A 72089-nucleotide genomic window follows, 5' to 3' on the forward strand; every position below is an offset into this window, starting at 1 on the left:
TGCGAGTACAATTCAAAATGTACTCACGGCTTTGTCCCTGGCTATTTACTTGGCCAGACTTGGAGGAACCCGACGGATGAAGAAGGAGTTGGCGACGTCTATGCGAGCTAGGAACGTCTTCCCAGTCAGTTGCCTGTAGGGTTATGGCAGATGACTTGGGTACTGCGCTGCTGAAGTGTTGTTGCTACTCTGATGTTTAGTTAAGCCCTTCGAGGCCATTATGTCAGTATTGGTCATGTGACCATGTTGTAATTTTCTTATTCCGCTTTGTAATGGATGGTGTAATTTGATATCAGTTCGGTTATGTGTTCACGACGCACTGATCATGGGATCGTGAACTGTATACATAACAGGGAATTTTGGACAGCTAGTTCGGGGTCCCCACAGCGCGCGCGGAGTGGGAGGTGGGGAGAGGTCGCGGGTAGGGTAGGAGGAAGAACGATAGGAGGAGAGTCATCGTTGGGGAAGGCGTAGGTGGCAATAGAGTGTTGTTGCGGTAATGCAAAGGGAAAATTAGACTCGTCAAAAATAACATGGTGAGAGATGATGATGCGATGAGTGGCGAGGTCCGTGCAGCGATAACCTTTGTGGTGAGGAGAATGACCCAAGGAAAACACAATCTCAAGACCGTGGGGCAAGTGTATGAGGCATAGTGGAGGCAGTGTTGGGATAACAAAGGCAACCAAAAACACATAGAGACGAGTAATCGGGGTGACTATTATGAAGAGTGAAATATGGAGAGGGAGCGGTGATGGTTTTGGTGGGGAGGCGATTAAGGACGTCAGTGGCGTGATGAAGAGCTTCTACCAAAAAGCGAGATGGTAAACTAGCCTGAAAAAGGAGAGAACGCACTATGTCATTAACAGTACGGATACACTCGGCTTTACCATTTTGTTGGGAGGTGTATGAACACGAGAAGCGGACATGTATGCCATGTGTGGTGGCGAAGGAGTGGAGTTTGCCGTTGTCGAACTCATGACCGTTGTCACACTGTATGGACACAAGAGGCAATTGATGAGATCTGAGATCTAGGGTTTGGCCCGATCTCGCGATTGACCCGAAATCCAAGGGGAAAAGGTGGGGAAGACGAAGGACACGAATAACACGAGAAGGACACGAGAAGAACACACGCACACAACCCAATACAGTCGACACTTACCCCCGTGGCTCGATGGACCACGCCAGTAGAATCACCCGGAAGAGACGCAAAGGTAGAATTCCAGGTGAGAGATTGGGGTTGGAGACGGAGATTGGTGAGGGAGAGAGAGTGGGTTGCACTAGAATCTCACTCACAAATATCCAAATCCACAACAAGAGTGTCTTGATTACAAAGGGATGCTACGCTAACCCTAGGGAGAGAAAGTTCAAAGTAGTGTTTAAGCTCAAATTAAGTCTAAGGAGAAAAAAGGGCATCACAAGTGCTTATATAGGTCTACAAGGCTTCATGGGTCGAACAGGTACGAGGTGGGGTCGACTCGGGCCGGTCGGGTCGAGTCAGTTTGCGTAGGCCGGTCCGTGGGCCGGTCCGACCGGGCCTGTGACCGGACAGGCCGGTCCAAACCGGGGCTGTAACCGGGCGCCAACCGGAAACGTCGCAAATGTCCTTACGGTTGGCCCCGGTGTGACGCCCGGTTGATGCCGAGGTGCGTCCGGCGTGCCGCCCGGTTGACCGGGCCTGGGACCGGGTGGTCCGGTTGTGAGGCCGGTCAACCGGTCCTGGACCGGCTGGCTCCCTCTCTTCCTCCGCAGGCTTCGGATGACGTCGCATCCATCTCCATTCCCATCTTCACGTCCAGCTGCTTCTCTCCTTCTCTTGTCCATGGGGTGTCCTCCTTGCCGGGATGTTGATGCTCCTTGTACCTAATAACACAAATCATGTTGGCATGAGGTAGCATTCCATCCAAGGGAGAGTTCAAGGTAAGTGTGGAGAGGAGCGAGTTCACCTCTTGATGTATGGCCTTTGCCCGAGCTCGTGTCATTGGACCACGAGGAGGGCTTGACGGTCTTGAGGAGGAGGTGTCCAAAGGCCACCCCGCATCATCTCCCCCCTTGGGAAAGAGTCGTCCTCGACTCGGGTTCCTCCTCATCCCCATGATAGGGCGATAAGTCTGAGACATTGAACGTGTTGCTCACCAAGTACTTGGAAGTTGGGATGTCGATGACGTAGGCGTTGTTGTTGATGTGTTTGAGGACCTTGAAGGGGCCATCTCCTCTTGGCTTGAGCTTTGAGTTGCGTTCATGAGGGAATCTTTCCTTCCGGAGGTGGATCCAAACGAGGTCTCCTTCTTCGAATATTCTTTCCTTCTTCTTGGCGTTGAGGAGGGTAGCTTGACGAAGCACATGTTCTTGTATGGTTTCTCTTGTTTCTTCATGTAGTTTCTTCATGTAGTTTCTTCATGGCGGCGGTGCGCTTTTCGAAGTCCATGTTTTTCCTCTCATGAAGGGGAAGTGGTAGGATGTCGAGTGCCGTGGGAGGATCGAAGCCGTAGACGATCATGAAGGGACTCCTTGATGTTGTAGAGTGCTTGGCTCGATTGTAGGCGAACTCCGCGTGTGGAAGGCACTCTTCCCATGACTTCAAGTGTTTCTTCACGAGTATGCGTAGGAGAGTGGAGAGGCTTCGATTGACCACTTTCGTTTGTCCGTACGTTTGCGGGTGCGAGGATGATGAGAACAAGAGCTTCACTCCAAACTTTGCCATGAGTGACTTCCATAGATAGCTCATGAACTTGACGTCTCGATCCGACACAATGCTTGCCAGTATTCCGTGTAGGCGAACAATTTCCCTGAAAAACAACGAAACAATGTGTGAAGCATCATTGGTCTTATGGCATGGTATGAAATGAGCCATCTTAGAGAACCTATCCACTACCACAAATATTAAATCATGACCATGTTTGGTGCGAGGCAATCCTAGTATGAAATCCATGCTTATATCCGACCAAGGAGCATGAGGAATAAGCAATGGTGTATAAAGGCCATAAGGGTTGGAGGTAGACTTAGCTTGTAAGCAAGTTGTGCACCGGCGGCAAAGGCGTTCCACGTCGCGGTACATTCTTGGCCAATAGTAGTGGGTCGAAAGCATCGCATATGTCTTCTCTCGTCCAAAGTGTCCCATAAGGCCACCTCCATGTGACTCTTGCAAAAGTAACTTTCGAAGAGAAGACTCGGGTATGCAAATCTTGTTAGCTTTAAACAAGTAGCCATCATGCAAATAGAAATCATCAAATCCTCATTCAACGGAACACTTCTCAAATATCGGTGCAAAGAAAGAATCGGAAGGATAGAGTTCTTTGATCTCCTCAAGTCCCAAGACATGAAAATCCAAGCGAGTAAGCAAAAGGGTGTTTTTGCGGGAAAGAGCATCCGCCACTACATTCTCCTTGCCCTTCTTGTATTTGATTACATACGGGAAGGACTCAATGAACTCAACCCATTTTGCATGTCGTTTGTTCAAATTGTGTTGGCTTTTCAAATACTTCAAAGACTCATGGTCGGAATGAATGATAAACTCTTTTGGCCAAAGATAGTGTTGCCAAATTTCAAGAACACGAACCAAAGCATAGAGATCCTTGTCATAAATAGGATAGTTGAGGCGTGCGCCATCCAACTTCTCACTATAATATGCCACGGGTTTGCCATCTTGCATAAGAACGCCACCAATACCAAGTCCACTCACATCACACTCAATCTCAAAAGTTTTTGCAAAGTTTGGGAGGACAAGAAGGGGAGCTTCGGTAGGGCGTTTCTTCAACTCATCAAAAGCATTTTGTTGGGCCTTTCCCCACACAAACGGAACATTCTTTTTGGTAAGCTCATTCAAAGGGCAAGCAATAGTGCTAAAATCTTTCACAAAGTGGCGGTAGAAACCGGCAAGGCCATGAAAACTTCGGACTTGACCAACATTTGTAGGAGTAGGCCAATTGTGGATGGCCTCCACCCTGGAAGAATCAACTTCAATCCCATTAGCGGAAACCACAAATCCAAGGAAAACCAACTTGTTTTGAGCAAAGGTGCATTTGGGGAGGTTGGCATAAAGCTTCTCATGACGCGAGATGCATAAGACTTCTCTCACATGTTGCACATGGTCCTCGAGATTTTTGCTATAAATGAGAATATCATCAAAATAGACAACCACACTCTTGCCAATGAGAGGTCGCAAGATGTGATTCATAAGACGCATAAAAGTTGATGGGGCATTGGAAAGACCAAATGGCATAACAAGCCATTCATAGAGACCAAGCTTGGTCTTGAATGCCGTTTTCCATTCATCACCAATTGCCATGCGGATTTGGTGGTAGCCACTACGCAAATCGACTTTAGAGAAAATCGTGGCACCACTTAACTCGTCAAGCATGTCATCTAAACGCGGAATGGGATGGCGGTAGCGAACGGTAATGGCATTGATGGGGCAACAATCCATACACATTCGTTGCGTCTCATCCGGTTTAGGCACAAGAATCACGAGAACCGCACAAGGACTAAGGCTTTCGCGAAAGTACCCTTTAGCGAGGAGATCTTGTATTTGGTGTTGAATCTCCTTTGTGTCTTCGGGGTTGGTGCGGTAGGCGGCACGGTTTGGGAGCGGAGCGCCGGGTATGAGGTCGATGCGGTGTTCGATGCTTCGAAGCGGTGGAAGCCCATGAGGGAGCTCGTCGGGGAAGACGTCTTGAAACTCCTTCAAAAGAGACAACAAAGACGAAGGAATGTTGGTTAAGTCGTTAGTCGCCGACGATGGTCCCTTGCAAATGAGCACATAGTGCAATATGGTGGATGGGTTCGCTTGCACATCTCTCCACTCACTTTTGGTGGCTAGTAGGACACTCTTTATCTCACTCATATATGGCTTGTGGCGCTCACTATCTTTGTGGTGGGTCGCTCCCTCTCCTCTCAACTCACTATGGTGGGTGTGATGTTGTGCCCTTGTTGGAGATATGCCCAAGAGGCAATAATAAAAGTGGTTATTATATATATTTATGTTTATGATATTGTAAACAACAATGAGTCCCTAGTATGCCTCTTAACTAGATTGTTGATTAATAGATGATTAGTTTCATAATCATGAACATTGGATGTTATTAATAACAAGGTTATATCATTGTATGAATGATGTAATGGACACACCCAATTAAGCGTAGCATAAGATCACGTCATTTAGTTATTTGCTATAAGCTTTCGATACATAGTTACCTAGTCCTTATGACCATGAGATCATGTAAATCACTTATACCGGAAAGGTACTTTGATTACATCAAACACCACTGCGTAAATGGGTGGTTATAAAGGTGGGATTAAGTATCCGGAAAGTATGAGTTGAGGCATATGGATCAACAGTGGGATTTGTCCATCCCGATGACGGATAGATATACTCTGGGCCCTCTCGGTGGAATGTCGTCTAATGTCTTGCAAGAATATGAATAAGTTCATAAGAGACCACATACCACGGTACGAGTAAAGAGTACTTGTCAGGATACGAGGTTGAACAAGTTATAGAGTGATACCGATGATCAAACCTCGGACAAGTAAAATATCACGTGAAAAAGGGAATTGGTATCGTATGTGAATGGTTCATTCGATCACTAAGTCATCGTTGAATATGTGGGAGCCATTATGGATCTCCAGATCCCGCTATTGGTTATTGGTCGGAGAGAGTTCTCACCCATGTCCACATAGTTCGCGAACCGTAGGGTGACACACTTAAGGTTTGATGTTATAATAGTAGAACTTGAATATGGAATGGAGTTTGAAGTATTGTTCGAAGTCTCGGATGGGATCCCGGACATCACGAGGATTTCCGGAATGGTCCGGAGAATAAGATTCATATATAGGAAGTCATTTTATAAGTTTGAAAATGATCCGGTGAAATTTTGGAAGGTTCTAGAAGGTTCTAGAAAAGTCTGGAAGAATTCACTTTGGAAGGCGGAGTCCCGGTGGGACTCCACCACCCATGGCCGGCCAACCCTAGTGGGGGGGGGGGGGTCCAAGGTGGACTCCACCAAGGGGGCTGGCCACCCCCCCACATGGAAGGGTGGGAATCCCACTTGAGGTGGGAGTCCCACTTTGGGTAGGTTTCCCTACACATGGAAGGTTTTGGGTTGGGGTCTTATTCGAAGACTTGTAGTCCAACACTTGGGGGTTCCACCTATATAATGAGGGGCATAGGGGGGGGGGCGGCCACCACAAGCCCATAGCTTGGCCGCACCCCTTGGAGGGCGGCCACCCCCTCTCCTGAAACCCTAGCCGCCCCACGTACTCCTCCACCTCTCCCGCAACGCTTAGCGAAGCTCCGCCGGAGATCTCCATCGCCCCCGCCACCACGCCGTCGTGCTGCCGGATTCAAGGAGGAGCTACTACTTCCGCTGCCCGCTGGAACGGGGAGGTGGACATCCTCTTCATCAACACCGAACGTGTGACCGAGTACGGAGGTGCTGCCCGATTGTGGCATCGTCAAGATCTTCTACGCGCTTTTGCAAGCGGCAAGTGATCGTCTACCGCAGCAACAAGAGCCTCATCTTGTAGGCTTTGGAAATCTTCAAGGGTGAGTCTCGATCATCCCCTCGTTGCTCTCGTCTTCTAGATTGCATCTTGGCTTGGATTGCGTTCTCGCGGTAGGAAATTTTTTGTTTTCTATGCAACGAATCCCTACAGCCCTCGCTAAAGCCTTCGCATTGTCCGCGATGATTTGGCTAGGAGTCATCGGGCGTAGCTCGAACTTCTTATCCTTGACCTTGAAGGTGTATGCATTTGAGTGTCCATCATGTATAGCCTTCTTGTCAAATTGCCATGGGCGGCCAAGCAACATGTGGCATACCGTCATGGGCACGACGTCACACTCAATAGTGTCTTCATAGGGTCCAATCTTGAAGTTGACGGTATGTTGTATCTTGACATTGCCCTTGTCGCTCAACCATTGGACATGGTAAGGATGAGGATGTTTGTGAAGGGTGAGGTTGAGCTTCTCACACAACTTGGTACTTGCGAGGTTGTGGCAACTTCCTCCATCGATGATGACCTTGATCGACTTGCCACCAATACCGGCACGGGTTTGGAAGATGTTGCACCTTTGGTCTTCCATAGCTTGAGGTTGAGTTGTTAGCACCCTTGTGACTACAAGTGAAGGGCTTGGGTCATGCTCACATAAGAGAGGGTCTTCTCCACTTTCTTCATCATAAGCTTCTTCATTGGCAACGGCGGCTTGTACGAGGGCTTCATATTCATCTTCACTTAGCGTCTCTATGTCACTGTTCTCCATGGTGATCATGACCTTGGTATTCTTGCACTCAAAAGACTTGTGGCCTTGGGTGCCGCACTTGAAACAAGTGACATTAGAGGGTCCCGTAGATGCCTTTGAGGAGGCGGTGGAGGACACCGTTTGCTTCATGCGACTTTGGATAGTCAGTTGCTTGGATGGTGTAGAGGACACGACGGGCTTGACACTTGTTGTAGGAGTTGATGTAGCGAGCTTGGAGGCGAAGTATGACTTGGACTTGGAGTACTTGATGTCCTCATTCACTTGGTGCTCGGTCTTGGATGCTTGGTGGACCAACTCAACCATGTTGGAATATGGTTGGAACTCCACAATCCTCTTGATGGGGTAGTTAAGTCCATTGAAGAATCGCGCAATAGTTTGGTTCTCGGATTCTTGGATGTTGGCTCGCATCATAGTTAACTCCATCTCCTTGAAGAACTCCACAACGGTCTTGGTGCCTTTCTTCAACTTTTGGAGCTTGTTGAAGAGGTCGGTCATGTAGTGTGTTGGGACAAAGCGAGCTTGCATCTCTTCCCACGTGTCAATTGGAGGTTCACTCCCACCAAGTGTTGGCATAGTCCTCAAACTCAAGAGACGCCATGGCCACTTTCTTGGCACCGGAGTAGTTGTGGATGCGGAAAATCTTGTCAACCTTGAGTGCCCATGAGAGGTAGGCCTCAGCATCCTCTTCACCCTTGAACTTGGGCATGGTGAACTTGTAGGATAACGTTGCATAGAAAACAAAAATTTTCCTATCGCGAACACGCAATCCAAGCCAAGATGCAATCTAGAAGACGGTAGCAACGAGGGGGTATCGAGTCTCACCCTTGAAGAGATTCCAAAGCCTACACGATGAGGCTCTTGTTGCTGCGGTAGACGTTCACTTGCCGCTTGCAAAAGCGCGTAGAAGATCTTGATCACGATCGCTTCCGGCGCCACGAACGGGCAGCACCTCCGTACTCGGTCACACGTTCGGTTGTTGATGAAGACGACGTCCACCTCCCGTTCCAGCGGGCAGCGGAAGTAGTAGCTCCTCTTGAATCCGAAAGCACGACGGCGTGGTGTCGGTGGCGGTGGAGAACTCCGGCGGAGCTTCGCTAAAGCTACGCGGGAGATATGGAGGAGAAGGGGGCGGCTAGGGTTTGGGAGGGGTGGCCGGCCACTTCAATAGGGCGGCCAGCTTGTGGTCTTGGGTGGGGCCGGCCCCCTCCCTTGGCCCCTCATTATATAGGTGGAACCCCAAGTGTTGGACTCCAAGTCTTCGAATAAGACCCGAAACCAAAACCTTCCATATGAAAAGGAAACCTACCTAGGGTGGGAATCCCACTTGGGGTGGGATTCCCCCCTTCCATATGGGGGGGTGGCCGGCCCCCTAAGGGGGAGTCCACTTGGGACTCCTCCCCCACTAGGGTTGGCCGGCCATGGAGGTGGAGTCCCACTTGGACTCCACCTTCCTTGGTGGTTTCTTCCGGACTTTTCTAGAACCTTCTAGAACCTTCCATAGAACCTTCCGCATCATTTTAATTCACATAAAGTGACATCCTATATATGAATCTTATTCTCCGGACCATTCCGGAACTCCTCGTGATGTCCGGGATCTCATCCGGGACTCCGAACAAATATTCGAACTCCATTCCATATTCAAGTTCTACCATTTCAACATCCAACTTTAAGTGTGTCACCCTACGGTTCGTGAACTATGCGGACATGGTTGAGTACTCACTCCGACCAATAACCAATAGCGGGATCTGGAGATCCATAATGGCTCCCACATATTCAACGATGACTTTAGTGATCGAATGAACCATTCACATACGATACCAATTCCCTTTGTCACGCGATATTTTACTTGTCCGAGGTTTGATCTTCGGTATCACTCTATACCTTGTTCAACCTCGTCTCCTGACAAGTACTCTTTACTCGTACCGTGGTATGTGGTCTCTTATGAACTTATTCATATGCTTGCAAGACATTAGACGACATTTCACCGAGAGGGCCCAGAGTATATCTATCCGTCATCGGGATGGACAAATCCCACTGTTGATCCATATGCCTCAACTCATACTTTTCGGATACTTAATCCCACCTTTATAACCACCCATTTACGCAGTGGCGTTTGATGTAATCAAAGTACATTTCCGGTATAAGTGATTTACATGATCTCATGGTCATAAGGATTAGGTAACTATGTATCGAAAGCTTATAGCAAATAACTTAATGACGAGATCTTATGCTACGCTTAATTGGGTGTGTCCATTACATCATTCATATAATGATATAACCTTGTTATTAATAACATCCAATGTTCATGATTATGAAACTAATCATCCATTAATCAACAAGCTAGTTTAAGAGGCATACTAGGGACTTCTTGCTGTCTACATATCACACATGTACTAATGTTTCGGCTAATACAATTGTAGCATGAAATATAAACATTTATCATAAACATAGAGATATAAATAATAACCACTTTATTATTGCCTCTAGGGCATATCTCCTTCAGTCTCCCACTTGCACTAGAGTCAATAATCTAGATTACATTGTAATATACCTAACACCCATGGCATTCTGGTGTTGGTCATGCTTTGCCCTAGGGAGAGCTTTAGTCAACGGATCTGCTACATTCAGATCAGTGTGTACTTTGCAAATCTTTACTTCTCCATCTTCGATGTACTCGCGAATCGAGTGGTAACGCAGCTTGATATGCTTCAGCCTCTTGTGTGACCTTGGCTCTTGTGCATTGGCGATGGCACCCATGTTATCACAGTAAATGATTAATGGGATGCACTAGGAACCACACCGAGCTCTACAATGAACCTCTTCATCCATACCGCTTCTGATGAAGCCTCTGAAGCCGCTATGTACTCTGATTCTGTTGAAGACTTCGCCACCGTGCACTGCTTCGAGCTTGCCCAGCTTACTGCAGCACCATTCAATATAAACACGTACCCAGCATTTGTGACTTAGAGTCATCGGGATCGGTGTTCCAACTTGCATCGGTGTAACCACTTACAACGAGCTCTTGGTCACCTCCATAATAAAGAAACATATCCTTAGTTCTTTTCAAGTACTTCGGGATATTCTTGACCGCTGTCCAGTTGTTCCATTCCTGGATCACTTTGATATCTCGCTAGTCAAACTAACAAAGATGTGCTATATCCGGTCTAGTACATAGCATGGCATACATGATAGATCCTATCGCCGAGGCATAGGGGATATTACTCATCCTTTCTCTTTCTTCTGTAGTAGCCGGTCCTTGATTCTTAATAAAGACCTTGCCTGGTAACATAGGTAAGAACCCTTTCTTACTTTCGTCCATTCTAAACTTCTTTAGAATCTTGTCCAGATATGTACTCTGTGATAGCCCTATTAGGCGTCTTGATCTATCTCTATAAATCTTGATGCCTAATATATACGATGCTTCACCAAGGTCTTTCATTGAAAAACTATTATTCAAATAACCTTTAACACTGCTTAATAGTTCTATATCATTCCCGATCAATAATATGTCATCTACATATAATATCAGGAATGCTACAGAGCTCTCACTCACTTTCTTGTAAATACAGGCCTCTCCATGACACTGTATAAACCCGAAGTCTTTGATCACCTTATCAAAGTGTCGGTTCCAACTTCTTGATGCTTGCTTCAGTCCATAGATTGAACGCTGAAGTTTGCATACTTTGTCAGCATTTTTAGGATCGACAAAACCTTTGGGTTGTACCATATACAACTCTTCCTCAATGTCTCCATTAAGGAACGCTGTTTTGACATCCATCTGCCAAATCTCATAATCGAAAAATGCAGCTATTGCTAACAAAATTCTCACAGATTTTAGCTTCGCTACAGGTGAGAAAGTCTCATCATAGTCAACACCTTGAATTTGTCGGAAACCCTTTGCGACAAGTCGAGCTTTATAGACAGTAATATTACCATCAGCATCTGTTTTTCTCTTGAAGATCCATTTATTCTCGACAGCCTTTCGGCTATCAGGTAAGTCTACCAAAGTCCATACTTTGTTATCATACATGGATCCCATTTCGTATTTCATGGCTTCTTGCCATTTGTTGGAATCTGGGCTCATCATCGCTTCTTCATACGTTGCAGGGTCCTCATCATTGTTATCCACAATCATGACATTTAGACAAGGATCATACCAATCAGGAGTGGTACGCTCCCTTGTCGATCTGCGAGGTTCAGTAGTTTCCTCGTTCGAAGTTTCATGATCATTATCATTAGCTTCCTCTGTTGCCGGTGTAGGCGGTACAGGTACAACTTCCCAGATCGCGCTACTCTGATCAACGAGTATAGATTCATCAATCTCATCGAGTTCTACTTTTCTTCCAGTCACTTCTTTAGTGAGAAATTCTTTCTCAAGAAAGGTTCCGTTCTTAGCAACAAAGATTTTTCCTTCGGATTTGTGATAGAAAGTATACCCTATAGTTTCCTTAGGGTATCCTATGAAGACGCATTTCTCCGCTTTGGGTTCTAGCTTGTCCGGTTGTAACTTATTTACATAGGCTTCGCAACCCCAAACTTTCAGGAACGACAGCTTAGGTTTCTTATTAAACCATAATTCATACGGTGTCGTTTCTACGGATTTTGATGGTGCTCTATTTAAAGTGAATGCGGCTGTCTCTAATGCATAACTCCAAAATGATAACGGCAAATCAGTAAGAGACATCATAGAATGAACCATATCTAAGAGAGTTCGATTACGATGTTCGGACACACCGTTTCGTTGAGGTGTTCCTGGCGGTGTCAATTGTGAAAGTATTCCACATTTCTTTAAATGCATGCCAAACTCATAACTCAGATATTCACCTCCACGATCAGATCGTAGAAATTTAATCTTCTTGTTACGTTGATTTTCTACTTCACTTTGAAATTCCTTAAACTTCTCGAAAGTTTCGGATTTATGTTTCATGAAATAGATATACCCATATCTACTCAGATCATCTGTGAAGGTTAGAACATAACGATAACCACCGCGCGATGCTACGCTCATTGGTCCGCACACATCGGTATGTATGATTTCCAATAAGTCGCAGCTCGCTCCATCATACCGTAAAAATGGAGTCTTAGTCATTTTTCCCATCAGACATGCTTCGCATCTATCAAGTGACTCAAAGTCAAGTGATTCAAGTAATCCATCAGTATGGAGTTTCTTCATGCGTTTCACTCCAATATGACCAAGACGACAGTGCCACATATAAGTAGAATTATCATTCAATTTAATTCGCTTAGCATCAATGTTATGTATATGCGTATCACTACTATCGAGATCTAACAGAAATAAGCCATTCTTTTGTGGTGCTCGACCATAAAAGATATTATTCATAAAAATAGAACAACCATTATTCTCAGACTTGAATGAATAACCGTCTTGCATTAAACAAGATCCAGATATAATGTTCATGCTCAACGCGGGTACAAAATAACAATTATTTAGGCTTAAAACTAATCCCGAAGGTAGATGTAGAGGAAGTGTGCCGACAGCGATCACATCGACTTTGGATCCATTTCCAATGCGCATCGTCACTTCATCTTTCAGTAGTCTTCGTTTATTCTTTAGTTCCTGTTTCGAGTTACAAATATGAGCAACCGAACCAGTATCAAATACCTGTACTAGAACGAGAACCAGTGAGATAAACATCTATAACATGTATATCAGATATACCTTCTTTCTTCTTCTTGACAAGGCCACTCTTCAGATCAGCCAGATACTTGGAGCAATTACGCTTCCAGTGTCCCTTCTCCTTGCAGTAATAGCACTCAACATCAGGCTTAGGGCCGTTCTTAGGTTTCATAGGAGGCGTGGCAGCTTTCTTGCCACCCTTCTTGAATTTTCCCTTAGATTTGCCCTGTTTCTTGAAACTGGTGGTCTTGTTGACCATCAACACTTGGTGCTCTTTCTTGATCTCAATCTCAGCAGCTTTTAGCATGCCAAAGAGTTCAGGTAACTCCTTGTTCATGTTCTGCATATTGTAGTTCATCACAAAGTTCTTGTAACTTGGTGGCAGTGATTGAAGGACACGATTAATCCCCAGTCTGTTAGGAATCACTATTCCCAAGTCACTGAGTTTCTTCGCATGCCCGGTCATGGCGAGCATGTGCTCACTAACGGAGCTGCCTTCTTCCATCATACAGCTGAAGAAATGTTTCGATGCTTCATAGCATTCCACGGCCGCATGAGTCTCGAATATAGCTTTCAGCTCATTCATCAACTCATGAGGATCGTGGTTCTCAAATCGTTTTTTAAGATAGGATTCCTGCATCGCACAGGATGGCACACTGAACTTGAGAGTACCGAGTTTTCCGAGTCTCGTAAACAGCTTTTACTTCATCGGTTTCAGTTTCTGCAGGAGGGTCACCTAGCGGTGCATCAAGCACATATTGCAGATTTCCGCCAGAGAGGAAGATCCTCACATGATGGAACCAGTCGGTGAAGTTGCTACCGTTTCTCTAGGAACTGGTTAAAATTGATTGGGGACGCCATCTCTAACACATATATTTGCAAAAGTTTAGACTAAGTTTATGACAAATTGAGTTCAAATTTTAATTCAACATAATTAAAAATCTAGGTGAACTCCCACTCAAAACAATATCCCTCGCATTGTCTTAGTGATCACACGAACCAAATCCACCGCACCTATGTCCGATCATCACGAGACAAGGTGTTATTTCAATGGCGAACACTCAAAGTGTTCATCATATCAACCATATGATTCATGCTCTACCTTTCGGTATCACGTGTTCCGAGACCATGTCTGTACATGCTAGGCTCGTCAAGGCCACCTTAGTATCCGCATGTGCAAAACTGTCTTGCACCCGTTGTATGCACTTGTTGATTCTATCACACCCGATCATCACGAGATGCTTCGAAACGACAAGTCTTGGCAACGGTGCTACTAAGGATGAACACTTTATTATCTTGAGATTTTAGTGAGGGATCATCTTATAATGCTACCGTCGCGATCTAAGCAAAATAAGATGCATAATAGGATTAACATCACATGCAGTTCATATGTGATATGATATGGCCCTTTTGTCTTTGCGCCTTTGATCTTCATATCCAAAGCACGGACATGATCTCCATCATCTTCGGGTATGATCTCCATCATCGTCGGCGTAGCGTCAAGGTCAATGGCGCCATCTTCATGATTGTCCTCCATGTAGCAACTATTACAACTACTTTGAAATACTACTCAACATGAAATCTAAAGACAACCATAAGGCTCCTGCCGGTTGCCACAATACAATAATGATCATCTCATACATATTCATCATCACATTATGGCCATATCACATCACCAAACCCTGCAAAAACAAGTTAGACGTCTCTAATTTGGTTTGCATATTTTACGTGGTTTAGGGTTTTCGAGAGAGAGATCTAATCTACCTACGAACATGAACCACAACATTGATACTAATGTTTTCAATAGAAGAGTAAATTGAATCTTCACTATAGTAGGAGAGACAGACACCCGCAAAGCCTCTTATGCAATACAAGTTGCATGTCGAACGAGGAACAAGTCTCATGAACGCGGTCATGTAAAGTTAGTCCGAGCCGCTTCATCCCACTATGCCACGAAGATGCAAAGTACTCAAACTAAAGATAACAAGAGCATCAACACCCACAAACCATTGTGTTCTAATCGTGCAACCATCTATGCATAGACACGGCTCTGATACCACTGTAGGATAACGTTGCATAGAAAACAAAAAAGTTCCTACCGCGAACACGCAATCCAAGCCAAGATGCAATCTAGAAGACGGTAGCAACGAGGGGGTATCGAGTCTCACCCTTGAAGAGATTCCAAATCCTACAAGATGAGGCTCTTGTTGCTGCGGTAGACGTTCACTTGCCGCTTGCAAAAGCGCGTAGAAGATCTTGATCACGATCGCTTCCGGCGCCACGAACGGGCAGCACCTCCGTACTCGGTCACACGTTCGGTTGCTGATGAAGACGACGTCCACCTCCCGTTCCAGTGGGCAGCGGAAGTAGTAGCTCCTCTTGAATCCGACAACACGATGGCGTGGTGCCGGTGGCGGTGGAGAACTCCGGCGGAGCTTCGCTAAAGCTACGCGGGAGATATGGAGGAGAAGGGGGCGGCTAGGGTTTGGGAGGGGTGGCCGGCCACTTCAATGGGGCGGCCAGCTTGTGGTCTTGGGTGGGGCCGGCCCCCTCCCTTGGCCCCTCATTATATAGGTGGAACCCCAAGTGTTGGACTCCAAGTCTTCGAATAAGACCCGAAACCAAAACCTTCCATATGAAAAGGAAACCTACCTAGGGTGGGAATCCCACTTGGGGTGGGATTCCCCCCTTCCATATCGGGGGGTGGCCGCCCCCCTAAGGGGGAGTCCACTTGGGACTCCTCCCCCACTAGGGTTGGCCGGCCATGGAGGTGGAGTCCCACTTGGACTCCACCTTCCTTGGTGGTTTCTTCCGGACTTTTCTAGAACCTTCTAGAACCTTCCATAGAACCTTCCGCGTCATTTTAATTCACATAAAATGACATCCTATATATGAATCTTATTCTCCGGACCATTCCGGAACTCCTCGTGATGTCCGGGATCTGATCCGGGACTCCGAACAAATATTCGAACTCCATTCCATATTCAAGTTCTACCATTTCAACATCCAACTTTAAGTGTGTCACCCTACGGTTCGTGAACTATGCGGACATGGTTGAGTACTCACTCCGACCAATAACCAATAGCGGGATCTGGAGATCCATAATGGCTCCCACATATTCAACGATGACTTTAGTGATCGAATGAACCATTCACATACGATACCAATTCCCTTTGTCACGCGATATTTTACTTGTCCGAGGTTTGATCTTCGGTATCACTCTATACCTTGTTCAACCTCGTCTCTTGACAAGTACTCTTTACTCGTACCGTGGTATGTGGTCTCTTATGAACTTATTCATATGCTTGCAAGACATTAGACGACATTCCACCGAGAGGGCCCAGAGTATATCTATCCGTCATCGGGATGGACAAATCCCACTATTGATCCATATGCCTCAACTCATACTTTCCGGATACTTAATCCCACCTTTATTACCACCCATTTACGTAGTGGCGTTTGATGTAATCAAAGTACCTTTCCGGTATAAGTGATTTACATGATCTCATGGTCATAAGGATTAGGTAACTATGTATCGAAAGCTTATAGCAAATAACTTAATGACGAGATCTTATGCTACGCTTAATTGGGTGTGTCCATTACATCATTCATATAATGATATAACCTTGTTATTAATAACATCCAATGTTCATGATTATGAAACTAATCATCCATTAATCAACAAGCTAGTTTAAGAGGCATACTAGGGACTTCTTGTTGTCTACATATCACACATGTACTAATGTTTCGGTTAATACAATTATAGCATGACATATAAACATTTATCATAAACATAGAGATATAAATAATAACCACTTTATTATTGCCTCTAGGGCATATCTCCTTCAGAACTTGAGCCTTCCAAACATGTTCTCTTCATCCTCCAAATTTCTTCGTCGAGGACGGATGCCTTCATCTCTTGCGGCTTGAGGTGGTATAGGAGGTCTTCCACGACCAACCATAGCATTGGGTTGGCGTTGAGGTTGAACACTAGCTTCACTTGGTTCGCGATGATGATGTTGTTGAAGATCTTGTCGAGGTTGTTGACGATGCTCATTATTGACCCTTTCATCTTGATCATGTTGTGGATCTCCTCTTCCACGTTGGTCATGGCGAGGATGATGTCGGATATCTCGCCAAGGTTGATCTTGATGACCTTGGTCTTGGGGTTGGTCGTCACTCCCATGGTGGGCATGGCGATCCACTTGATGACGATCTTGGTGTAGGACTTGGTCTTGTGGAGGACGTTCATGTGGGCGAGCATGGCGATGGAATTCGCCTCGCCTATAGTTGGAGCGAGAGTCTTCATGAAGAGCATGTGGGCGACGAGGTTGATGATGGTCTTCATGCCTTGAGGTGGAGCTTGAGGACGAATGGCGACCATGAGAGTAGTAATCTTGTGACGAGCTTGATGATGACGAAGTAGAGCGGTGTCGGTGATGACGACCCAAGTTGGTGATGGCGCGCTCGAGGATATCCATGCGCCTCTCCATGTTCGCATCATTAGCCGCCATTTGGCCATTCAAGTTGTCCGTAGCTTCACAAAGTAGAGCCGAGTCTTGGTTCACAACGGAGAAGTTGTGTGCCACTTCGTCGTATTGCTCGTCGATGCGTGTCTCGAATAAGGTGAGTTGCTCCTTGAACTCTTGGCGTTGCGTCCATAGGTTGTGTTGGGTAGCCAACCTCTCGGTGTTGCGGAGGACTTCTCCATCCCTTGGTTCATCTCCGCTCCTATCCATGATGGCAAGACAAGAACTATGTTGTGTATGTTAGTGGAAGAAGACTACCTCGCACTCTTACCTTGGCGAGATAGTATTGAGGCGACCAACCAAGCCAAGAGCAAGACCAAATGTATCGGGTACACACGCAAAGCCACACGCAAAAGCTAGCAAATATGGTGTTAGGTGAGTATGGTGGAAAACCAAAAGACGAAATCCGAAATCAAGTATGTTGTTAAAAGTGGGTGAGGTCCAAAAATTCAAATGTCAAGGTGAAGATCACTATAAACACGGAAAAGTTGTGGAATGCACACACGGGATAAGCGGGGTTAGTGCAACCAAAATTGAGCGGAAAAGTGTATGTAAGGGTGCTAGGTGTCACACTAACACAAGGAGAGGCAAAGCTTTGGTTGCAACGGAGAGACAACAAGATTCACACGCGGCCTCTCTTCTCTTCTCTCTTTTGCTTAAAAGCTTGTGACTCTTTTGTATACGGTGGCACTTGCACTCTTTTGTATCTATGGTGGCACTTGTACTCTTTTGTATGTATGGTGCGACTTGCACTCTTTTTGTGTTTTTGCGGCCTTTTCTCGCACTATGTTAGCGTTATCCTTGCTTTTTCTATCTTGCCACACGAGTGTTTGCTTAGAAGCTTTACTCCACACTACACACACACCTCACAATCGGGGCCGCGTGCAATGTCTCGCAACACGAAATAAGCAATGCTCGATAGGATAGATCGCAAAAGGAAGAAGGCTACAAGGGAAAACTGCAAGTTATACCTGCGATGTTGGTGGTGGTGGTGGTGTTAGCTGAAAATCGAGCTCGAAGGGGGGCGCGGAGTGGTGCCCGGTCTGGGGGCCGGTTGGATCGGTCTCTGGGCCGGCCTGTCCGGTTTGGCGCCAGGTCGGCCGGGTGCTGGGCCGGCTGGTCCGGTCTGGGGGCCGGTCGACCGGCTGCTCAACCGGATCGTCGCGTTTCTCTCCCTTGTTCTTCCCCAAACCAAAACCAAAAGATCAAATCAAAGGGAAACGATGGAATTGGAGGCTAAAAGTTGGGGAAATAGTAGATCAAGCACAACAACACCGAATCCACGGACCAAAACCACTCAAAACGCAACCAGATTGCAGATCCGTCAAAAGGCAATATAGGGCTATTTTTGGGGATTTTTTGGAAAAAATTTCTAGAAACGAAATTGGGTGGGTGGAGGGTCAAAATCGCGGTAACCAAAAGCTGCTGATACCATATGATGAGATCTGAGATCTAGGGTTTGGCCTGATCTCGTGATTGACCCGAAATCCAAGGGGAAAAGGTGGGGAAGACGAAGAACACGAAGAACACGAGAAGGACACGGGAAGAACACATGCAAACAACCCGATACAGTCGACACTTACCCCCGTGGCTCGATGGACCACGCCAATAGAATCACCCGGAAGAGACGCGAAGGTAGAATTCCCGGTGAGAGATTGGGGTTGGAGACGGAGTTTGGTGAGGGAGAGAAAGTGGGTTGCACTAGAATCTCACTCACAAATATCCAAATCCACAACAAGAGTGCCTTGATTACAAAGGGATGCTATGCTAACCCTAGGGAGACAAAGCTCAAAGTAGTGTTTAAGCTCAAATTAAGTCTAAGGAGAAAAAAGGCATCACAAGTGCTTATATAGGTCTACAAGGCGTCATGGGTCGAACAGGTACGAGGTGGGGTCGACTCGGGCCGGTCGGGTCGAGTCAGTTCGCGCAGGCCGGTCCGTGGGCCGGTCCGACCGGGCTTGTGACCGGACAGGCCGGTCCAAACCGGGCATGTGACCGGGCGCCAACCGGAAACGTCGCAAATGTCCTTCCGGTTGGCCCTGGTGCGACGCCCGGTTGACGCCGAGGTGCATCCGGCGTGTCGCCTGGTTGACCGGGCCTGGGACCGGGTGGTCCGGTTGTGAGGCCGGTCAACCGGGTCCTGGACCGGCTGGCTCCCTCCCTTCCTCCGCGGGCTTCGGATGACGTCGCGTCCAGCTCCATTCCCATCTTCACGTCCAGCTGCTTCTCTCCTTCTCTTGTCCATGGGGTGTCCTCCTTGCCGGGATCTTGATGCTCCTTGTACCTAATAACACAAAGCATGTCGGCATGAGGTAGCATTCCATCCAAGGGAGAGTTCAAGGTAAGTGTGGAGAGGAACGAGTTCACCTCTTGATGTATGGCCTTTGCCCGAGCTCGTGTCATTGGACCACGAGGAGGGCTTGACGGTCTTGAGGAGGAGGTTTCCAAAGGCCACCCCGCATCACAGATGAAGCTATGGATGGGAAAATGCGCGAAAAGAAGAAGCGCGGCGTAACCTTCGGGCTTTTGGAGTAGAGGAACAATCCATAGAAAATGTGTAAAATCATCAAGAATAACTGGAAAATATTTATTGCTAGAAATACTTAAGATTGGTGATGTCCAAAGATCATAATGAATTAACTCAAATGGGCGAGTAGTATTAGTGGCGGTGGAAGAAAAAGGCAAGTGGACGTGGCGTCTTAGCTGACACCCACGCATGACACGAAGTACTTTCGTTTATTTGTTTGGGACAAGGAAGTGAAATATGCTGGGAGAGGCGACGATAAGAGTCATGTCCTGGGTGACCGAGGCGACGGTGCCAAACATCATGGGAGTGGGTGGTTGCCGCAGCGAGTGCACGAGGCGGTGGCGGTAGCGAAAAAGAATAGAGCTGCCCCGCACCGAAGAAGCACGCGTCTGGAAATATGCTCCCTCACAGTAAAACCAACAGGGTCAAAAGCAACAAAACAACTATTATTAGTGGTAGATTGATGAACAGAGATGAGGTTTTGTATGATGTTTGGTGCGACTAAGACGTGTCGGAGATGAGGAGGCTGGTTAGGAAAAAAGATGGAAGAGAGGCATGTCAGTTAGTAGAGACGGGGATGGGGAACCCTCTCCGACAGTGACATGACTGTATATAGGGTGTGAAGAAAGAGAGGAGAGGAGATGATAGTGGCGTCGTTTGAGAGGTGAGCGGTCACGCCGCTGTCCATGACCCATGCCAAAGGAGAGGGATGCTGCCTGCATCATGTTGGTGAAGGACTGTGCGAGGCCGTTAGGGTCCCGTGATGGTGCTGACCTGGGGAGCGTAGAAGAGGCACTGTGGGGGACGACGCTGGTGTAGTAGACCTAGCCGTAAGGAGCGGCGCCGTACGTATGGCCGTGGGTGAGGTAGGAGGCTGGTGGCGCGGAGGGGGCGTCATGGAGGATGTTGCGAGTGTAGTAGACCTAACCGTAGGAGGCGACACCGTACGTGGCAGCGTTGGAGACGTGACCGCCGCGGGGGTCGCCGACATGAGCGAGGTAGGAGGCCGGTGGCACAGAGGGCGCAGCGCCAGGCTGCTGCATGTGCGCCATGGAGGAAGAGTAGAGAGGGACGAGGGCGGCGGCCGGCCAGTGGCCGGAGGCGGCGTGATTAGGGAGAGGAGGAGGAGCATAAGTGATTTCAAGATTTTTTGCTGATACCATGTGAGAAGATTGACTATACTTGGATATTTTCCATTGCATGTATATATGAACAAATATTACAATCCTAATCATAAGTAGAAGATCATACAAATAAAAACTCCACGTGACATATTTGTCTAACACCGGGCCATCATGGGCGACAAATACAACATCTTCATGCATTCAGCCGCAGCGACGGGAGAAACGGAGGCAGCCAGAGGGGATTACAGTGGATGTGGTGATGTATATAGGGAGCAGCCATCCAGAGATTGGAAACGAGGCCATGGTCTTGCAAGAACAAGGCACCGGCGTCGAACAACACTTCATTCTGCCTATAGGCTGTGTAGTTTATGTGGGATGCCCGGTATTCTGCCTGTAGCTTGTAGCTTACGCGGGCAATGCAGGCGTCGCGGCCGGCAAGTTGTGTACTCCCTCCATACCGGTTTATAAGCACATTTCGAGATTTGAGAAGAACTTTGATCATTAATTCGGTCAACAAGATATGAAATGTTTACCACAAAAGTTATACCGTTGAAAACTTCTTTTGCATACGATTCCAATGGTATAATTTTTGAGACATATAAATTATATTTGGTTGACCAAATTAAAGGTCAAAGTTTTTCTTGAAACACGTAATGGGCCTATAAACCGGTATGGAGGGAGTAGCTTCTGCAAGCTGCCCGTGTAAGCCCGCATAACTCATGCAGGCACATTTGTACTTTGGCGGGACACCCTCAGGTGGTTGCACTTGCAGGCTGATTGACAATCCATTTCGCCCGTTGAATTTTAAGCCTTGTGTGTATTTTTTTCTTGACCCGTTCTATCGCATGGGCTAATAAATTCGTTCGATTTTGTTGGGATGTCACGGTCCCGAGAGTAGGGTGTTAATGGTATGGATAATTTCCGCTTCAAATCTATACTCACATCCGTTTTCAAGAACATAGTACGCACTTTTAGAAATTCGTTGGATATAGATGCGAATGTAAATAAATGTTAAGAAGATAACCAGTGGATACGATAGCGCATACGGTATTAATAATATCCGATGGGTATGGATTATCCCATATTCTTTTTGGATTATCGGAGGTCATCAAAGATGATAATCCGATAAAATAAGTTACCACATTAATCTAGAAAACATGGTTAATTCATTGGCTCAAACTATTTTTGCTACTAGCACGCAACTTGATTTGTTGAACGAACTAGTGTGCAGGTTTGGCCATAATCTACTGTTACACATTTTCTCCTCATATTTTTTACATAAAAATATCCTTCTAATTTTATGTGTATATTTGCTTAATTGTCCGCTTTTGATCCAAGTCTGCCCCAAATCCGCTCAATATTCACAATCTTATATAATCCATATTTGCATTCGCATCCGGTCATTATGCGCTCTAATATAAATTTTCTACAAAAATATAATAAATAATATAGAAATAAAAATACTCTATCCGATCTAATCTGTTTACATCCTACGGAGGGTCATCTGATGCTCGATACATGCCCTGGAGCGCCGATGAGAGGAAGCCGAGGGACAGGCAAGCTACGTCCGCACTGAACTATGCAAGTACTCCATCTGTATGATTGGGCTGCAGTCTTCCGGACACCGAGAAAGTTCCGGTGCTTTCTTTTACTGGCTGATTACCGGATGTATCCAAAATTGCAAAACTATGATGCCTCCTCACTTTAATCAAAGCAGGAAAGCACACGCCATGATCGCGAGCTACGTGCCGTAACCTTTGAGATCATGTTCAGCAGTTGGACAGGCGCAGTACGTAGACAGCGCCTTTTCTTCATTCTATTGTCGATTTCCCGCATAAAAATGTTCTCCGTGCTCGCCACATTACATGCCAGGGGAGAGGAGGGAGTGAACTACTCGATCGTTGTGGCGCTGAGCACGCGCGCCCAGCGACGATTATGGCCGCTGCAGGCTGCAGGGCAAAGAACCGCCGACCCACACTCAGGCCAGTCAGAGATCTTCTCATGTCTAATTTTGCTCACACTTTAAAATGCTGGATGCACCTAATGCATCTGGATTGGTGTTTCAGCTCTTTGTTGGGCTATTTGGAGAACCAGAAATGATATTATCTTTAACAAACAAAATGGAACTAATTTTTTGCAGGTTATCCGGCGGGCTGCTCATTCAATTCAGCAATGGGTTTTACTCCTCCCAGTGGAACAGCGAGAGGCTATGGTTATTGGATGCAACCGGATGCTAGTGGTTGCTCAGGACTTCTTTTTCCAGGCTACTGGGTGGCGGCATCTTAATAGAATAGCAAATGCATAGCTTCTCTATTTGCCGTATTTTCAGCTGGTTGATTCATGTATCGACCTTAACTTTTCCGTGATTGTAATAAGGGTTCTTGGATATACTATGACTTGATACTTTGTTTTTTTAATAAAGCAAGCCGTGTGCATCTATTGATGCAGAGGCTGGGGCTAAGCTCCTTTATCGAAAAACCTAATGCATCTGGACAAGGAAAGGAAACCTATCGGCGCCTACCTTTGGTTTTGGTATCATTTCCACCGACATCAGCATATGGGGGTGGGGACTGGTAGTGGTAGGTGCTCCTGCCTCAAGAAATGCCTGGAGGAGTTGCAGAGTTAACAAGAGCCATCCAGCGCGTTGGATCAGGTCATGTTCCCTTGATCCCCTATTAATGTACGCTGCTCTGCAAGGCTGTACTGGTGGCGAAGATGTGCTGTGGTCAATGCCTGCTGAAGTCAAGATCCTAACTTGTCTGTGGTTCTGCTGATGATTAGAGAGACAGGAATCACTTCAACAGTGAAGTTTAATATTCCCACTGACGGACAACATGCAGTGCACAGACATGCCACGCATGTAGTAGTCTTTCTAGTTCAGTCATACAATTGTTCACCCAAGCTACACCTCCACACAACTGTATATGTCGGTGTGTATCATGAACAGACTCATGATGTTTCGCAGGAAACAAACTTCCTGCCAGCGTGAATTCCGCATCAGCGAAAACGAAGGGGTAAAGCTACGAACTGATCATTCTCATTGGAAAAGCAAAAGGAGGCCTCTATTATGAGAGACAGCTTACAATCATGATGCAGGAGAGGCCTCTGTAGTTGCTGAATCCAGGCCTCTGCTGATAAGAGAGGTCCACACGGTCAACTGATGAGAGCATTTGGAGAATAAGGCCTTAATTTTGTCAGGTAGACAAGGTCCACAAGGACCATTCTATGATCAACATTGCATGTCAAACATCCACTCAACATCCTTCTCAGAAAGAAAAAAAAAAGTTTGGTCATTTGGAGCTCACTTAATATCTACCCAAGAAGGGCGTTGCTAGCAGAAACTTCCCCCTAATGGAATGAAGTGTCTATCAACTTCTCCGAAATGTTGCAAGGCCAATGTTGCCCTTGGCCTGAAAATCAGGGTCTCTGGTTGGCACACCACCCGTCATCGGAGCTCTTGCACGAGCCTGAAATAGACAGGGATGATCTACCCTCCTAGTCGGAGTTCGTGCTCATTTGGGAGGAGAGCTAGCACTAGCAGCAGGCACGTAAATAGATTCTTCGCTACATTGTTTGCATCAGTCGTTGCCTATCTGAACCAATGGGGTGTGCTCCGGTGTCCCCCCTGGTGAACGACGTTCAGGTGGGATACCCTTTCGAGACGGTGGGGCCGTATTAGTCGCGTATAATTATACTCCACGTCATTTTCCACATAGATGATCGGATGCCACGTAGATATTGTACGTATCTTTGGTGAAGACGGTTTCCGCCGGCCCCACGGCATTAGAATCGGAGTTGGACCCGAAAATTACGTCGATCAGGTGGAGTTGATGCCGGCGATAGGCGGTGGTTACGGGGAAAATATTTGAATCCTTGCGTGTGCGCCATTGCTGGTTCTCCTTAGGGTTTGGAAGGTTCTATCGGGAGGGAGACGGCAGGGACGACGACGTTGGGAACGGCAAGGCGTAGCGGTTTCGTTCGTGTGCGCCATAGCTGGTCCTCGTTAGGGTTTGGAAGGTTCTGTCCATCGGGAGGGAGACGGCAGGGAGGACGACGTTGGGGCGGCAAGGCGTAGCGCACGGCGACGAGGAGTCTGGGCAAGGTCGGACGTGGAGGCGGGAGGCGGATCCGGCGACGAGGAGTCTGGGGCAAGGTCGGACGTGGAGGCGGGAAGCGGATCCTGCGACGAGGAGGCTGGGCAAGGTCGGACGTGGAGGCGGGAGGTGGATCCGGCGACGAGGAGGCTGGGCAAGGATCGCACGCGGGTTGTTCCTGCTGCTACAGGCGGCGTTAGGGTTTGGCGGATCATTGTTGGTTCGTGGTAGGTAATTGATTGTAAAAAGTAATTGCATGTTCATGATTTGGTTGATGTTAGGGTTTGGGTTTCGAGCTCCTTTTTTGAGATGTACTTATTTTGGTTGTTACTTTGAACAGGCGATGGACGTTTCAGATTTGAGTGCAAGTTCAATGGAGTACGAAAGCGGAAATACAGATGAAGAGGAATTCAATATTTCGTCTGCCAACGATAATGCACCTCCTGAAGATGAACAAACTTCTGGAGACGATGATGTCGACGAAAGTGTGAGTGAAACGGAACTACTAGTTTTATTTAGTACTTGCATGTAAGTAGTTAAATACTGATTGTGCTTATTTTTGCTAATAGATGGATGCAGATGGTGTTGATGTAGAAGATGATAATGTAGAGCAAGAAGAAGATGTTGACACTGATAATGTGAGTTTGTAGTAATAATTGTGTGATTGCATAAAAATATGGAATGTCTGATAATGTGAATTGATGTTGACATGGTTTAAAATGCATTAGATTCAGAGTGATGTTGTGGAGGAGCCAACTGATGACGAGAGATTGTACTGTGGTTTTGTTGATGAGGTATGCATTTTAATTTTATTAGGTGATATGTATGTTTAATTTATATTTAATAACTGAACAATGCATTTTATATAGTCGTGACATGGTCGTTAATATTTCTTGTTTGGTCAGGTCTTAGTTGGCGATAATTCTTCTTACGACTATTACGGTGATTCAGACTTGGAGACTATAGAAGAACCTGTTAGAAGAAGACATGTAAGATTTATGAATTTATTCGTTGTATGACTCGCGGCCATGGCGTTAAAAAAATGTTTTAAATGTTATCCAATTGTGCATGCAGGTGAAATCAGTTGGTAAGAAAAAGAATGGATCAGAGGATGAAGATGAGAGTGATACAGAAGATAAGAGAAAGTTTTACTGGGAAGTAATGGAGAAGACATTTGTGTCTGAGGCAGCTGCTTATACTTTTTATAATGGATATGCTCGACAAGAGGGATTCAGTGTAAGAAAGTTCAAGTTCAAAGAGACTAAGGGTGCTAACAAAATAGTTCGCAGAAGGCGGTTTGTGTGTTCTCGGGAAGGAAAACGTAACAGCAAGTTTCTGACTATGGACAACCGCACTCGTAGGTTGAGACCTTTGTCACGTTGCAATTGTAAAGTGGAGTTGGATGTGAAGCTTGATAGAGGTTCGGGGGTTTGGCGAGTTGCAAAATTTGTTTACAAGCACAGTCATAAGTGTGCAGAACCGAGCGAGAGCCCATTTTTATGGTCACATAGGAGGATAAAAGATTTCCAGAAAGCGGAGATATTAGCATTGGCAGCAGCTGGGGTTAGGAAGCATGTGATCATGGATACCTTCCTCAGCAAGTATGGTCGGTACACCACTGTTGGGTTTACGAGGAAGGACTTGTACAACATGTGCTGCAGGGAGAAGAGAAAGTTACTTGCAGGTGGTGATGCTAGCTCAGCCATTGCCATGATGGAGAACCGGAGGAAGAAGTTTGCTGATTATTTTTTTGAGTACGACGTTGATAGTAAAGGTCATTTGAAAAGCTTGTTCTGGTGTGATGCTCAGTCCCGGCAGGATTACAATGATTATGGAGACGTACTTGTGTTCGATAGTACATATAAGATGAACCGATATGGTATGCCATTTGTTCCGTTTGTTGGAATTAACAATCACCGGAGGACGACAGTTTTTGCGTGTGCCATCTTATCAGATGAGAAGGAACGCACGTATGTATGGTTACTGAAGACTTTTTTGAAAGCTATGTTGCAGCAGAAACCCAAGTCAATAATCACCGATGCCGATAGTGTGATGATTAGAGCTATTCGAAGTGTGTTTCCGGAGCAGTCGCACCGTATTTGTTCATGGCACATTGAAAAGAACATGGCTCGGCACCTAAGTTTCAAGTCGTTGAGTGAGTTTCGGGCTCTGTTGTATTACACGACCACACCGGATATATTCGAGGAAAGATGGCACGCTTTTATCCAGAAATGGCAGACGGAGAAAACACAAACGTGGCTGAAAAGAATGTACAAGAAGAGGAGATTATGGGCAGCGGTGTACCTATCTGAGGGGTTCTGGCTTGGTATGAAAAGCAATCAGCGAAGTGAAAGTCTTAACTCATGTCTTCACCTACACCTAGACTACGGTATGACACTAGTGGATTTGATTTTGCACTACGAGAATGCTATAGTGCGCATTAGAGAGACGGAGGCAAAAGATGACTGCATCAGTTCACAGACATCACCTGTACCAGTAACCAATTTGAGGAGAATTGAGAGAGCTGCTGCAAAGGTATTCACTCCGGCAAACTTTTATATACTGCAGCAAGAGATATATAAAATAGAAGGCATTGAGGTTATAGATCAGTATAAGGGAACAGAAGGTGAGATGCAGTTTGTTGTTGCTTGGAAAAAGAGAAAGCATGCAAAGTTTTATGTTGACTATAAACCGGCCAACTCGGATAAATTAGTAGAGTGCAGCTGTCGAAGGATGATCCGGAGGGGACTTCCTTGCAAGCATATTCTGCATGTACTTGATGTGCTGGATTTGGATGAAATACCGGGTTGTTTAGTTCTTCTGCGATTCTCTAAACAAGCTAGGGGTGGCTTGCCAGCGAGGCGCACGAGCGATCTATATGATTGGGGTTTTCCTGTAGCGGAGGAGCGACAAAGATTTACGGAGTTGAATGTGTTACAAGCTGAAGCATTGCAAGTTGCATACAAAGATCCACTGTTGTTCGAGCGGACCAAGGCATTTTATGCTAACATTATTTCAAACAAGATGGAGTATGATAATGTACCCAACCGTCCCACAAACTCGCTGAATACTAATGTAAATGAATTGGGTGACCCTGCTCAAGTTGCTGCTCGAGGTGCGCCTAAGAAACGAAAGCGTAGAGATGATGGACAAGGACCCGTGACAATGAATGGAAGGCCATTATCGTATGACGAGCGGGGTAGGGGGATTCGATGTAGCAGATGCAAAAAGGCTGGACACACCAAACGTAGCTTGAAGTGTGACCTGAATCCTAGGTGAGTATAAATTTTTGCTGGCGATCAATTATTTATGCATCCTTTTAAACTTTAGTTATTTACTTTATCATCTGTTTTGTTAATTGCAGGCATGTTGCGCATATGTTTGGAGGTCAGGATGATGAATGACTTATTTTGAAGGACGAACTTGGCACGACATTATGAAGCTTCAGTTGGCATGCCGATATGTGTTATGTAGTCATTGGCTATATGAAGCTGTAGTCATTGCTCATTATGTGCTGTATTTGAAATTTTTTTATGATACTGATATTTTGATGGTGCTATTACTACATTAATTGATGCTGATGATATTTCACAATTTTGATGCATACAAATTGTTGGCAGACCATGGTTTTAAAGTTATGTTATTTAAAGATCTGTTATATGAAGGTGGAGTTGGAATGGTGACATGGGTTTTAAAGGAGATAATTACAAAAACCCACCACAATTGCGGCTAGGGTTTCAAAAAACCACCGCCTTTCATATTTTTGACAGAAAACCACCAGTTTGATCTAACAGCGTGACAGATACCCACCACTTCGCGAAATGAGCTCGGTTTAGCGGGTTAAGCATCAAATTGACAGGTGGGGTCCATAGTCAAGCTGACGTGGCAAGTGTCGCCGTTAACGGCCGTTAACGGAGACAGGTCAAAACGACCCGGCCGGCCCGTGCGTTGGGTTGGTCTGTTCTTTTCTCCCCTTCTCCCGTCCGCCGCCGTCGCACGTCCGCCGCCGCAGGAACACCGCCGCAGCCATGCCGTCGTGGAACGACGGTGAGAGCAGCAGCCAAGACAGTCTGCTCTCTGAGTTCGCACATGGGGCCGATCTGAGCCCAACGTTTCGGGTACATGTTGAGCTAGGGTTAGGGTTTGGTAAAATTTGCGAATTAGTTGATTTACTCTGTTGTATTCGAATTAGTTGCATTTTATCTTGTGATTTAGGTCCCAGAGACCATGTATGACCCGGATTAAGCCGGTGTTCATGCTGGGCCGGAGCGCTGCCACCATCACTTGCCGTGCCACAAGTATGTGGCATTCGAGGGGACGAACACGGGCCGGAGGTTCTTGGGCTGTGGATGCAAGGTAGGAACATCTCTTCAATATCTTGTGCATTTAGAAATCCTTGTGCATTGAGCAAATGTTGTGACAGTTCTTGTGTTGTGGATGGATGTAGCAATAGAAAACCTTGTGTCATATTTAGCACCATAGTTTTGAGCCACATTGTTTCATCAACACTTGTACTAAATTTTGGAATAAAAATAATTTTCAGGAAAATATTTGTGAGACAGTATTTTGGGTGGATCAGGAGTGGCCACAATCTCTGAAACATGCATTGTTCCAGTTGTGGCATTCATTTGAGGAGGAAAAGGAAACCAAAATCTCTGGTAATGTAGAGTATGCTACTGCCAATTACCAGCTAGTGCTTGAGAAGAGGGAGCTGGAAAAGAAAAACCTTGAACTGCATAAACAACTTGGTAGCCTGAGTAGTGAGCAAGAAGCAATGGTTGCAAAATCTGCTGCTGAACTTGAGAAGGTTATGAGGGAGAAGGCAGAGCTGCAGATTGCCACTCTAAAGGAGGAGAAGAAGAAGCTGGAGTATTACGTTGCAGATCTCTTCAATATTAGAGATAGAAACCAGAAGAAGATGAAGGCCATACAAGAGATTTGTGCAAGTTGGGAGTGAAGCATGCCACTATGTTGATGTAATAAATGTAGTAGATGTTCTATCTCTGAGATTTGTGTAACTGAACCAAGTACTATGTATGTTGTATCACTGTGTGGAGAGATCTCCTGTGTGGACCAAGTACTAAGTGTTGTTGTATGAAATAACTGTTGTGTTGGTTACTCCTTATGAAATGCATGGTTTAGTAGCTACATTGTTTACCAATGTGTTATAATGGATTGAATATGTAGCAGTATGTACATTACAATAGCTAGTGTGTCAAAAATATGAAAGATGGTGGTTTTTTGAAACCCTAGCCACAATTGTGGTGGGTTTTTGTAATTTTCTCGTTTTAAAGTTATGTGCTGTTGAAATTTTGGTAACATACTTTTATGTGAAACGGATCCATCGGACAGGGTACTGGGGCGCAAGGCCAGGCTGCATTACAGATGGTCTGTCGATGCTACTATGGTTGATGCATATTTGTCATATAAGTGCTGTTGAAATTTTGGTAACATACTTTTTGTGTCACACTAGTAGCTTAATATATAGATCAATCACACTAGTAGGTCAATCACACTAGTAGCTTAATATATAGATGAATACTTAAAATCACACAATCACAGTACTTGCCAACCGTACTTAAATGTCATACATATAGATTCACAGAAGCTGAGATTGACACAAGCTGGGAAACCTTCTACGGGACTAAAACCCAACCTATGATCACTGCTGCTTTATCTACTTAGTAAATCTCTTGGAGATCCGGACAACCTTCGTTTTCACCGTCTCTAACAGATTTGAAGTTGCTAGAACTATCTGTGCGTTAATGAGGTTCCTTGATCCGTTTATCATCTCCTGCAAACAATAGGCATCGGTTATTCATTTTATGTACCACGGAACAAAGGTGTTTGGTCACCATGTAGAATATCAGTACCTGTGATATTTCTTTATTCTATTTATCTCCATCCCAATGTTCCATGCATTGAAGAACAAATAAGCCACATGAATTGCTGCACAATTAATTCGGTTCATTGAGTTAGTACATGCAATAGTAGTGTAATATGTATTTAGTTGTAGTTTGCATGTACTGACCCATCTTTTTGCTGCGGCATATCATATGATTTTATATTCCAAGATATCACATCAGGGAAAAATCCAGATGTAGATTTGTTGTACTCTTGGATGTCAGCAGAAATTTGTTGTCTCTATACAAATATAGATAATTAGATGTTTCTGTACGCATGCAATTTGAAGACAATATGTAGTAGAAGAAACATGCAGAGCTCGGTGTCTATGGTCACACTTAATGGAAATAATGAGTCAAGAACTTGGAATTCTTGCTTGGGTGTGTGCATGATCACGGTAGTCCAGTGATTGTTCGATATGTTAACTGGAAAATATGCCTGTGTCACAGGAAAAATTGTCAGTACATGCAATGTAAATTAGTATTACTACTAAATTTCGTCATATTGATGGAATACTTTACCTTCTCCCGCCTAAAATATTCGTCGATAACTCGTTGAATGCTTCCAGTTCTTACAGCTAGGTGATCATCGTTATTATTATTATTTTTTGTTTTGTGGCCCTTGCGATGTGCTTCTAGCAGGAATGATGACCTCCACGCTGCACATAAGTACCGATCATCCCCAACACGACGAGACAAATCTCCAATGTAAGCATCGATAACCTGAAAAACAAAGGTTTGGTGTAGTTAACACACAAACATACATGTGCATAATTCATACATTAAAAGTATGTGCACAGTTGAATAAATCGACAATATACTTACATCATCTGTACACCATTTATGGTCTAGAACCACTTTAAGCCGTTGTGATGTCAACGTGACGCCAATATCATTTTTGTAGATAATTTTTTTCCCATTTACCTCACTCTTGCAACAGAGTTGAACAAAAATCTCTGCTGCTGCAATGTGTTCCGCTGTTAAGGCAGTAGAGTCTTGCGGAATTTCAACATCATTGCTGGACGGAGTAGCTGTACACACAAAATGCATTGTGTTTAGTATCAGATTAGTAATCAAAAATTTAACTACATAAATTCCGTTGCGTACCTATTGCGGGAGTTGGCTTTTTTCGAGGTTGTCGTTTCGTTCGATTCTCAATGATATAAGGATACTGCAGTTTAAGAGGGAGCTTTCGCTTCCTCTTTCCATTTACATCTTCATTCTTCCCGGTTGCACTGTTGACGCTTTTTGATCCTTCTGAGGCACCCTCTTTGTGTTCGTCTTCTTTGTTCATATTTTTGAGGGCAGGTTCAAAAATATTTGATGGCACCTCCGATGAAGAGGCCTCCTTAAAATCTTCAGCAACTTGCCATGGATTGTCTGGCGTGCCATCCCCTAAGAAGTCACACTTGGTCCTTGCAGGTGTTATGTAATCCTCTTCTTTATTGTCCTCTTTCGACACCTACGGAAAGGAAACATACAAGCACGTGACGCAGGTGAAATATCCAAAATATTACAGACATTGTATATTGTAAGCAGTAGATTGTATATTCACAATAGTGGAAGCATGTTAATCTGCATTATTTGTTGTCAAACTAACCTTGTCAACATCTTCTTTAGGTAATGACACACTCCGGGTGTCACTTTTTTTGTCGTAAACAAATTCTTTCCGTTCAGGTACTCCGTTGAGGTAAGATCCACAGCCTTCGTCATAACAGTACTGATCTGAAAGTGTTTCTGCGAATGGCTTGTACCTAACACCTGATTTGTTTAATAATTTGACAACATCCTGCAACAAGGAAACAAATTTTAGGATGTCAATAATAATTAAATACATGGTGAACTTTGTTGTTCATAATTATTTCGGCCTAATCACCTTCGCGCATCTCTCTGGTAGTTCTTCCATTATCTCCCTCTTAAAATCCTGCATCATCCTCTTCATGGTGGTTTCCATCTTTATTTCCCACGACGGGCCGGGTTTTTTAATTTTTGCACCCATGTTTTTGTTTCCATCTGTTTTCTTCCCATAGTGTCGCCTATATTCCTCTGTGATGTTATCTTCAATCTAAAATTCACAAATTTAATATGTCAGTACGATATTTGACAGTACATAGTTATATGCAAAACAACTATAATAAATGAAATGGCCGGTATACGTATGCTTACCTTAAGGATACCTTTGCCCCGGCCATTATCTTGATCATAGCTATCTCTCAAGGCTACAGCAGCTTCTGTCCAGTTGATCATAAGTGGGCGTGAAGAGATGCGAGCATAAAGTGCTATCTCATCAAGAGGTTGCACTTTCTCCCAATACAAGTACTACATGTAAAAAAAAAAATAAAGGACAGTTAGTATATGTTGCAACAAATACAAAAAAAAACATTAAAGGACATGTACCTCTAAAATCGCGACATTGCCTTTCGGCCACTGCCTAACATATATTCCTCTCCGGCAAGTGCTGATCTGCTCCATGACATATGCAAGCGTGAATTGGTTCCAATTCAAGTTGTGTAACTTGTACATTGTTTCCACAAATGCATAGAACGGCTTGTAAACCGTATACGTCGAAGTAGGAGCTAAGACAGTCCCTATAAAAATTAAGACATCTCTTCGAAGGAAGTCGTCATTTGTGGCTTTTGACGTAATGATTTCATCAATCATATCTTTCATGACTAAATTACCAGTTTTTTTACTAAGAAATCTATCAGGTATGTTTGTTTTCCATTCTTCTCCTTCCTCTTCCAAAATATCTGCAGACGACAAGCCTTCATCCTCTAATCCTAGCAAGCATTCCACATCCTTATTTGTTGCCGATATTTCACCCACCCTAGGTTCAATGATGAACCTACCCTTTTCCGCATCATAAACCTGCAGCATGTATTTGACCAATAGTGGCCGTATCTTTCTAGATGGAATTTGGATCATGCATCGGCCAACAGCACAAGTGCGTAATTTGTCTCGTTGCTCGTCGGTCATTGCTGCTACGACTTTCTGCCACCTAATTATGTCACAGAAAATCTCCCCATCCGGGTCTTGCATCCTGCAGACCAATTGAACAACATGAAATTAATACGAGGTAGGAAATAAAATTGTACAACTGCATCACATGAAACTAATACACTATACCCTGGGGTTTAATTACGTCATAACAGATTTCAACATCATGTGACAGCAGATTCGAACTTCACGTGATAACAGATTTGAACTTCATGTCATATCAGATATGAACTTCCTGTGAAAACACATCTGTACTTCGTCTGCTAACATGTATGAACTTCATGTGATAACAATTATGTATTCCGTCTGCTAACATATATGAAGTGCAAGCTAGCAATATGAATCAAGTCGTAAGTAGCTGAGGCTGGGTAAATACAAATCAATTAACGACTCAGTTACATAGACAAACATGCATGATTTCGTGGAGATACATGACTAACGGGATCGTTCATTTGTGTTGCATGTGATGAGGACTATCTATACCGCATGTGGTGAGGAAATTTGGGTTGAGGGAGGAGGATGCGACCGTGAGAGAGAGTATGGTCGCGTCACAGATGATGGTGGCCGCGGCATACCTGCGTTTGTCGAGGCAGAGACGGTGGCCGCCCTAGATACGAGGATGTCCGCGGCAGAGACGATGATGGCCGCAGCAGAGACCCACGGTGGCCGCGGGAGAGATCTTGTTCTCGATGCACAGACGACGGTGGCCGCCACAGAGATGTGCGTTCGAGGGTCGGTGATGTGCGGGGTGCCGGACGGTGGTTCAGCTCGGGGGCGGCGGACGGTGGTTCAGGTGGGGGGCGGCGGACGTGGGAAGATGGAGGTTGAGAACTAGGTCAACGAGTCCACGACCTGCACTATTTCTACCCAATCACCCCGCACTACTCGCACGTAATGTACCAGTCAACGCATTCATTAATCATTAAATGGGCCGAAAGCCCATTAAGTTGTCCCAACTCATAATAATGCAATTTACGTCCCATATTTGTAATTATTATTTTCAATGCAAAGTTTCAAATTGCATTCTGGTTTTTACAAATAATAATTTCCAAATTTTACTTCATGCACATTACATCTATGTCTGTAAACTAAGATCTATCATTTATGAAGAAAGTTACAATTTTATTGTTTCATACAAATTATGAAAAATATTATGAATTTTTTTTGTTGCATCCCTTAAATTGTTTCATACAATTTTATTGTTTCATACACAAGGATTCACATCACAAGGTTCACAAGTGTGCCAAATCTTAGCCCAATCCATGGTGGTTTGGTCATTTTTCATGAATTACCCCCTCTTTTTGTCCGAAAACCCCTCTCTCGACACATCTACACCATGGGGCCACCATGCCACCAACTCCAAAATGGGAAAACACTTAGCAACCAAGGATTCACATCACAAGGTTCACAAGTATGCCAAATCTTGGCCCAATCCATGGTGGTTTGGTCATTTTTCATCAATTACCCCCTCTTTTTGTCCGAAAACCCCTCTTTCGACACATCTACACCATGGGCCCACCATGCCACCAACTCCAAAATGGGAAAACACTTAGCAACCAAGGATTCACATCACAAGGTTCACAAGTGTGCCAAATCTTGGCCCAATCCATGGTGGTTTGGTCATTTTTCATCAATTACCCCCTCTTTTTGTCCGAAAACCACTCTTTCGACACATCTACACCATGGGGCCACCATGGTGCCAACTCCAAAATGGGAAAACACTTAGCAACCAAGGATTCACATCATAAGGTTCACAAGTGTGCCAAATCTTGGCCCAATCCATGGTGGTTTGGTCATTTTTCATCAATTACCCCCTCTTTTTTGTCCGAAAACCCCTCTCTCGACACATCTACAAGATGGGGCCACCATGGTGCCAACTCCAAAATGGAAAAACACTTAGCAACCAAGGATTCACATCACAAGGTTGACAAGTGTGCCAAATCTTGGCCCAATCCATGGTGGTTTGGTCATTTTTCATCAATTACCCCTCTTTTTGTCCGAAAACCCCTCTTTCGACACATCTACACCATGGGGCCACCATGGTGCCAACTCCAAAATGGGAAAACACATAGCAACCAAGGATTCACATCACAAGGTTCACAAGTGTGCCAAATCTTGGCCCAATCCATGGTGGTTTGGTCATTTTTCATCAATTACCCCCTCTTTTTTGTCCGAAAACCCCTCTCTCGACACATCTACAAGATGGGGCCACCATGGTGCCAACTCCAAAATGGAAAAACACTTAGCAACCAAGGATTCACATCACAAGGTTCACAAGTGTGCCAAATCTTGGCCCAATCCATGGTGGTTTGGTCATTTTTCATCAATTACCCCCTCTTTTTGTCCGAAAACCCCTCTCTCGACACATCTACAAGATGGGGCCACCATGGTGCCAACTCCAAAATGGGAAAACACTGAGCAACCAAGGTTTCACATCACAAGGTTGACAAGTGTGCCAAATCTTGGCCCAATCCATGGTGGTTTGGTCATTTTTCATCAATTACCCCCTCTTTTTGTCCGAAAACCCCTCTTTCGACACATCTACACCATGGGGCCACCATGGTGCCAACTCCAAAATGGGAAAACACTGAGCAACCAAGGTTTCACATCACAAGTTTGACAAGTGTGCCAAATCTTGGCCCAATCCATGGTGGTTTGGTCATTTTTCATCAATTACCCCCTCTTTTTGTCCGAAAACCCCTCTTTCGACACATCTACACCATGGGGCCACCATGGTGCCAACTCCAAAATGGGAAAACACTGAGAAACCAAGGTTTCACATCACAAGGTTGACAAGTGTGCCAAATCTTGGCCCAATCCATGGTGGTTTGGTCATTTTTCATCAATTACCCCCTCTTTTTGTCCGAAAACCCCTCTCTCGACACATCTACAAGATGGGGCCACCATGGTGCCAACTCCAAAATGGAAAAACACTTAGCAACCAAGGATTCACATCACAAGGTTCACAAGTGTGCCAAATCTTGGCCCAATCCATGGTGGTTTGGTCATTTTTCATCAATTACCCCCTCTTTTTGTCCGAAAACCCCTCTTTCGACACATCTACACCATGGGGCCACCATGGTGCCAACTCCAAAATGGGAAAACACTTAGCAACCAAGGATTCACATCACAAGGTTCACAATTGTGCCAAATATTGTCCCAATCCATGGTGGTTTGGTCATTTTTCATCAATTACCCCCTCTTTTTTGTCCGAAAACCCCTCTCTCGACACATCTACAAGATGGGGCCACCATGGTGCCAACTCCAAAATGGAAAAACACTTAGCAACCAAGGATTCACATCACAAGGTTCACAAGTGTGCCAAATCTTGGCCCAATCCATGGTGGTTTGGTCATTTTTCATCAATTACCCCCTCTTTTTGTCCGAAAACCCCTCTCTCGACACATCTACACCATGGGGCCACCATGGTGCCAACTCCAAAATGGGAAAACACTTAGCAACCAAGGATTCACATCACAAGGTTCACAAGTGTGCCAAATATTGGCCCAATCCATGGTGGTTTGGTCATTTTTCATCAATTACCCCCTCTTTTTTGTCCGAAAACCCCTCTCTCGACACATCTACAAGATGGGGCCACCATGGTGCCAACTGCAAAATGGAAAAACACTTAGCAACCAAGGATTCACATCACAAGGTTCACAAGTGTGCCAAATCTTGGCCCAATCCATGGTGGTTTGGTCATTTTTCAGCAATTACCCCCTCTTTTTGTCCGAAAACCCCTCTCTCGAAACATCTACACCATGGGGCCACCATGGTGCCAACTCCAAAATGGGAAAACACTGAGCAACCAAGGTTTCACATCACAAGGTTGACAAGTGTGCCAAATCTTGGCCCAATCCATGGTGGTTTGGTCATTTTTCATCAATTACCCCCTCTTTTTGTCCGAAAACCCCTCTCTCGACACATCTACACCACGGGGCCACCATGGTGCCAACTCCAAAATGGGAAAACACTGAGAAACAAAGGATTCACATCACAAGGTTGACAAGTGTGCCAAATCTTGGCCCAATCCATGGTGGTTTGGTCATTTTTCATCAATTACCCCCTCTTTTTGTCCGAAAACCCCTCTTTCGACACATCTACACCATGGGGCCACCATGGTGCCAACTCCTAAATGTGAAAAAACATAGCAACCAAGGTTTCAAATCACAAGGTTAACAAGTGTGCCAAATCATGCCCCAATCCATGGTGGTTTGGTCATTTTTCTGCAATTTCCCCCTCTTTTCGTCCGAAAACCCCTCTTTCGACACATCTATACCATGGGGCCACCATGCTGCCAACTCCAAAATGGGAAAACACATAGCAACCAAGGTTTCACATCACAAGGGTAACAAGTGTGCCAAATCATGCCCCATTCCATGGTGATTTGGTCATTTTTTGGACATTCCCCCCTCTTTTCGTCCGAAAACCCCTCTGTCGACACATCTATACCATGGGGCCACCATGGTGCCAACTCCAAAATGGGAAACCACATATAAACCAAGGTTTCACATCACAAGGTTAACAAGTGTGCCAAATCATGCCCCATTCCATGGTGCTTTGGTCATTTTTCTGCAATTTCCCCCTCTTTTCGTCCGAAAACCCCTCTTTCGACACATCTATACCATGGGGCCACCATGGCACCAACTATTAAAATGCTACACTAGTGTCTTCCAAGGATTCAAATCACAAGGTGCTCAAGTGTGCCAAATCTTGGTCCAATTCATGGTGGTTTGGTCACTTTTTTGGTCATTTCCACCTCTTTTCCACCGAAAACCCCCGTGATGACACATCCCTACCATGTTAACAACCACAAAATATCAAACCCCATGCCATGTAATGTTGTCTTCTATTAAAAACAATTATATCAATTCTTGTTCTTTCAATAATTATGATAAAAAGTAAATTGTAGAAATAATTAGTATAAACATACTAATTATCGTGTGTACGGCCACTTTCAGGCCCACTCAAGAACATGCCATCAATGTGATGCTTCTACTTTCGACTAACTAAAGTACATTTATTACAAAATTTCCAAATTCAAACCCAAATTTAAAATCAATGTGGACAAACTACGTCAACAATTCAAAATCAAATTTATATTTCATTAACATTATTATTAAAACACAACTGTAATGACATATGGTCCTAATCTAATTGGGCCCAATTAGCACCAGGCCCAAAAGGCAGACAATCCTCAGTGCAAGTTGCCACCATTCCAATTGGGCCACCAGGTTCTCCATAAATCCTTCCATTCTCTGGCCACCATAAAACCCATTTTGAACATTTTCAAATTTCAAATCTAGTTTCAACTGGACCATATTCAACCATGTCAGCTACTAATACAAATATAAGTAAGAACACATCAAGCAACACATAGATAGATTGGTGCCAGCCACAATATATACATGCACCTGCACTTGCACACATAAGAGGTTTTATGTCTTACACTGCATGGCATAATAGAGTTCAAGGTACTACCATTCTTCATAAACTAAGGCCATAAGTTCGACACAGCAAACCAAAGATACTTTTTCACAAAAGAGTCATCATCTATATCTATAATAGATGGTGACAACGGGTGGATAAACAAGCTCCCTACTCCTGAGCATTCTCCTCTAGGACAACCAGCAGCACCTCATGCTGAGCTCTAATGCGCGCCGACGTCCCGGTACGGCTAAGCTCACGAGCATGCTGCTTCAGGTTTTTCTTGGTGCCACACTTCGGCTTCCTTGTATGCCAGGGACAAGTGTAATGCCCACGCTTCACATACCGCAGGCTACCAACCCTTAGCTGCTCCAGGAGCTTACGCTTGAATGATCCAACATTGCGTTTATCCACGCTCTCAGCGGATTCAGTTGAATCATACTGCAACAATTCAAACAGTCAATTACATTTTATTCCTTCACTACTACATTCATTTTGTTCACAACATACAGTATAATTTCTTCTGCACACATACCTCAAGCGAACCCTCGGAGTCTGAGGGGTAAACTGGCTCTCCCAGCTCTTCAAACTTGCGCTTCTTTCCACCAACAACCTAAATGACAAGACATATCATACCCAATAAACTTTCACACCATTTCAAATACAAATATAACATTTAACCATTTTTACATTACAATTGTAAATAACATGCTACTGCTATATCAAACTTTCTTTAATATTGTTACTACTTTGTGAACTACCACTTTTAGCTGCCAGGAATCTGGTTAAGGATGGGACAACAAATAATTTCTATGACATATATAACATTACTACCTTCTTACAACTGCAACATTACTTTAAACCAATAACAGAAACTAGTTTCTGTGACATGTGACAAGAATTAATTTGTATGACATTCATATGGAACAGAGAGGCTTTTACTCTCTAAATTGCAGAATTTCAGTTTTAACTATACTTTTTCTTCTTCATGCATTGGTTGCAAAGATGGGTCAAATCAGTTCATCATGAATGTTTACTATAACTAGTACAAACCATGTCATCTTATAATAAATACTACTGCAATTATTTTCTAACCAGTTACATCTACTATACCATACTCACAACACCACACACATCTCTGTGCCAAACTTGTATGCAAACAACATACACTGCAAGGTGCTAACACAGACATCTGAACCACAATGGATTTTCTCCAAAACTCAATTTTACAAATTTTCCATTACATGCTCCAGGCTAATAACAGATACTACACTAGCATTGCACACAGACATCAACGACTGCAAATCACCATTGTCAACATACTTGCTCATTCGCTCCAATCTACAAATTTCTGAAACCCTAAGGGCATGTACACCGCGGGACGCTTAGCTAGGCGCTTGGCAGAGAAATAAGCGGTCAATTAATCCTGGCGTCCATGCAATTGTGCTGGGCTCTAACGCGCATCTCAATTTGGGGCACTTGCTTACTCAGTCTGATGTTCAGGCGCCTGCGTACTAGATGCCCTAACAAGACATGCAAATGAAATTAAAAGTGTATGAACATGCGCTTACCCAAGCCGTGTAGGGATCCTCCACCTCCGCCTCCCGCACAACCACCTCTTCCTTCCCCTTCCCAGCATCCGCCGACCCACGGACGGCGACGCCTTCCTCAGCCTCCGCCTTCTGGTCCACAATGTCCGCCAGCACCGGCGCCGCCGCTCCCACCCCTCCTTCCACGACAACCGCCGCTTCCGCCTCGGGCTTCTCCAGATCTGCCGCCGCGACCGAACCCTGCGCGCCGCCCTCCTTCAGATCCTCCACCTCCGGCTCCTTCACCAGCAGCTCAGCCTCCGAGGCCGTCGCCGACGCCTCGGCCTCCGCCTTCTCCGCATGCAGCACCGCAAACGCGGCCGCCGACGCCGACGCCGCCTTGCTACCCTCCTTCTCCATCGCCGCCTTGCTACCCTTCCTCTCCATCGCCGGCGATGGATGTGGTCGAATGGGGCTAGGGTTTTCTGTCTCTCTCCTCTCCTCTGCTCTTTGCCAAATTTGGGGGCGGTTGGGGGGAAATGGAAGGGGACGGAGAAGGCGATGCGGCGGGGGACCTTTCTATACTGGGAGGGGACACGGAAGGGACACGGAGGCTCACGGAAGGGACACGCAAGATCACACGTCATCACCTGTACTTTGCCACGCCATCCCGTACAATGTGTATAATACAACGTACAAACTTTATACAGGGACCACCGTATCCGAACCAACCGGTATCGCGCAATCCAGACCGTCAATGTGTTTCACACCACCATTTCTCGAACGAGGGGGGGGGACACCGGAGCACAGGCGCTGAACCAATAGCATTGATGTCTTACAACGTCTCTCTGAAACATCGGAAGGGCCAAGCAAAACATTATAAGTAGCAATTTAGCATGGTGAACCAACTAAGCAATCAAGTAGCAGTAACAGTTCTATTACTTGTGAATAGGTAAGCTTGACACCTGGTGGGACAAGAAAAAGGAGCCCTCAATTCCTACCAGAGTATATCTCGTAGGACAAGAAAAAGGAGCCCTCAATGATGAGGGACAGCTTACAACCATCATGCAGCAGCTGTAGTTGTTGAATCCAGGCCTATGCTGGTGAGAGCATTTGGAGAGCAAGGCCCTAATTTTGTCTGGTAGACAGGGACCGTTCAGCATCCCAAGTGAAACAGCCACGCCAACTCACACCACATTACAAATTACACCACACGATATACTCTACTTTTGCACTAACATATGTTTACTTAGTGGTTACTCAGATCAGTGGGAGCTCACTTCAATCTCTGGCCAAGATGATGGGCGTTGGGAGCAGAAACACCCCGCTGTGGAATGTAGTGGCAACACCTTCTCGGAAATGTATGCAAGGGCCAATGCCCCTGGCCTGGAATTCGGGTCTCCGGTTGCACATGCCGGTTGTCGGAGCTCTCGTAGAAATGGATAAGGGACAATGTGCCCATCTCCTCTTGGCCACCGGCGAAGCTCATGCTGCGCCTAGCAGGCACCTCAATAGCTCATCCGGCACATTGTTCGCATCGGGCGATGCCTAACTGATAATCTGAACACAGTGGCATTGGTGTTCTCAAGATTTAGAAGTCTCTGAAATATTGGAAGGGTCATGCAAGAACATTACTGTAATTAGCACGGTGATTAGAGAATCAACTAAGCGATCAAGTCGAAGTAACAATTCTAGTGCTTTTGAATACACAATAGAGTAAGCTTGATACCTTTTCCCTGGGGAGCAATTCTCCACTGCATCTCGGCACATTATTTAGTTCAGTGTCGGCGGCCATCTGAAATCTCTGCATGAATTAGTGGAGCACAGCAGGTTCTCCTTCCCAGGACTATCACCTTGGCTCGGCGAACAGAGAGGCTTTCCGATCGGGGTCTGCTTCGCATTGTCGACTCGCTTCAGAGATGACCAATTAGCATCTTGATCGGAACATTTACGCGCCGCCGGGTAAACCTCTGAATTCTGCACTTGGGGTGACGGCCAGAGCTGTACCGGCGAGCACCGTTCACCCCCACCGGAGAGGTAAGCGATGATGGCCTCCTGGTAGAGGCCTTGCTGGAAACTCACCACCTGCTCTTCGAGCCGGACAACCTCCTCCTCCAACACAGCCACCTCCGCCAGAAGCTCCAATAGCTGCAGACAAAATTCAGGAGATACAAACATGTTGTGTCAGGATATGGGATCCTCTTACAAACTACTCTTACCTTGTGAAATGCAATCGCGCAATTTACCTGACAGGGCAGGTAAGGAGGAAGGCGAGGGAGCGCGCCCAGTGGCCTGGTGAACGCCCGCTCCAGGGCTCGGTGGACGTTCTCCTCCTGCCGCAGCTTCTTCCTCAGCTTCTCCACCTGCCACCCCAGATACAGAAACATTGTGAATTTCTTGACATACTATCTATATGAGTCACTGAATTTTGCTCTTGAATCGAAAACCAGGGCCATTACGTCTTGCTGCAGCGCCATTTTCCTATCCCTCCTTGCTTGGCTTCTGTTCCTGTTGGCAGCTGGGGTAGCAGCGTTGGTGGACGCCTTCATGGCCGGCGCCCTGGAGTTGGTTCTCCTGCGATCCTTCTCCATCACCTTGATCATGGACAGCAATAGGACGTGAGAATAAGTCGAGGGAGACTTGAAAAACGCAAAGGACATCACATTAAAGAGACCGGAAGGAATGGTGGGGAGCAATCAGAAATTCATTCAGAAGGTGGGTACACTGGTACAGAGTTTGAATTGCTTGATCTGTACAATGCCACCGAACCAATCTCAAACCCTCAGAACAAAATTAAGAAGAGAGCGTAGTAGTGTACAGAAACTTGAGTTTCAAACCTTAACAAGCAGTCTCCACTCACAGCAAGCAAGAACAAAAAGAATGTAGAACGCGCATATCGGAGGCCCCCAAAAGGATGACTGAAAGACTAAAACGCAAAGAATTCAGACGTCCATTTCCACGGGACGGGGGAAGGCGTCCCCTCTCAGCTGCCAGGAAACCAAAGGTCTAGGCAACGCAAAGAATATATTCATGGCTTGGACACTCAACTCGACGGAAAACGCAAGCTCTTCTGATGCCAAACCCACGGAAGGAAGGGAGGGAGGGAATGCGATGCCACATACCTTGTCGTTCCTCAGAGGAGCCGCCTTCGCGCCGAGCGCCACCGGCGGCCTTCTCCCCGTGCCGCCGGTCATCTCCATTGCCGTAGTATGCATCGAGCTGCCAGTGCACGGACCGTGGATCAAGAGAGCGCAATGCGAGCAAGGGGGCAGAAGCAGAGAGGCCTCTAGCTAGAGGAGGCGCGAGCAGGCTTGAATGGCATTAATGGCTAGGCCCCTCGGCGTTTCCAAGTTGATCTAATCCTAGCGCGGTGCCTGGAGAGAGCAGGCCGCCAGACCTTGGAGGTGTCAGCGTGGATTGGGCTCGATCGAGCTGGGAAAGCGTGCGGCGGGATGCGGGCGCGGGATGAAGACGTCGGTCGGTGCCGCCCTCCGGGTGACTTGTCGTCTCTTCTGCCTGTGCGTGCTGGCCTGCTTTGCTTCAGTTTTAGGTGTGATGATGCGAGCGAGAGGGCGTCCCCTCCTCTTCATTTCACCGTGCCGACTTGCGCTCCTCGGGACGTCCGGCGTCCCGTCCCGGTGTGGGCGGCGCGTGGACCTGAGTCGCTGCTAGATGTTCCTTTTTTTTACATATCTTTTTTTTTTAACAGGTGTCGGTCCTCAAGGACCAAGAGCTTCTAATATATTTTTAAACAGAAAGCTCGAAAGCCTAGCTTTGAATTAACAAAGCCATTAACCGGCCAGGGATTACAACGGGACACCGTAACACAAGGCCCTCCGCACCACACAGCACCACACCACACACTACGACCGAAAGATACAAGGGAGCACTCTGAGAAGCTTACAACACTACGTTACAAACACTACGCTACAGCACAAGCACATGCCTTGCAGAAGCGAAGACCGCCGCTCCACAGCACCAAGGACGCTAAACCAGCGGGGCACGACGAGTCACTGCTAGGGGCAGAGAGGAAGCCTTGGAGCTTCTAATATATTCAAGGGATGGACATACAACTGACAGAAAGGAACATCACGAAAAAGGAAATAACAAGTAGGTCCTTGCATTTTGCACCAAGATCATCTACAGATTTCCTAGAAATGCAATCAAGGACAGCTCCTTCTCCACCGCAAAAGACGTCGTCACAGTCACCCTCACCGTCACAGGGGACGCCAACACTTGGGACGGCGAGGAGGGAGTCAACTGCGATGAAGCCAAAGTGCCTCTGTGTCGGCATCAAGGTATGGAGGTTGAAGATGACCCACAAGCCCCGGTGGGCGTTCACCGTCGCCGATGCCAGAGGAGGGAGTGGCCGCCATTCAACCATGAAGGACGCATGCGAGCCTATCGTCGGCGTAGAGATACTCCCAAGAGAAGCAAAGCTTCCCCCTGTTGCAGAATCGAGAAGCCACCGCTGCATCCACGTTAGGCGGTAGAGGAATCGTCAATTCCACTTTTCCGACGACGAGCCGCAACATTCTGCGCCTCCCCTCCCCCTCTACCCCTCCCCCCTCGCCAGCACGGCCGGCCAGAGGACAGTGAGACCCACGGTTGCACCATCTCTTCTCCTCCCGCTGCCATGGCCGACCAGAGAAAAGAGGAGTGCCCGCTGCAGAAGGTTGAGCTTGACAAAGAACACGGCTTTATTAACGGAGACTGTGGCTCTCTTCATCAGCTTCACCTCCTGCCACTAGAGGTGAATAAAGAGGAAGAAGAACCCTAAACTTCCCCAGATCTGGCTGGACAGATCCGAGACCCCACTCCAAACTACGGGCACAAGCCCACAACCGGCATATAGCCGAGATCCCTACTACTGGTACTACTACTACTGTACAGAGGCCAGCCTTCGTCCCTCCATCCCCTCCGGTTGGCGAGGCCGCCAGAGAGGGTGGAGGTAGGAGCCGGGGGCGCGTGGATGACTCTCAAGAGGTGGGAAGTGAGAGCGGAGAGGAGAAAAAATGTCCACTTCTGCTGTGTGAATAGTGAGCTAAAATAATCTCTAGCTAAACTATTTTGGAATTTGACGACAAAGAACACATACTAATATCACGAAGATATCAATTATACCTAGCCTATGCATAGCGGCATTGCGGATGCACATAGTCAAAACAGAATATGAATTACAATAAAAGAAAAACTCCCGCTACAGTGATATATTCCTTTTAATAGCCGTACTAACACCACCAAAAATCCACCTTCTCCAAAGAGACGCCTTCAAAAAGGGAACAATGCACAACCGATGTCGTCGCCCGATCATAGATCTTAGACTTTCACCCTAGAGAAAGTCATGCTCACAAAACAATGCCTTTAACAAGGTCACCCTCCCTCGCCCTTTGATAGGGCTTGGTGTGGACTCCACCGCCTAGTGAAGATGACGGAATTGGCCATGGAGAGTAGATCAAGGGGAGGATTGCTAGGGTGGGAGAGGGGCCTCTGGAGTCACCCCATGCGAGGCGACCAAGGAGGAAGGGGAAGGGAGGGAGGCGAACGTGATGGGATTCGTAGCATAGAAAACAAAAAAATTCCTACCGCAAGAACGAAAACCAAGCCAAGATGCAATCTAGAAGATGGGAGCAACGAGAAGATCATGAGACTAACCCTCGAATATTTCCAAAGCCTACGAGATTAGATCTCGTTGTTGCAGAAGATGATCACTTGCCGCTTTCAAAAGCGCATAGAAGATCTTGACGGTGCCACAGTCGGGCAGCACCTCCGTACTCGGTCACACGTTCGGTGTTGGTGACGACGTCCTTCTCCCCGTTCCAGCGGGCAGCGGAAGTAGTAGATCCTCGGAATCCCAACAGCACGACGGCGTGGTGGCGGTGGTGGTGGAGAACTCCGGCAGCGCTTCGCCTAAGCGCTACTAGAGTTGTATGTGGAGGAGGGGCGGCTAGGGTTTGGGGAGAGGGGGGCGCCGGCCTTGGTGCCTCCAAGGGGTGCGGCCAAGGTGGCTTTGGTGTGGCCGGCCCCCTCCCCTTGTCCCTCATTATATAGGTGGAACCCCCAAGGGTTTTCCCAAAGTCTTCGAATAAGACCCCAATTCAAAACTGCCATATGGACGAATCCTACTTGGGGTGGGACTCTCCCCTTTCCCATTGGTGGGGTGGCCGGCCCCCTGATACGTCTCAAACGTACCTATAATTTCTGATGTTCCATACTTGTTTTATGACAATACTTACATGTTTTGCTCGCACTTTATAATGCTTTTATGCATTTTCCGGAACTAACCTATTAACAAGATGCCACAGTGCCAGTTCCTGTTTTCTGTTGTTTTTGGTTCCAGAAAGGTTGTTCGGGCAATATTCTCGGAATCGGACGAAATCAACGCCCAGAACCTTATTTTTCCCGGAAGCTTCCAGAAAGTCAGAGAGGGACCAGAGGGGAGCCCTGGGGGCCCCACACGTGGTGGCGGCGCGGCCCAAGGGGGGCGCGCTCCCCTAGTGTGAGGAGGCCCCGTGGCCCCTCCGACTCCGCCTCTTCGCCTATTTAAGCCGTCCTGACCTAAAACATCGATACCAATTGACGGAACTCCAGAAAGACTCCAGGGGCGCCGCCACCATCGCGAAACTCCGTTTCGGGGGACAGAAGTCTCTGTTCCGGCACCCTGCCGGGACGGGGAAGTGCCCCCGGAAGCCATCTCCATCAACGACATCGCCTCCATCATGCTCCGTGAGTAGTTCCCCCATGGACTACGGGTTCTAGCTGTAGCTAGTTGGTATTCTCTCCCCCATGTACTTCAATACAATGATCTCATGAGCTGCCTAACATGATTGAGATTCATCTGATGTAATCGGTGTTGTGTTTGTTGGGATCCGATGGATTGTTACATTATGATTAGTCTATCTATAAAGTTTGTGAAGTTATTGTTGCTGCAATCTTGTTGTGTTTAATGCTTGTCACTAGGGCCCGAGTGGCATGATCTTAGATTTAAGCTCTATACTTATTGCTTAGATTGTATCTACAAGTTGTTTGCACGTGTCTATGTCCGGAACCCGAGGCCCCAGAGTGACAGCAACTGGGATAACTGGAGGGGAAGGCGTAGGTATGAGGATCACATGTTTTCACCAAGTGTTAATGCTTTGCTCCGGTGCTCTATTAAAAGGAGTACCTTAATTTCCAGTAGATTCCCTAGAGGCTCGGCTGCCACCGGCTGGTAGGACAAAAGATGTTGTACAAGTTTCTCATTGCGAGCACGTATGACTATATATGGAAAACATGCCTACATGATTAATAATCTTGATGTTCTGTCTTAATGCTATTTCAATCATATCAATTGCCCAACTGTAATTTGTTCACCCAACACTTGTTATTGGAGAGTTACCACTAGTGTAGATAGCTGGGAACCCCGGTCCATCTTTCATCATTATATACTCGTTCTACATGTCATTGGAAGTAGTATCAACTATTTTCTGGTGCCATTGCCTCTGTGTTACTATTACTGCTGATGTGTTACTGTTACTATTGCTCTCATATCACTGCTACTTTCACATCATCCCTGTTACTAGCTAGTGCTTTTCCAGGTGCAGCTGAATTGACAACTCAGTTGTTAAGGCTTATAAGTATTCTTTACCTCCCCTTGTGTCGAATCAATAAATTTGGGTTTTACTTCCCTCGAAGACTGTTGCGATCCCCTATACTTGTGGGTTATCAAGACTATTTTCTGGCGCCGTTGCCGGGGAGGCATAGCTCTACTCATAAGTTCACCTGGGGAGTACACTCTACCTCTCTCTCTGTTCTTGTTTTATTTTATTTTGTTTTGCTTAGTTTACTTTTGTCTAGTTTATTTGTGCTTAGTTTATTTCTGTCTAGTATTATTTTGCTTAGTTTATTTTCGTCTAGTTTCTTTTTGTTTTGTTTTACTTTTCTCATATACCCGAAAATCCATAAAAATTTGAAAAACCTAAAAATTAAAAACTGCTGTTATGGGAGAATCTACAACCTATTTGGAGCTTATTGAATTATATAATAATTATAGAGAATCAAGAACGGGAGAAGTTATGAGAGCTGTGATAGAAAAATTGAATACAATTGCTAAAATCTTGCTTAAACGCCATGATATAAACTGTTGCTCTAAACAGGATACTAAACATCTTAAATTTCAATGTGGCTTTAGTGAGGAATTTTTAATTAAGAACTATAATTGGAATAGCTATATTCACTTTGGGTTCTAAGAGGTAGAACAATTTTTCATATTTATGGGAGCCTCTGAGATAGAATCCTTCATGTCTAAAAATTATGAAACTTGTGCTGTTTGTAAGGACCTTAAAGATTATGTCTCTTCTATCCTTAATTTTTTCATAGAAAGTTATAGTGATAATCCTTATATCATTAATTATAAAGAGAGACTCATTAATGCACAAGAATGCACTCACAATTTGCAGGAACCAGTGGAAGAAGAAATTGATGAACCTGAAAGCTCATTGGATGAAAAAGAGGAGGAAATTGATGAACCTGAAAGCTCATTGGATGAAAAAGAAGAAGAGAGTGATGAACAAAAGGAGGAAGAATGGATTAGCTACCCATGCCAACCTTCTAATGAGAGTAACTCTTTATCTCTTACACTATTTGATTGTCCTCCATGCTTACCGGAGGAGGATGAATGTTATGTTCCTGAGGATTCTCTTGAAATATTCCCTATGACTAAAACTTGTGAGAATAATTATGCTACTGTTATCTATGATAATCCATGCTACTTTGATAAATCTTATGATAATGCTTTGTTTGTGCCTGATGTCGAAATGCATGGTACTAAAGAATTTTGCTTGGCAAATGTTTATGATAAATCTCTAGATGATGGTCCTATGTTACTTGATAATATTAATTGTACTACTAATGAAAATGGGGTTGGAGAGTTCTTGACTTTATCTATGAGTCCCATATCTTTTAATATTGATCAATCATCTTGTTATATTATTGATAAAAGTGGGTTTGAAAGTTTTAATCCTATTATTTTTTAGCTTGATAAAAATTATGTGTTTGGAAATCATGAAAAGCATGTTGTATGTGATAGTTATGTTGTTGAGTTTGTTGATGAAGCTACTGAAAATTATTATGAGAGAGCAAAATATGGTTGTAGAAACTTTCATGGTACCAAAACACCTCTCTGTATGCTTAAAATCTTGAAGTTACTCTTGTTTTACCTTCTTATGCTTGTCACTTTGTTCTTCATGAATTTATTTGTGTACAAGATTCCTATGCATAGGAAGTGGGTTAGACTTAAATGTGTTTATAATTTGCTTCTTGATGCTCTCTTTTGCTTCGACTCTTATTTCTTGTGAGTGCATCATTAAAACTGCTGAGCCCATCTTAATGGCTATAAAGAAAGCACTTCTTGGGAGATAAACCATGTGTTTATTTTGCTACTGTTTTGTTGTGTCTTGGAAGTTGTTACTACTGTAGCAACCTCTCCTTATCTTTATTTTATTGAAATGTTGTGCCAAGTGAAGTCTCTAATAGAAGGGTGATGCTAGATTTGGATTACTGCGCAGAAACAGATTTCTCGCCGTCACGAATCTGGGTATGATTCTCTGCAGGTAACTCAGAAAAATCTGCCAATTTACTTGAGTGATCCTCAGATAGGTACGCAACTTTCATTAGTTTTGAGTTTTCTGATTTGAGCAACGGAAGTACCTCTTAAAAATTCGTGTTTACTGGCTGTTCTGTTTTGACAGATTATGTCTCTGTTTTTTGCATTGTCTCTTGTGGACTTTAAGTGAGGCTTTCTAGACGTGGAGAGCTGTAGCTAATGTTTTATTGAGTTCTTGCATTGTGTCACTACAGGGCCAAGGTGGATTAAAGTTTTTTGAGTACTAACCCCTCTAATGAAGTTTATGAGAAGTTTGGTGTGAAGGAAGTTTTTAAGGGTCAAGAGAGGAGGATGATATATGATCAAGAAGAGTGAAAAGTCTAAGCTTGGGGATGCCCCCGTGGTTCATCTCTGCATATTTCAAGAAGACTCAAGCGTCTAAGCTTGGGGATGCCCAAGGCATCCCCTTCTTCATCAACTTATCAGGTTTCTTCTATTGAAACTATATTTTTATTCGGTCACATCTTATGTGCTTTACTTGGAGCGTCTGTGTGTTTTTATTTTTGTTTATGTTTGAATAAATTCAGATCCTAGCAATCCTTGTTTGGGAGAGAGACACGCTCCGCTTTTTCATATGAACACTCGTGTTCTTCGCTCTTACTTTTAATGTTCAATGGCAAAAGTTGGAAACTATTGCATTTATTGCTATTTGGTTGGAAACAGAAAATGCTTCATATTGTCTTGGATAATTTGATATTTGGCAATTGTTTTGAGCTCTCAAGTAGATCATGATTAATCTCTTGCATCATGTAGTTTGAACCTATTAGTGGAGAAATACCGTAGAGCTTGTTGAAATTGGTTTGCATGATTGGTCTCTCTAAGGTCTAGATATTTTCTAGTAGAAGTGTTTGAGCAACAAGGAAGACAGTGTAGAGTTTTATAATGCTTGCAATATGTTCTTATGTAAGTTTTGCTGTACCGGTTCATACTTGTGTTTGCTTCAAACAACCTTGCTAGCCAAAGCCTTGTACTGAGAGGAAATGCTTCTCGTGCATCCAAAACCTTGAGCCAAAACCTATGCCATGTGTGTCCACCATACCTACCTACTACGTGGTATTTTCTGCCATTCCAAGTAAATACTTCATGTGCTACCTTTAAACAATTCAAAACTTATTATCTCTTATTTGTGTCAATGTTTTATAGCTCATGAGGAAATATGTGGTGTTTTATCTTTCAATCTTGTTGGGCAGCTTTCACCAATGGACTAGTGGCTTCATCCGCTTATCCAATAATTTTGCAAAAAGAGCTGGCAGCGGGGTTCCCAGCCCCAATTAATTAACTTTCATTAATAATTCTCTTCACGTGTTTTGCCCTGATTCATCAGTAAGCAACTTAATTTTGCAAATAGACACTCCTTCATGGTATGTGAATGTTGGAAGGCACCCGAGGATTCGGTTAGCCATGGCTTGTGTAAGCAAAAGGTTGGGAGGAGTGTCAACCATAAATAAAACTAAAATACATGTGTAAACAAAAGAGAAGAGGGATGATCTACCTTGCTGGTAGAGATAACGTCCTTTATGGGAGCCGCTCTTTGAAAGTCTGTTTGGCAAGGGGGTTAGAGTGCCCACTACCATTCGTTGACAACAACAAACACCTCTCAAAACTTTACTTTTATACTCTCTATATGATTTCAAAACTTAAAAAGCTCTAGCACATGATTTAATCCCTGCTTCCCTCTGCGAAGGGCCATTCTTTTACTTTATGTTGAGTCAGTTTACCTACTTCCTTCCATCTTAGAAGCAAACACTTGTGTCAACTGTGCATTGATTCTTACATACTTGCTTATTTGCATTCATCATATTACTTTGTGTTGACAATTATCCATGAGATATGTATGTTGAAAGTTGAAAGCAACTGCTGAAACTTAAATCTTCCTCTGTGTTGCTTCTATGCCTTTACTTTGAATTTATTGCTTTATGAGTTAACTCTTATGCAAGACTTTTGATGCTTGTCTTGAAAGTACTATTCATGAAAAGTTTTGCTATATGTTATCTATTTGTTAGCAACTATAGATCATTGCCTTGAGTCACTGCATTCATCTCATATGCTTTATAATAGTATGATCAAGGTTATGTAAGTAGCATGTCACTACAGAAATTACTCTTTTTTATCGTTTACCTACTCGAGGGCGAGCAGGAACTAAGCTTGGGGATGCTTGATACGTCTCCAACGTACCTATAATTTCTGATGTTCCATGCTTGTTTTATGACAATACTTACATGTTTTGCTCGCATTTTATAATGTTTTTATGCATTTTCCGGAACTAACCTATTAACAAGATGCCACAGTGTCAGTTCCTGTTTTCTGTTGTTTTTGGTTCCAGAAAGGCTGTTCGGGCAATATTCTCGGAATCGGACGAAATCAACGCCCAGAACCTTATTTTTCCCGGAAGCTTCCAGAAAGTCAGAGAGGGACCAGAGGGGAGCCCTGGGGGCCCCACACGTGGTGGCGGCGCGGCCCAAGGGGGGGCGCCCCCCTAGTGTGAGGAGGCCCCGTGGCCCCTCCAACTCCGCCTTTTCGCCTATTTAAGTCGTCCTGACGTAAAACATCGATACCAATTGACGAAACTCCAGAAAGACTCCAGGGGTGCTGCCACCATCACGAACTCCGTTTCGGGGGACATAAGTCTCTGTTCCCGCACCCTGCCGGGATGGGGAAGTGCCCCTGGAAGCCATCTCCATCAACGCCATCGCCTCCATCATGCTCCGTGAGTAGTTCCCCCATGGACTACGGGTTCTAGCTGTAGCTAGTTGGTATTCTCTCCCCCATGTACTTCAATACAATGATCTCATGAGCTGCCTTACATGATTGAGATTCATCTGATGTAATCGGTGTTGTGTTTGTTGGGATCCGATGGATTGTTACATTATGATTAGTCTATCTATAAAGTTTGTGAAGTTATTGTTGCTGCAATCTTGTTGTGTTTAATGCTTGTCACTAGGGCCCGAGTGGCATGATCTTAGATTTAAGTTCTATACTTATTGCTTAGATTGTATCTACAAGTTGTTTGCACGTGTCTATGTCCGGAACCCGAGGCCCCAGAGTGACAAAGAATCGGGATAACTGGAGGGGAAGGCGTAGGTATGAGGATCACATGTTTTCACCAAGTGTTAATGCTTTGCTCCGGTGCTCTATTAAAAGGAGTACCTTAATTTCCTGTAGATTCCCTAGAGGCCCGGCTGCCACCGGCTGGTAGGACAAAAGATGTTGTACAAGTTCCTCATTGCGAGCACGTATGACTATATATGGAAAACATGCCTAAATGATTAATAATCTTGATGTTCTGTCTTAATGTTATTTCAATCATATCAATTGCCCAACTGTAATTTGTTCATTCAACACTTGTTATTGGAGAGTTACCACTAGTGTAGATAGCTGGGAAGCCCGGTCCATCTTTCATCATTATATACTCGTTCTACATGTCATTGGAAGTAGTATCAACTATTTTCTGGTGCCATTGCCTCTGTGTTACTATTACTGCTGCTGTGTTACTGTTACTATTGCTCTCATATCACTGCTACTTTCACATCACCCCTGTTACTAGTGCTTTTCCAGGTGCAGCTGAATTGACAACTCAGTTGTTAAGGCTTATAAGTATTCTTTACCTCTCCTTGTGTCGAATCAATAAATTTGGGTTTACTTCCCTCGAAGACTGTTGCGATCCCCTACACTTGTGGGTTATCACCCCCCTATGGTGGAGTCCACCTGGGACTCCTCCCCCCTTTGGCTGGCCGGCCAAGCTAGGTGGAGTCCCTCCGGGGCTCCACCTTTCATGGTGATTTCTTCCGGACTTTTCTAGAACCTTCTAGAACCTTCCATAAATACACCGGATCATTTTCAAACTTAGAAAATGACTTCCTATATATGAATCTTATTCTCCGGACCATTCCGGACCTCCTCGTGATGTCCTGGATCCCATCCGAGACTCCGAACAAAACTTCGAACTTCATTCCATATTCCATATCTACTTAAAACGACATCAAACCTTAAGTGTGTCACCCTACGGTTCGCGAACTATGCAGACATGGTTGAGACTCTTCTCCAATCAATAACCAATAGCGGGATCTGGAGATCCATAATGGCTCCCACATATTCAACGATAACTTAGTGATCGATTGAACCATTTACATACGATACCGATTCCCTTTGTCACGCGATATTTTACTTGTCCGAGGTTTGATCATCGGTATCTCCATACCTTGTTCAACCTCGTCTCCGACAAGTACTCTTTACTCGTACCGTGGTATGTCATCTCTTATGAACCATTCATATGCTTGCAAGCTAATCAGACGACATTCCACCGAGAGGGCCCAGAGTATATCTATCCGTCATCGGGATGGACAATATCCCACTCTTGATCCATATGCCTCAACTCATACTTTCCGAATACCTAATCCCACCTTTATAACCACCCATTTACGCAGTGGCGTTTGATGTAATCAAAGTACCCTTCCGGTATAAGTGATTTACATGATCTCATGGTCGAAGGACTAGGTAACTATGTATCGAAAGCTTATAGCAAATTGAACTTTAATGACGTGATCTTATGCTACGCTTAATTGGGTGTGTCCATTACATCATTCATCTAATGACATAACCTTGTTATTAATAACATCCAATGTTCATGATCATGAAACTATGATCATCTATTAATCAACAAGCTAGTTATACAAGAGGCTTGCTAGGGACTCCTTGTTGTTTACATAACACACATGTATCAATGTTTCGGTTAATACAATTATAGCATGGTATGCAAACATTTATCGTAAACATAAAGATATATAATAACCACTTTATTATTGCCTCTTGGGCATATCTCCAACAGAACGTCGGTGGCTGATGCCAGCGGCGGTAAGATACGATCGCTTGCGTGTGAGTCACGTGTCGGTGTCGTAGGTGGCGGCACATGGAAGGATGGACTTGTTTTTGCCGACGACGATGACCTGATGCGCGAGGCAAGGACCGAGTGGTACCAACCGTAATTTTTTCAGTGTGGCAACTTCGAGAACGGCGATGAATTTGTGTAGTTCAGCGGTAAGACAATGCGGTGACAAAGAAGGGTCGGTGAGAAGTCGCATGGACCCAACCCAGCGGTAGGGGGTGGTCTCCTCCTCCTTGTTGACGCGGCTTAGATCTGTGGCAGAGCTCGTTCGCTCGCTGGCTATATGGTTGAGTAGTGCCCGGGTCTAGGGCGCCGATGCGTTCGATGTACTCTTGGACATATGCCAGGGAATGTCCCGACGCGCTTGAAAACTGCTCCCGGTTGGCCTAGTTTTTGCTCGGTGGCGGCACATCTCCGCCATCGTGTCCTGCCATGTCGAGCTCTTGTCGTCACGTCTCCCACGTCTCATATCCAAAGCGCCCACAATGCCTCATTTTTTTTCTCGATAAAGGATGCTTTATTACTTTGATAAGCAATTACATTCAGCCTCTGCATAACCAGGATGCACACAGCCGTTCAAGTGTCTGAAGTCAAAGTATATAAAAACTAGGCGAAATACATATCGAAACGATGAATCATATAATGCCTAGGATGAGGGTGGGGCTGCAATCCATTGACTATGTTGCCACCCATGTAGGGAAAAAGTATCCCTCATCGTAGCCTCCAACCGTGTACAGACCTCCGTAAATAGGTCTCGGTTCTCCATCCGCTGAAGAGGTAACCACGAACGGAGAATACATGTACATCCGTAGATGACCTGCAACAAAGAACAATTTTTATCTTTAAAAATCTTGTCATTTCTACTTAGCCAAAGCACCCAGATAACTGCTAGCGCCCACAATGCATCGTATGGGCCGAGGACGTCAGACACTCTACTGAACCATCCCAGACACCAGATTTTCTTGGCTGATCTTAATCAATCGGAGAAAACAGTGATCAAGGGAGGGACGGTACCAAAGCATGATCATCCTAGATGGATTCCTTCCCCTGATGGAGTTGTAAAGGTGAATGTAGATGCAGCAGTTGCAAGGTGTAAAGATCACGGTGTGATCGCTGCAGTGGTGAGAAGGGCAAACGGCGAGTATCTAGGAGCGTCGACAATACTTCACCAAGGCATATCTGATCCCGAGGTACTCGAGGTTTTGGTAGTCAGAGAAGGCACTAACCTGGCCTTGGATCTCTCAGTCCAAAGGATCAGGGTGGCTAGTGACTGTTTATCAGTTGTGAAAGCGATGAAGGAGCAAAATCGGGGCAGATATAGTTACATCCTGCATGAAATAATGGCGTCCTCATCAGCGTTTAGTGAGTTTTATTTAGTTCATACGAATAGATGTTCGAATAATGAGCCTCATGTTTTGGCTCGCTCGATTCTGGGTTCTCCAGTAGGGAGGTATGCCTGGTTCGGCAATCCGCCTGAGGGCGTTTGTATTCCCCAACATTTGGTGATTTAATAAAGGAGGCGGATGCTTTGCTAAAAAAAAAAGACACCAGATTTTCTATCTGGCGCCTCCAATAAGTTTGCTCTTAGATTCCGAAATAATTTTGCAAGGGGGCAGGCGTTGTAGTATTAGCTTTTGTATAGGGGTCAGATTTGTAAAAAGAGAAAAAAAAACTGGCGAGGTCGACGACTGCCCTTGTGGGTGGGCTGGCACAAGCACAATGATGAGTTGAGCGTGCAGAGTCGGCGTTCATAAGCTTGGATGGAGCTCGGGGCGCTACTGTGTTCTGCGTTGTGGGACGAGGAGGAACGAAGCAAGCAAGGGGTCACGGCGTCGCGAGGCGAGGTGCATTGGACCGGGTGACGCGGCTAAGAGCATCTTCAGTCGCCTTTTTTGTCCGGCGCGGTCTAATACGGTATCCGGCGTTCCGAGTCCGTCTGCGCTACACAGGGGATGCTCCGGGCACGCCGGACACAACGAAATGAGGGGCGAGGAGGCGCGGGCTCGACGCGTCAGCGGCTCGGATGCTCAACCGCCGCCTACGTAGCGACGGTGCAGTTGCCGGGAAGCGGAACCGTCACATTGGCAACCGCGTCGACCGACGCGCCAACCGCCGAAATGGAGCGCAGACTCCTCGGAAGAGCAACCGCCGCTCTCTTCGACTTCTGCGCCGCCGTTCATCCGCGCTCAATAAGACCCGTACGTAGGCGCTTTTGGATCTTCAACCGGCCGCCATTCATCCAAGCTTCCATCCGATATCTCCAGCGACGATGAGCTACACCTCACAGCTTCCATCCGACACGTCCAGCGAGAGCAAGTCTGCTGGATTTCGCCATTGGAGGGACAGAACCCGGACGCCCAGCAGCGGCGATGATTCCTGCCGGCATTTGACAACCAGGAGGAATGGCTGGGCGTGGAGGAGGACGCGGAGGAGGAAGGGTCAGAGGAGGCGGCGGTAGCCCGTGCGAAGGCGGAGGCGGACGCGAAAGCGAAGGCCAAGACCAAGGAGCAGCCGGCGAGCACCGGCGACGACGAGAAGGACACTAGTTCCTCCGACGAGTCGGCCGACACCGCCTCTTCGGAAGAGGTGACGAGCAGGAAGCACCACCGTGATGACGATGACGAGGCGGGGCCATCATCGGAGTAATTTAATTATGTTTTTTCGAAGTTTTATATGTAATTTGTTCATGTCGAACCGATTTAAATATTAGTAAAGAGTTTTCTTCTATCTATTTAAATTACTTTTAATGTTTGGGCCTGACGTTTGGAGACGTGACTGGGAAGCGACGTCCCCCAAACACGGCACGAACAAAACACGTCCTCTAAACGCTCGATCCGGCGCGCTTTAGGGGGCGGTTTGGAAATGCGACTGGAGATCCTTTAATCATGAGATGAGCGTGCAGTCTCGTGGCCTCGACCGCTTTCCAGCTTCCTGGCTGAGATCGCACACTGGACGCCTTGTTTAGCTCCACTGTTCCTTCCTTCCGAGACTACACTCTGCTCGCTGTTCGGGAAAAGCCGTGCATGCTTAGGAAGCAATGCTGCTGAATTGCACGCTGACTTGATCGATGACTGGCAGTCGTGCGCGCGTCTCGCGTCTGGTCCCCGATTCAATCGATGCGAGGGTAAGAAGATGGATGCAGTTCCACTCATCCTGTCCCCTTCAATTCAATTGTCCTGCAAAACGCCAACTTTTCCAGCACGTGGCTGTTCTAAACATCGGCATAACATGTCGTGTCTTTAACCATGTTTTAAACCGTTTGGAAAATTTCTACACGTAAATAAAAATAAATAAAAGTAACACAATAATTAGAATAGAAATATGATAATTCTTGCAACTCAAGTACTTCCTCGGATCCATATTACTTGATGCTAAAATGGATGTATCTACAACTAAAAAGTGTTTAGATACATATATATATTACTGTCAAGTAATATAAGTCGGAGAGAGTAGATTAAAGTTCAACAAGAACGAGACTCATGCGGTGGCTCCTTTGAGCGCCCACAGGTGCTCAACAGGATCATTTTGCTGCTATTGATGAACAACTTCGTCACGGATCTCCTGATGCATGGTGAGGAAATCGGCGAACTCCACAGGAAGGTGGTGAACAACACTGGTAAGATGGCCCTGGTTACCATATAGAGGATCATCCTTTTTCTGTGCTCACTTTCGTTGATTATGTTGTGCATGATCCCTTCTCTTACTATTCACTTTCGTTGTATGCATCACCTCCCACATCTGCCCTTGAGACTAGATAAAAACAGGGTACCGGACAATAGTAAAATGAGATTGGAACATGAACTCTTTCTTACGATACTCCTAGCGTGAAGCAAAGTGAGAAACCGGCGACCAGATAATGTGCTCAATTTCTGAATTGCTGAGAAACCGGGCACTTCGACAACATCTTTCTTCATGGCCAGCTCCTTGTTCATTCTTAACCGGGACGGAACTGCTTTCACCTACATGTTGGGGGATGGGAAAAATAATCAACCTATAGCATGGCATGACCCTCTACCCTCTGCCTTTCATTGCTCTTCCTTCTCCCAAGCTTTGAACCTCCATGACTAGGAGTAGCATTGTTCATCTATTCACTTGCAATTCTAGAAGACAAGCAAGGATTGCCAACTGTTCATCTTCATCGACGACGGTATTGGCCTCCTCTTCCAGGAAATGATGCATCACCATCTCCTCGTCACAAATACATAGTCTATGAACTAAACACCGGAGAAATTAATTGACTGAACGCCGGTGAGAGCAACAAAATTAAGAAGTGAAGCCTACCAAGGAAGTCAGTTGAACACCTTAGGAAAGGTAATTGCAGGTCGAGAGGAGCAGCAAGAGGTGCATCCGTCGGGGGTTGGTATAGGTGTCACTTAACTATCGACGGCGAAAGGTGCAGCCGAGGCAGTGCGCAATGGTAGTGTCGATTTGGCGGGGATTGGAGAAGCCTCGAATAGGGGAGAGGCGAGTTGGCGGGAAAATGGGGTGGATCACTGGCTAGTGGCACCCGCCAATTGTTATCCTATGTGGCCTTGGCGACACCTTCTGTCCAGCGCCACCAAGCGGCCCTTTATGGGTTGGGGTCAGCCAGGAGACGCCGAACAAATTCTTTTTTGATCTAAATTGGTGTTTGGAGTCACGGCTGGGCACCAATTTTTGTTCCGAGGCTCCAATTGCTGTTTGAGGAGGCCTATAGGGATGCGACCGAAGATGCTCTTATCGTAGTAGAACAGTACATAATGATACAATTGTAATTGTAGCAATCTGCAAATACAATGGAAAAGGAGACATAAATGAATGATGTTGTTCAAATCAGCCCCGCCAACCACGCATAGCACCCAGCCGATTGATCGGCACATCTGAAAAGAATACGCATGCATGCGTCTCGGGTGGTCCGAAGCCTCTCGTGGCCACGTGAGAAAGTATAACCTTTCGTGCTGTCCATGCAATATATTGCGCCGAGCCACAACCATTGCAACGTTGCAAAGACTTTACCTTACAATGGTCAAGCGTGCAGCGGGTCCAACGTGTCCCTGCGAAAGATTACAAGCGAGCAGGACAAGAGGTGATTGGTAAAAAGCCTTTATTTTACAAGCGGAAAATAATAGAAATGGTGGTACAGGACATTGGCGGCGCGGTCCCGATCTGGCAAGTTGGGTAGTTTGGAGCATCTCTGGTCGTGTTCACAAAGTGTTCTCCAAAATACTTTGAGACGTGATAACCGCGTATAGCCGCGCATCTCAAAGGATTTTTCGGTTTGACATGGCCTAGTATCGTGCCCGGTGCACATGGCTCCTTGCAGGTGTGCAGGGCGCAACGCATGTCGGCGTGAGGAGTGTTGGGCCAGCGATGTCATTGACACAGGGTGGGGTCGCGGTCCTATCAGAGGCCGGGGTAGGGGTCGTAGCCATGGTTGTGGTCGATCACCCAGAAACCCACGCCGATGGAGGTGGACACCGAGGCCTTTGCAAATCTCTCCGACTTCGAGTTTTTCATCTCCATCTATGAAAACTCTTTGAGCAAAAAGGTATGTAGATCGTTCTCCCATGATAAATGCAAACCTCGTCTCTGATCTGTATCGGTCGCTCCCCGCCGGAGAACTTCACACAATTTCTTGATGGCGAGGAGCACACTACTAGGAAAAGGCCTATAGCTGCGAAGGTTGCCGCCGGCGCACTCCATTTTAGGTATGTCGGTGCTATTTACCGCCAGCGCGCCACTATATAGGGGCGCCGGTGATGCTCCCTTACCGTCGGCGCACAACCATATTTGGTGCGTCGGGAGTAATGGTCGGGCAGTTTCGGGCCACGAAAAATGGGCAGCTTCTCCTACCCCGGCGCACCAATATGGTGGTGCGCCGACAGTAGGAAGAGCTGCGATTTTTCCTCCCCACCCCCCCACCCCCCGTGGATCGCCTTTTCAGTTTTGAAAAAAATAAAATAAAATGATAAAAATTTCAAAAAATTAAATCCTTTGAAATGCCCAACAAATTTGTCATCTAGTTTTACTAAAAATTAAAAAATATGAATTTAGATATATTATGCAAAATGGCGTGATAATTCGATAAAACGGATTCGTCAAATTCAAAATAGAAACAGGACTTTTTTCAGGTTTTAGATTTTGATGAAAAAAAAAATTAGCCCCGGCGCACTACCTTACTAGGTGCGCCGGCGGTAACCTAGGTATATAATTTTAAACTGCGGGTCCTCCTCCCCTTCCTCATTTTCCCCCTCATCTCCTCTCCTCTTCTTCCTCTCTTTCTCTACCTCCACAACATCATGTCCTTGGCCTCGAGCTCCACTAACCAAGAGCCACCGCCTCCTCCTGCTCCTCCTCCTACCCCTCAGCCTCGAGCTCCTCCTAGCCTCGAGCTCCGGCGACCACGTCGCCTCGAGCTTTACTGACGAAGAGACACCACCTCCTCCTCCACCCTGATGACCCACAAGTATGGGGGTGTATCGTAGTATCTTCGATAAGTAAGAATGTCGATCCCAACGAGGAGCAGAAGGTGTTGACAAGCAGTTTCGATGAAGGATTCACTGTAAATGCTCACAGACAAGTATTCAGGGGGTTTTGATGTAACAGATGAACAAAGTACAAGTAAGTAAAATGCGAGAGAAATAATTGCAGCGAGTGGCCCAATCCTTTTTAGCACAAAGAACAAGCCGGTTTGTTTACTTATAATGACCAAACGTTCTTGAGGACACACGGGATTTTAGTCTAGTGCTTTCGCTACATACAGCTGATTAATCTTCATTGTTTTGATAAGTGTTGTGTGGGTGAACCTATGCTAATGTACCGCCCTTCCTAGGACTAATACATACTTGTGATTATACCCCTTGCAAGCATCCGCAACTACAAGAAAGTAATTAAGATAAATCTAACCACAACCTTAAACTCTGAGATTCTGCGATCCCTCCTGCATCGATATACCAACGGGGGCTCAGGTTTCTGTCACTCCGGCAACCCCGCAATTGGCAAACGAGTACAAGATGCATTCCCCTAGGCCCATAAAGGTGAAGTATCGTGTAGTCGACGTTCACACGACACCACTAGAAGAATGACACCACAACTTAAATATCATAACATTGAATATTACTCAACCATAATTCACTACTAACATTTAGACTTCACCCATGTCCTCAAGAACTAAACGAACTACTCACAAGACATCATATGGAACATGATCAGAGGTGATATGATGATGAATAACAATCTGAACATAAACCTTGGTTCAACGGTTTCACTCAATAGCATCAATAACAAGTAGAAATCAACACCGGGAGAGTTTCCCCTATCAAACAATCAAGATCAAACCCAAATTGCTACAGCGGTGACGAGGTGCTGCGGTGGAGATGGCGGTGATGATGATGAAGATGATGGTGATGGTGATGGAGATGATGTCCAGCTCGATGGCGGTGACGATGGCGTCGATTTCCCCCTCCGGGAGGGAATTTCCCCGGCGGATTCCTGCCCGCCGGAGAGCTCTTTTCTCTCTGGTGTTCTCCGCCCCGCAGAGGCGGCTGTGACTCTTCGCGATGTACCCTCTGGAGCTTAGGTTTTCGGGACGAAGGGTTTCGCGTAGAAAAGGAGGCGAAAGGGGCTGTGGGTCCCCCACACCACAAGGTGGCGTGGCCAGGCCATGGGCCGTGCCGGCCTGTGGTCTGGCCCCACCTTGGGTCTTCTCGGCTCCCCCTTCTGGCTTTCTCCGTCATCTGGAAAAATAGGATTTTTGGTGTAATTTCCTTCCACAGTTGATCTTCCGAAATATTGCATCCTGACGGTGCTTTTTCCAGCAGAATCCTGGCTCCGGTGCGCGATCTCCAAATAATCACGAAACATGCAAAATAGATGAAATAACATAAGTATTGTGTCCCAATATGAAATATATCAATGAATAACAGCAAATTATGATATAAAATAGTGATGCAAATTGGACGTATCAACTCCCCCCAAGCTTATTAGACTTCGCTTGTCCCCAAGCGAAACTGAGCTCAGTAAACAAGACCACATGTTTATGGAGTGAAGCGTCGATAAATAAAATACGGACAAGAAGCATCATATTAATTCACACAAGGCATTCTAGTAAACAACTTCCTCATATAATTCAACTTGAAACAAGTATAAGGTAATCACAAATAAAGGTGCATAAGAAATCATAATTGGTGATGGCAAACTTTGTTCTTGGTCAGAGAACAGTTAACAGATTATACTCATCTATTGAGCAGCGCTCTCATATTAAGGCTTATGGTAAACTTGCATACTCAATCATATTAATCATTGATGACTTTCAAAGCTATATTCATTCAGGTAAAACTTGCACTAAACAAGGAAGAGTAAAGACATGATGAAGCAAATCACAATATAATGGTTTGATCACAACAACTCAAATGCTTGCTTGAGATGGAGGGAAATAGGTTTACTGACTCAACATAAAGTAAAAGACAGGCCCTTTGCAGAGGGAAGCAGGGATTAAATCATGTGCTAGAGCTTTTTTCAGTTTTGAAATCATATAAAGAGGATAAAAGTAAAGTTTTGAGAGGTGTTTGTCGTTGTCAACTACTGGTAGCGGTACTCTAACCCCCTTGCCAAACAGACCTCCAAAGAGCGGCTCCCATGAAGGACGTTATCTCTACCAGCAAGGTAGATCATCCCTCTTCTCTTTTGTTTACACATGTATTTTAGTTTATTTAAGGATGACACTCCCCCCAACCTTTGCTTACACAAGCCATGGCTAACCGAATCCTCGGGTGCCTTCCAACAATCTCATACCATGGAGGAGTGTCTATTGCAAAATTAAGTTGCTTACTGATGGATCAGAGCAAAACACGTGAAGAGAATTATTAATGAAAGTTGATTAATTGGGGCTGGGAACCCCGTTGCCAGCTCTTATTGCAAAATTATAAGATAAGTGGATGAAGCCACTAGTCCATTAGTGGAGGCTGCCTAACAAGACTGAAAGATAAAACTCCACATACTTCCTCATGAGCTATAAAACATTGACACAAATAAGAAGTAATAAATTTTGAATTGTTTAAAGGTGGCACATGAAGTATTTACTTGGAATGGCAGAAAATACCATGCAGTAGGTAGATATGGTGGACACAAATGGCATAAGTTTTGGTTCAGGTTTGGATGCACGAGAAGTATTCCCTCTCAGTACAGGTCTTTGGCTAGCAAGGTTAATTAGCAAGCAATAGAGTGGAGGGAAACAAACAAATATACATGTGATAGAAACAATCATGCATCTTACTTGTAAGCACAAACAGTTTTAACTTCAGAATAATAAGCTAAGAACTGATAAGAAAGATAATAACATCTTCTACATGTATTTCCTCTATTCTTCCTAAACTCAAAGTGTTGTTGCTATTGACCATTGCTAAGTTTGCCAAAACCAAATAGATTTACTCAATGCTCCCAAAGTGGTACCAATACTAAAATCAAGATCAATCATATAGTAGAAATTGCAAACTAAAATAAGGTGTGCAATATGTAAATGATAAGACTTCTCATTAATATTTCATAACGATAACTCACACCAAGGGATACATAGACAAACTAAAGGAGAGATACTTCCAAACTGCAACCCATCTTATACGATAACTTCCCTACTCATGATATGACACTACTTGATAGTAAAAAGTAAAAGGTAGTGATGATGTGATACCGCGACACTCCCCCAAGCTTGGAACAAACCAAGGGGATGCCAATACCGATGATGAATCAATCCTTTGGCGATGGTGGTGATGAATTCCCGTCTTCAGGCTTCCAAGATAGAGGCTCTCCATCAACAAATGACATCTTGGTCTCGGGAATCCTGAAACTAGCAGCACGGCTTATGTGTTTAAACCTGTTTTCATACTCACAGTTCTGATTATGAACGTCATAGAGTTGAGCTTGGAGTTTGTTGGTGGTGTCGTGAAGTGAGAGGATGTCGCCCCATAGCTTTGCAGTTTCCTTCTCGTGTTCAGCAATGAGTTCAGACACAATCTTGTGGAAGATATCCACTTCACGCTCGGCCATCTTCTTGTAATTGAAGACCTCTTGTTCTAGCTTCTCCATCCTGTCTTCCAAGCTTCCTTCTCCTTTGGGACCCTGAACATCTTTGATCTGCAGTTTTCCCTCGACGAGCATCAACTCCTTTGGGTGCATCCTCAGCTCCTCCATGTACAAGTTGCCAACATCCTTGCAAGAGCTGTCCTTCGGAGTTCCCGACGAAGACATGATGGCTCTAGATCCGAAACAAATCCTGGCAGAAACAGCTTGAAACAAAACACGTCGAGAAAACGATATACGGACCTCCAGAGGTCCGGGGGATTATATAGTAAAAATTTTCAGAACAAATGGAAAGTACCAGGTCGAACCAGAGTCGGAAAGGGGCGATGAGGCGGTGTCCTCATAGGTCGGCGCGGCCAGGCTGGGGCCCGCGCCGGCCTATGGGGGCACGCCCTCATGCGTCTCCTCCACTCCGTTTCGATCTCGTAATTTTTCATATTTTCCAAAAACAGCAAAAACATTGTTCGGAAAGTAAATCGCGAACTTTTTATTACCTGTACTGTTACCTATTCAAAGTCGAGTTCTGGCGGACTGTCAATTTGTCCTTTGATGAAAGCCTCCGGTGTTTCCACTTGAATAATATCAACATCAACATTATAAGAATCACCCGAGATATAATGCTTGAGTCTTTGTCCATTCACCACTTGCGTAGCATTGCCTTGGAGAGAGCTAATTTTAATTGCTCCTGAACGATACACCTCCTCAACAACATATGGTCCTTCCCATTTCGAGAGTAATTTCCCTGCAAAGAATCTGAGACGAGACCGATACAATAGGACTTTATCCCCAATATTAAACTCTCTTTTGATAATCCTTCTATCATGCCATTTCTTAACTTTCTCCTTAAAGAGTTTAGCATTTTCATAAGCTTCACTTCTCCATTCATCTAGAGAACTTAATTGCAGCAACCTCTTATTACCGGCAAGTTTAGGATCTTTATTTAATTCTCTAACAGCCCAATAAGCTTTGTGCTCTAGTTCTAAAGGTAAATGACAAGCTTTTCCGTAAACCATTTTATAAGGTGACATTCCCATGGGGTTTTTATAAGCAGTTCTATAAGCCCATAGTACTTCCTTCAATTTACTAGCCCAATTCTTTCTAGATTTATTAACGGTCTTTTCCAAAATAGATTTAATCTCTCTATTTGATAATTCTACTTGACCACTAGTTTGAGGGTGATAAGCGGAAGCAATTCTATGATTAATACCATACCTAGCAAGAGTTTTTCTAAAACCTCCATGAATAAAATGAGAACCTCCATCAGTCATAATATATCTAGGAACTCCAAATCTAGGAAAAATAATATCTAAAAGCATTTTTAAAGAAGTTTCACCATCAGCACTTTTTGTGGGTATGGCTTCCACCCATTTAGTAACATAATCAACAGCAACAAGTATATGAGTGTTACCTTCTGAAGACGGAAAAGGTCCCATGAAGTCAAATCCCCAACAATCAAACGGTTCAATAACAAGAGTATAATTCATAGGCATTTCATTGCGTCTGGAGATATTACCAACCCTTTGACATTCATCACAAGATAAAATAAACTTCCTTGCATCTTTGAAGAGAGTTGGCCAATAAAAACCTGATTGTAGAACCTTTTGCGCGGTTCTATCTCCGGCGTGATGTCCTCCATAAGCACTACCATGACATTTACTCAATATCTCTTGTTGTTCATATTCGGGAACACACCTTCGCAGAATACCATCCACCCCTTCTTTATATAAGTGTGGGTCATCCCAGAAATAATGCCTCAAGTCATAAAAGAATTTCCTCCTTTGCTGAGCTGAAAAGGTTGGAGGCAAGTACTTGGAAACAATAAAGTTAGCATAATCAGCGTACCAAGGACTGTCTCGCGAGCTCACCTTTATTACGGCCAGTTGTTCATTTGGAAAACTATCATTAACAGGAACAGGATCATAAACAATATTTTCCAATCTAGACAAATTATCAGCAACAGGATTATCAGCACCTTTCCTATCTACAATATGTAAATTAAATTCTTGCAAAAGAAGTACCCATCTAATAAGCCTCGGCTTAGCATCTTTCTTTGTCATAAGGTATCTAATTGCAGCATGATCAGTATGAATCGTAACTTTTGAATCAACAATATAAGATCTAAATTTATCACAAGCAAAGACTACAGCTAACAATTCTTTTTCAGTTGTAGCATAATTTCTTCGAGCAGCATCAAGAGTTTTACTAGCATAATGAATAACATTCAGTTTTTTATCTACTCGCTGTCCAAGAACAGCGCCTACAGCAAAATCACTAGCATCACACATAATTTCAAAAGGCAAATTCCAATCAGGAGGTTCAACTACAGGAGCAGTTGTTAAGGCTTTCTTTAGAGTTTCAAAAGCTTCCTTACAATCATCATCAAAAACAAAAGGTACGTCTTTTTGAAGAAGATTAGTAAGAGGCTTTGAAATCTTGGAGAAATCTTTAATAAATCTCCTATAAAACCCAGCATGACCAAGAACACTACGAATACCTTTAACATCCCTCGGATAGGGCATCTTCTCAATTGCTTCAACTTTAGCTCTATCAACTTCAATACCTCTCTCAGAAATTTTATGTCCCAATACAATTCCTTCATTAACCATAAAGTGGCATTTCTCCCAATTAAGAACAAGGTTAGTTTCTTCACATCTCTGCAAAACTTTATCAAGGTTTCGCAGGCAACTATCAAAAGAATTCCCATAGACGGAAAAATCATCCATGAATACTTCCACAATACTCTCACAAAAGCCATGAAAAATAGCAGACATGCATCTTTGAAAAGTAGTAGGAGCATTACATAAACCAAAAGGCATACGCCTATAAGCATAAGTTCCATAGGGACAAGTAAAAGTGGTTTTCTCTTGATCTTTAGTTTTAACAGCAATTTGTGAAAACCCAGAATAACCATCAAGAAAGCAAAAATGAGTATTTTTAGACAACCTTTCTAGCATTTGATCAATAAATGGTAAAGGGTAATGATCTTTCTTAGTAACTTTATTAACTTTTCGAAAATCAATGCACATTCTATACCCTACAACTACTCTTTGAGGGATGAGCTCATCCTTATCATTAGGCACAACAGTCATTCCTCCTTTCTTAGGAACGCAATGCACAGGACTAACCCATCTACTATCAGCAATAGGATATATAATACCAGCTTCAAGAAGTTTTAATACCTCATTCCTTACCACCTCCTTCATCTTCGGAATTAGACGACGCTGATGTTCAACAACAGGCTTCGCATCATCTTCCATATTAATAGCATGTTGGCAAATAGAAGGAGAAATCCCCTTCAAATCATCAAGAGTGTAGCCAATAGCTCCTCGGTGTTTCTTCAATATTTCCAATAACCTTTCTTCCTCAATCTCTGAAAGTTTAGAACTAATAATAACAGGATATATTTTCTTATCATCAATATGAGCATATTTAAGATTATCAGGCAAAGGCTTCAAATCAAAAACAGGATCTTCCTTTGGTGGCGGTGTTGTACCCAAATCTTCCACCGACAAATCATGCTTGAGAATAGGTTGGCGAAGAAAAATTTCCTCAAGATCATCTCTTTCTTTCCTAAAAACTTCACTCTCGCTATTCTCCAAATGTTGCTGCAAAGGATTATTAGGAATAAGAACAATAGATGCACACTGCTCCATTTTAAAATCATCACTAGGCAAATCAGCTTTATAAGGAGTTTTGGTAAATTTAGAGAAGTTAAACTCATAAGATTCACCAGCAAATTTAGTCAAAATTTTCTCTTTCTTGCAATCTATAATAGCTCCACAAGTATTTAGAAAAGGTCTACCAAAAATGATAGGACAATAATCACTAGCAGCAGAACCAAGTACCAAAAAGTCAGCAGGATATTTGATCTTACCACATAGAACTTCCACATCTCGAACAATACCGATTGGAGAAATAGTTTCTCTATTAGCCAGCTGAATAACCACATCAATATCTTCAAGTTCACAAGAACCAATTTCGTGCAATATCTCCGTGTAAAGCTCATAAGGAATAGCACTAACACTTGCACCAATATCACATAAACCATAATAGCAATGATCACCAATTCTAACAGATAGCATAGGAACACTAACTTGTTTGGGTTTATTAGGATGTGAAACAATATTAGAAGCATCTTCACAGAAAATAATATGACCATCCTCCACATTTTCAGTCACAAGATCTTTAACTATTGCAACAGCAGGTTCAACTTTTATTTGTTCTTCAGGTTCTATAGGTTTCTTTTCACTTTTATGGACCGCACTATTTATAACAGAGTACTCCTTCATTTTAGCAGGGAAAGGAGTTTTTTCAATATAAGCTTCAGGAATAACATGATCAACAGTTTCAACTACAACGCATTTATTAATAGATGAATCAATTTTATCTTTATACGGTTCATGATACTTATCAAAATTCTTCTTAGGCAATTCATAATGAGAGGCAAAAGCTTTATAAAGATTTGCAGCAACTTGAGAATCAAGACCATATGTAGCACTCATATTACGAAATTTATCAGTATCCATAAAAGCTTCAATGCATTTATAATCATAAATTATACCTGATTCTCTATCCTTGTCGTTCTCCCAACCTTCAGTATTTTCTTGGATCCGATCAAGAAGGTCCCTTTTAAACTCTTCTTTGTTGCATGTAAATGATCCAGAACAAGAAGTATCCAGCAAGGTCTTGTCTTGAAAAGAAAGTCTTGCATAGAAATTATCAATAATAACATTACCAGGAAGCTCATGAATGGGGCATTTGAGCATTAAAGACTTCAATCTCCCCCAAGCTTGGGCAATACTTTCTCCATCATGAGGCCAGAAATTATATATGCGGTTACGATCTTTGTGAATTTCACTTGGAGGATAGAATTTAGAATAAAATAAAGGCACAATGTCCTCCCAATCAAGAGAATCACCATTCTTCAGCAATTTATACAAATGCGCCGCTTTACCAGACAGCGATATAGAGAATAGTTTCTTTCTAACTTCATTTATAGCAATACCTGCACATTTGAATAACCCGCATAATTCATGCAAAAACAGTAAATGATCACCAGGATGGACAGTTCCATCCCCTTCATAGCGGTTATCCATAACACGTTCAATAATTTTCATAGGTATTTTATATGGTATTACTTCCTCACCTGGCGCCTCATCCACTACCGTTGCAGTAGTAGTAGATTTCCCAAATAGAAATTGAAGAGAAGATCTCTCCATAATGACTTATAGCAGCAGGCAGAAATAAAATCAGCACAAACAGTAAAGGTTTTCCTTACCAATTCCACTTACCAATAGCGCTTCACTCCGACAACGGCGCCAGAATATAGTCTTGATGACCCACAAGTATAGGGGGTGTATCGTAGTATCTTCGATAAGTAAGAATGTCGATCCCAACGAGGAGCAGAAGGTGTTGACAAGCAGTTTCGATGAAGGATTCACTGTAAATGCTCACAGACAAGTATTCAGGGGGTTTTGATGTAACAGATGAACAAAGTACAAGTAAGTAAAATGCGAGAGAAATAATTGCAGCGAGTGGCCCAATCATTTTTAGCACAAAGGACAAGCCGGTTTGTTTACTTATAATGACCAAACGTTCTTGAGGACACACGGGATTTTAGTCTAGTGCTTTCGCTACATACAGCTGATTAATCTTCATTGTTTTGATAAGTGTTGTGTGGGTGAACCTATGCTAATGTACCGCCCTTCCTAGGACTAATACATAATTGTGATTATACCCCTTGCAAGCATCCGCAACTACAAGAAAGTAATTAAGATAAATCTAACCACAGCCTTAAACTCTGAGATTCTGCGATCCCTCCTGCATCGATATACCAACGGGGGCTCAGGTTTCTGTCACTCCGGCAACCCCGCAATTGGCAAACGAGTACAAGATGCATTCCCCTAGGCCCATAAAGGTGAAGTATCGTGTAGTCGACGTTCACACGACACCACTAGAAGAATGACACCACAACTTAAATATCATAACATTGAATATTACTCAACCATAATTCACTACTAACATTTAGACTTCACCCATGTCCTCAAGAACTAAACGAACTACTCACAAGACATCATATGGAACATGATCAGAGGTGATATGATGATGAATAACAATCTGAACATAAACCTTGGTTCAACGGTTTCACTCAATAGCATCAGTAACAAGTAGAAATCAACACCGGGAGAGTTTCCCCTATCAAATAATCAAGATCAAACCCAAATTGCTACAGCGGTGATGAGGTGCTGCGGTGGAGATGGCGGTGATGATGATGAAGATGATGGTGATGGTGATGGAGATGATGTCCAGCTCGATGGCGGTGACGATGGCGTCGATTTCCCCCTCCGGGAGGGAATTTCCCCGGCGGATTCCTGCCCGCCGGAGAGCTCTTTTCTCTCTGGTGTTCTCCGCCCCGCAGAGGCGGCTGTGACTCTTCGCGACGTACCCTCTGGAGCTTAGGTTTTCGGGATGAAGGGTTTCGCGTAGAA

At 44.8% G+C, this 72089-nt stretch overlaps 2 protein-coding genes across 3 annotated transcripts; one reads left to right on the forward strand and one right to left on the reverse strand.

Annotated features, from left to right (window-relative positions):
• Window positions 1-26067: 26067 nt before the first annotated feature.
• On the forward strand, window positions 26068-28568 carry LOC127323756 (protein FAR1-RELATED SEQUENCE 5-like). Its single transcript, XM_051351880.2, has 3 exons — window positions 26068-26153; window positions 26239-28439; window positions 28529-28568. Exons 2-3 carry the CDS (start codon window positions 26326-26328, stop codon window positions 28566-28568), a joined length of 2154 nt encoding a protein of 717 aa, XP_051207840.1. The 5' UTR covers window positions 26068-26153; window positions 26239-26325.
• A 13371-nt stretch (window positions 28569-41939) lies between these two features.
• LOC127323833 (uncharacterized) lies at window positions 41940-44538 on the reverse strand. Of its 2 annotated transcripts, none has more exons than XM_051351944.2 (5): window positions 44143-44538; window positions 43480-43614; window positions 43267-43383; window positions 42750-43168; window positions 41940-42621 (listed from the first exon to the last, which is right to left on the reverse strand). In XM_051351944.2, exons 1-4 carry the CDS (start codon window positions 44233-44235, stop codon window positions 42794-42796), a joined length of 720 nt encoding a protein of 239 aa, XP_051207904.1. In that variant the 5' UTR covers window positions 44236-44538; the 3' UTR covers window positions 41940-42621; window positions 42750-42793. The 2 variants fall into 2 exon arrangements, with proteins under 2 accessions (XP_051207904.1, XP_051207906.1); XM_051351946.2 differs by lacking the exon at window positions 44143-44538 and adding an exon at window positions 43858-43985.
• Between the last annotated feature and the right edge of the window lie 27551 nt (window positions 44539-72089).

This window comes from Lolium perenne, chromosome 7, assembly GCF_019359855.2.
Source record: "Lolium perenne isolate Kyuss_39 chromosome 7, Kyuss_2.0, whole genome shotgun sequence".
NCBI lineage: Eukaryota > Viridiplantae > Streptophyta > Magnoliopsida > Poales > Poaceae > Lolium > Lolium perenne.

What these genes read in the sequence shown, in the direction of transcription:
- LOC127323833 (XM_051351944.2), bottom strand. Translation starts at nt 44,235, where the DNA reads ATGCATACTACGGCAATGGAGATGACCGGCGGCACGGGGAGAAGGCCG. An exon ending in AAATGGCGCTGCAGCAAGAC is followed by an intron (nt 43,384 to 43,479) that starts GTAATGGCCCTG and finishes CTGGGGTGGCAG; the next exon opens with GTGGAGAAGCTGAGGAAGAA. An exon ending in CTCCTTACCTGCCCTGTCAG is followed by an intron (nt 43,169 to 43,266) that starts GTAAATTGCGCG and finishes TTTTGTCTGCAG; the next exon opens with CTATTGGAGCTTCTGGCGGA.
- LOC127323756 (XM_051351880.2), top strand. Translation starts at nt 26,326, where the DNA reads ATGGAGAAGACATTTGTGTCTGAGGCAGCTGCTTATACTTTTTATAAT. An exon ending in AAGTGTGACCTGAATCCTAG is followed by an intron (nt 28,440 to 28,528) that starts GTGAGTATAAAT and finishes TGTTAATTGCAG; the next exon opens with GCATGTTGCGCATATGTTTG.